Source organism: Lycium ferocissimum, chromosome 9 (genome assembly GCF_029784015.1).
Source record: "Lycium ferocissimum isolate CSIRO_LF1 chromosome 9, AGI_CSIRO_Lferr_CH_V1, whole genome shotgun sequence".
In the NCBI taxonomy this organism is placed as follows: domain Eukaryota; kingdom Viridiplantae; phylum Streptophyta; class Magnoliopsida; order Solanales; family Solanaceae; genus Lycium; species Lycium ferocissimum.
Window position 1 is genome coordinate 41,399,290 of NC_081350.1, and position 72,089 is coordinate 41,471,378.

Genomic DNA, 72,089 nt, shown 5'->3' on the forward strand with positions numbered 1-72,089 from the left:
TATACTTTTTGTCAAATATTTACAAATTATTAATTCAGAACCCAATAACTTTAGATAATTAGAACCCCGAACCCACAGGCTTTAAATCCTGGCTCCGCCTCTGGTTGCGATTATTTCAAAACTATAAGCAACTCCATGCTTTGCATATCGCGACTAAGAGAGATGAATAGGTACATATACAATCACAGTAACATAAGGGAAAGAGTTTTATCGAGAAGTAACTCAAGCAGTTGATATATATATATATATATATATATATATATATATATATATATATATATATAGTGCTTGTTTTTCAGGAAATCATAAGTTTAGCCCCACCGAAGGCTGCGCTGGAGTGATAAGTACTCTTCCATCCTTAATTAGAGGTTTCCGGTTCGAGCTCTGGTTATAGAGTCGCCTTTGGTAGGAAAACTTTTATCCCTTATAAGAAAAACAGTAAGTATGAAGAGTTGGTTCATGATTGATATCACTTGGAAAGAAAAACAATAGTTGTTTTTTATAGGAATATTAATGAAGTAGTACTTCTGCAGTTGTTTTCGCAATAGTTATTGTAACATAATCTTTTTATTAGAATTCTGTAGCTGCAATTATGATCAAAGTATAGCAATAACCAATGTAATCTTTATCATATTGTTCCATTTTTAATAAAGACATCTTCTAGCATTGGCATTTCTGAAATAAAATCCTTTTGAATCGGAAGAAATAAGTTTATCCGCAACACTTAAAGATTGCGTGGATCTTGTATCGAATAATGAGAACGAATAAAGATTCTTTCAGATGAGAAAAATTATGTCAAATTAGATGTTAACATTGTAATTTTCTAAATACAAAAGAAATACATTTTGCCAGCTTAATCTCGTTCGCCAATCGCTGCTATTCAGTTCTATTAAGTCATGTTATTTGTTAAGCCCTCTATAACTCAAGCTATGCTATATCTAGTTTAATCAATGTCATTCTTGTGCTTCATCTTCCAAAATAACTTTTAAGTTTTACAACTTTCTGATGTATCATTGCTTAATATAAAAATCTCAATGATCAAGAAAAATAGATCCTTTTGGAATATTACACTTCAGGTAGAAAGAATACATTGGGCTGCTTTAGATATATAATTTGCACGAGGAAGGGAAAAAAATAAAGGAACACCATAAATTTTCAATCTTATATTTCTTTAATCTGAACTTGAGATCTGAGTTATATTCTGAAATTGGTTTTTATCTGAAATTTTCTATTCAAATAATGGCCTTGCATACGTGAGATCTGGCAACACGCATGGGAGAGTGTCGACCCATCTCACACTGCAAACAATAACACCTGCAAGTGTCAGATGGGTTGATACTCACACTGCAAACAATAACACCTGCAAATGTGGGGCGGTACTCACACTTGGGGAGGTTGGCAACTTCTCCCAAGTTAAATATGATCACATGAAGCTGAGTATGAGCAATACAAGCAATCGCATACAAACAACTAAATAAGCATGTATATCTAGTTTCTTTTTGAAATAGATAGCTAACAGTCTATCGGAAACATCCTCTCTACACCTCAAAAGATAGGGGTAAGGTAAGTGTACATCTTACTCTCCCCAAACCCAACTTGTGGAACTTCATTGGGTATGTCATTGTTGTGTAGCTAACAGAATGAATTCATGGAAATTAGGTGCTTACTTGCACCCATAGTCATATATATAAGTTTAAATTCTATACTTAAGCAATTTATCGAACACATAGTATGCATTTTGTTGTCAACATTCATTTTTTAGGAGAGTATGTGTCAACTTACCTCAAAGTTTTCGCGCTCAACTTAACTTCTCGCTTCCTTCAAAGCAATCCCGACTCACAACTGAAAGTTACAAGCTTCAATTCAAGCTTGTAAATTCATGACTTTCTAAGTGGGCATTTGGACATTAAAAAAAATGTAAAATTCGAAAAACAAAAAGTAGTATTTGGAAAAAAGAAAAAAAAATTGAAAAATAGTATTTGAAACATGGAGTTGTGTTTGGAAGGATGTTTTATAAAAAGTACAATGACGTTTTTACGTATGCCGTCCATGGATATTTAATTTATAATACTTAATAAAATATTATAATTACAATAAATATTTTTAAATAGATAAAATTACATAAAAATAAAAGAAAACTGTGAATAAATTATATATGTGTGTGTGTGGGCGTGCATGCGCGTGATCCTCACAAAAAACTAATCAAAGCAATCCATTATATGCCACTTACAACTTGTAATTATATATAATATAATTTTACAAGTATAAACAATACAATGAAATAAAAGCTATTATGAAATGCAAATCAAGTCTAACTTTCAAACAATGAAATAACCACAATTTCTTAAAATAATATTACTATCATACTATTTATTTTATCTCCCTATAAGCAAATAATCAATAAACTTTATCAGTATTATAATTAAAATGTAACTCCATAAAAATAAAATTACTTTCAAATAACGAAATAATTAAATATGATAATTTTGATACATAGGACAAAAGACCAATGACAAGTGAAAATGTACAATTCGGCTTTGTATTTTTAAAAGAAATATTAAGTGATATTCACTCCATGATGTTCTCATTTGTTAAAGAATTATTAGGGTCAACGATTTTAATTGAGAAATTTAACATATAATTTGTGTAAGAACTATTAGGCGATCCTTGAGCGTTGGGTGATAACGTCAAAATCCACTCCTCAAAGAGAAAGTGTACACAGTCGTATACAATACAATTTACCCAACTATGAGTCGGGGTCAAATCCCACTGGGAACAATATACTAGGTGATCAAAAAAGAAAAGGATTTATCACCAACTAAACTAAGTCAAACACTTTTTCAATATTTAGTTTTTGGTTTTAGAACTAACAAAAATAAAACTAACTAGAAAGGAGGTAAAATAATCAATGGCCAAGCATGAATACAAGGGACTCTCAAGTAACGATTCAATATATTTCACAATTTTGTAAGAGCGAGTCTATGTTAATAGAAAATGATTTTCAAAATCTCATTGAAAGTCTTCCAACCAAATCAATGAATTTCACACTAAACTTTTTCAAGTCTTAGAGTGTGATATTAAGCACAATCAATTGAATCACAAGTTAACTTTCCTATTCCTAGCTCAAGTTATTAGATGAGGTTTAAAGCGTCTTGTTAATTAATCTTTCTCAACCTCAATTTTCCTCTTCCGAGCTCAAATCGAAGTAAATGGGGAGTCATAGGGTTAGCTAATCCTTTAAGAAACATTAAAGAACAAGATTAATTAAAGAAACAAAGACCCACTTCATTAGAAATAAAAATCATTCAATACATAAGCAAAACAAGAGTTTCAATCCAAAACTTTTTGGCTTAAGTAACTAAAACGCACCGGAACTTGGCACGAATTGCAACTTTAGTCCCCAAACTATTGCTGCACTTCAAGACACCCCTAAACTTGGCAAAAAGGGTTTTAATTCATCCCCGAGCTACCACGTGGCAAATATGTAGTTAATGTGCGCGTGATGTGCCACGTCGACTTTTTTTTTTAAAAAAATCAATTTTGGAAAATTCATAAAAAAAGTATAAATTTTTAAAATCAGAAAAAACTAATTTTTTTTTAAAATGTGGAAAAACCATTTTTTAAAAAAATAAATTGGGACTGAATTTTTTATTAAAAAATCTAGAACTTCTTAAATCTTGAAAACTGAGAGACCCGTTATTTAAAAAAAAAAGGGGGAAAATTTATTTTTTTTAATTTAAAAACTTGGACTTTTTAATAATGAAAACTAAATAAACTCATTTTTCTAAAAAAAATAACGAAAAAATTGAATTTTTGGTTAAAAACCCTTTTTTAAAATGCGGGTGATTTTTTTAAGAATAAAGTGAAAAACTGATAATTTTTTTCTAGATTTAAAAACTAATCTAATTTTCAAGGATTATTTGAAAAAAAAAATGGGTTTTCTACATTTTTAAAAAAATCGATTTTTCAGTTCTTTTTTAAAGTCTTAAAGAATCATGAAAATCTGGATTTTCTGACACTTTTAAAAATATCAAGTTTTCATTTTTTATAAAAAAAAAAAAAAAAACCATTTTTTACAAATATTTTAATTAAAATTGTAGTTTTTCAGTTTTTTTTTTTTAAATCAAATATTCCAGATTTAAAATAAGTATTTCATTGTTCTAGATTTTTTATAAAAAAAAAAATCAGTTTTACATTTTTTTTCAAAACAATTTATCTATGTGGAGGACACATTGGATGAAATGTGGCATTAATATTTTACACATGGAGGCCACATAAGCCTTATTTCTGCACTGGAAGTGACTCTCCTCGGGGTGTAATAAAACCCATTTCCGAGTTTAGGGGTGTTTAGCCCATCAATAGTTTGGGACTAAAGTTGCAAACCCCATTTTTTAGTTACCTAAGCCAAACTTTTTCCATAAACAAGATTAAATAAAGGAATGAAATACTACTTAAATACCTGTAAAGCAAGGAATGAAGAAAGGGTTATAAAAAAAAAAAAAAAAAAGAAGAAAGGGTTAGGAATTTTTCATTAAAGTCTTAATCTATTTTCTCTGATGAACGTGGTTGATGATGGCTTGAAAAGCCTTGAAATGTGGCCAAAAATGAGAATAATGTCTCCCTTGTCTTCCTTTTGTAGTTCCCCCATTTTCTCACTAATAAAATGACAAAAACAACCCTCATAATTTCAGATTTTCGAAATTGCAAATCTGGCCATTTTTTGCACTTCTAGCCAGTTTTTCCTTTTCTTCGTTTTAGCTCATTTTCACTTGGTTTCTTCCCGATCACTTCTAAATCACATAGAAGCTGTAAAATGGAAGTAAACGACATCAAATACACTATTTTCTCATACTTAGAAAAAAATCTAAGATTAAAGAAAAGATAAGTTGGTATTTTACCAAATTATCATTGGACATTATGCGCGTTTAGGGCGTACAGTCGGGCGCTTAGGGTGTAAGCATGAACTAAGCCCTGCATGTGAGCCTTGGAGTGTTTTGCCAATGCCCCTCCCCGGGGCCCTGAAACTGCCTTTTAAAACCTTTGGTTTGGACATGATTACAACTTGAAAAAACATTAAATTTTTTTGAGTGAATATTTAGAGTGAAAAATGTGGAAATGGGTATCAGGAGTTTTTTAAATTCCGGAATATTCCAAAAAAAAATTATAACAACTCTATAATCAAACATGATTCTAGAATGAAATTCCAGAAAAAAAGTGAAAATTATTCATGGCCAAACGGGCCCTAAAATTCCCAATCTTGAATAGAACTAGGCCTTGAGCCTTTTATTTCTCAACTCTGTTGTCCAAGTGAAATGGTCATTTGCAGTTTTGTCCTATATTGTGCTTGTTTTTAATTTTTGTCCCTCAATGCAAACAATTTTTTCGCTTCATAATATCGCATAAGTTATGCCCGTGCCCTTAAAGAACTTATGCCCTGCTATGCATAAGTTCGATTTCGAAAGACAAAATTAAAGACAACCCCATTTGAAGGGCAAAGATTTCAAAATCAGCCCATTTGAAGGGAAAACCATGCAATTTCTTCTTAAAGAATGTGGTAATCTAACTCAAAATATTGGGTTAGTTCAATAACAAGCCTCAATTCTATCCATAAATCAATTCAAAATCAGGCCATTTGAAGGCTTTAAAACTTGACCTTTAATGGTTTCTCATGATTTCAGTAATAAATATCGAAACGAGTATCCTAACCTCGTTCACAATGATCTTCTAACATATATAGCTTGTCGTTCGCTATCATTTAAGTATGAACTTTAACTTTTTGCGCTAATTTCTTGCTAAACAAAGCTCTATATGATGTAAAAACACTGTTTAATATATACGTATATAGTATTGGATTACCAGTTGCTCAAAACAAAGTAGGCTTTGTTTTTTGATTGGATATAACATAAAAAAGAATCTTTTTTTTGGTATGCAAAAAGAAAAACTCCTCCTTTTGTTATGTCCAGTCCATTATAAAAACGAAGCCTACTTTGTTTTCAGCGGCTGTTGATCCAATACTAGATACTATTATAAACTAAATTTTATTGGACACAACATAAAAAAGGATTACTATTTCTTTTCTAGATAGTATATAAACTAAATTTTATTGGACATTACACACCTGAACTATCGTTTTTTCGCGAGTTTCACACCCCAACTATCAGTTGTTCCCTTTTTCTACATGAACTATCAATATCTATGTATTAAAACACACCTCAACTATCAGTGTTTCCTTTTCCTACCTGAAAAACCTTAACCCTATCAGGTAGGAAAACAATTGATAGTTTGGGCGTGAAACTCACGAAAAAGTGATAGTTCAAGTGAATTTTTGACCATTAACTCGTGTTTTCAAAGACAACCAAATAGTGTCTAGTGGACGCTATTTTAACAAGAAGTCAATGAAATTCAATATTTACTATAAATAATTTTGACTTTATAATACAATATAATTTTTCTAAAAGGGATCCAGTTGCGCCCTCTAGCTCCGCCCTGATATATCAGGTAAGAGACTATAAGTGTTCTCTCAATAAATCTAGGCATGATACATAAATGCGCCCTCGCCTTGGCCTCACCACAAAGTATGCCCTCCAACTTTGGGTGTGCACAAATAGGCACCTCAACTTGTGTCCACTTTGTCAGTTGAACACTCTAACTTACAAAATGATCATCTACACATCTCAACTTGTATAAAGTACACCTCCAAAAGTTGTGTCGTATGTCAAAAGATTGTTTACGTGTTCAACTTTATACAAGCTGAGGCCACTCACGCACACCCAAAATTGAGGCATACTTAACCGATACCAAGTCAAGGGCCGTTTTTATATATTATGTCATAAATCTAACATTAAAAATTTGAAGAAAGAACAAACTTTTGGTTTTAGAGTGGTCACCAATTCAAGCAATAGAAGAAAATATATGGTTTTCTTTCTTTCTTTCCACAAGGGACCCCTTTTTCAAGGAACTGTTTGGTAGGCGGCTGAAGGGTGTTACATACTCCCTCTGGTTCAATTTGTTTGAATTTATTTTTTTAATCCGTAAAGAAAATGAATGCATTCTTTCCAAGTTGGAAACAAATTTATTTTATGAATAATTTATAATCACACAAATTTTTAAGGCTTATTTTGAATCATAAATTTCAAAATGCCTTCCCTTTTTCTTAAATGTTACGCGCTTAAATGAGCTTCATATAAATTGAAACGGAGGAAGTAGTATGTACTTGAAAGTTGAAAAATTCAAAAAGCAATGCAGCCAGTCATTTTCTCTTTAATTAATTGCATGCATGTAAATGACCTTTGATTCGCCCTTCCCCATCTATCTGCGGTTACAATAAACTTTATTAAATAGTTGCCACAATTAATAATGAATAGTAATCTGACAACTAGGTCCCTCAACTGTCTGGACTTGATATTTACCCATCACTTAATGAATTTATACAGCTATATTTATTTTCTAAGTCTTTGTGGTTGTTGGAATTCTTAGAGTGCCATAGAAAATCTCGGGACTTCGCTAATATTGTTAAAATTAAGATCACACGTACACGGAATTATTGCAGCTTAAAATAAATTAGAAACGCATATTCAATCATTATTACGCAAGTAAGAGTCGAAATTAAATAACATTTGATCTATCATTAGCTCGTAATCTTAAGAAAACTTGACAGAAAATGTTAAGAGCCTTCTGGCGTATATCTGTCAATTAAAATCTTAAACCTGTTGTCCTAGGGACTCAGATAATTGTTTCCTTCCATGAAGGAAACCATCGGATATATATTTTATGCTACCAAATATTATTATTCATGTTAATTGAATTACCTATGTGTAGGCCACATTAAAAGTCTCCTTAGACGTAAAAATATCTAACAAATGTATATGTGCATTTAAATTACTCCCCTTGTTTCATTTTATAGGGCAGCCTTTGACCGGAGTACGCGAAATCTTGAAAAGAAAAAAAAAAGACTTTTAAAGTTTGTCTTTCTTAAACGTTTCATGATATTAGTAGGGCTATAGATACATGGTAATAAGGGTAAAATCTTATGTATAAATTTTTTTTTCAGGTGACATTTAATTTGTTAAATAAGAACTTGGTAGACACATATAGTTATCAAGATAAATGACTATTACCCATTTTTTTTCATTTAGGGCATAGAAATATTCTCTTGATTAACTTTTTATGAGTAAGTGGACAACTTTTTCAGTATTCGAAGATTTGGACTAGATTCCAACTAGTTGCTTAATTAACCTAAGCAGAGTGGCAACTGTAGTAAAAGGTTCATATTTGATTCTGTATTATTTGAAAATGTTTATTTGGATCTCCATCAAATATTTGGTATAATGTTACTCTTACTATTAGGAGAAACTCTTATATTTTTGTAATTGACCCTTAACGGAGCTCCAGAAAATAATTTCAAATTATACTCAGGAGTTTAGGGGGAAATGGAACTTTTTTCTCGAAAATTTTAGGCACATGTAATTCATCCATTTTACGTTGGAGCTCCACTAATAGCAAGGGCAACAATAAGAAGGTTTTACTAATGGCAAGAGTACGCATGGACCAAAATATGAACATTGGGGAAAATTGAACAATTTCAACAAGCACCGGAAAAGATTAGGATATTTTCCCTAAAATAATGTTATCAGCTTTGTGTACTGAAATTATGGTCCTAGAACTAAACCACATCTATGAATACGAAAGCCAGAATAATTTTTCTACTATATTAGGAGAGTGGGTTGGATCGTCGTCCACCCACTCTTCTAGAATAGTAAACTTTTTTTAAAAAATAAGATGGGACCCACTTTTCTATAATAGTAGAAATAAAAAAAATTAAGGTGGAGCCCACTCTTCCATAATAGTAGAAATATAAAAATAAAAAAAATAAAAAATAAAAAAAGGTGGGGCCACGTGAAGAATTATGAGACAATTGCAAAAAAAAAAAAAGATAAGGTGGGGTCTACGTGAATAAGTAAGAGACTATTGCAAAAAAATAATAATAATAGGGTGGGGAAAATTTAAAGAAGAGAAACGTTAAAAAGAGGAGACTATAATAGTAGCAACAAAAAAAAAATAGACATTTAAATAATGATAATAGCTCGTTTAAATGAATAATGGTAAAGGTACACTTAGAGAAAATTTAAAGAAGAGAAATTCGGGAAAAAAAGAAATAACGATTTAAATTGAACACAAAAACCACATGAAAGAAGTCATAAAACCAAAAGATTTAAAACTTATACCTTTGCGTATAAGTTTAGATACATACGTCTCACACAAATAATGAGGAATAACATCAAGAAGACGAAATATAAACGGTCAAGAAACGTATACACATATTTTCTTAAAATGATGAAGTTGGTCTATACTTAAAAATTTAAGACTACAATCTTGCCGACACATGAAAGCGCTTTTCGGTGTTGTTGAGAAGAAAGAGATGATGGCATGAAACTCGGTAAGAGAAGGTGTATTTCAAATCTTTCACTTGGAGAACCAAATCAGGAAAGTCATATATGGGAGAAGCGGACTAAGTAAAATAATTTATTGATATTTTTAATTAATTAAATGATAATACTTTCTATAATAAGAGTTCCATAATTATATTACTAAAAGGTACTCTCTCTGTCCTAATTTATGTGACATAGTTTGAAGCACGAAGTTTAAAAAAGAAAGAAAAGATCTTTGAAACTTGTGGTCTAAAATATGTCATAGATATTTGTGTGGATTAAAATCATTTCATTAAAGGTAAAAGGGGAAGTTTCAAGTTAAATGATTTCTAAACATAAAAATATATCATTCTTTTTTAGACAGACTAAACAAAAAGTGTGGTACTATTTTTGTGCTGGGCCCGTGCTAGCACGGGCTTTCATCATCTAGTAACTTATATAGAAGCATGAGTTTGGAGGTGGTATCGTCGTCCACCTCCTACTCATGTAAAAAAATAAAAATTAAAATAAAAAATTAAAAATTAAAAAGTGGACCCCATATTAAAAAATCAAACAATATCCATGTAATTCCCAAAGTATCCCCATTAAGTCAATAATGGTGGATTCATCACACATGCGTATCAATTCATTAGTGGGAGCAAATGAAATCATTGTACAGTAAGAAACATGAACCCCATATTATTGCTTTTCTTCAAAAGATTAAGTAGTCAAACCATACAATTTCCTTTCTTTTCTTATATTAGCCTGAGATCTAATCTAGATATTTAACTGTTATATTTGATATTTCGCCATGTCATTTATTTGTTATGTTTACTAAAATAAATATAACTTAAAATATTTATATTTTAAAATAAGATAGAATTTAATTACTTTTTCATTTTTATTCTTACTCTAATAAATGTGAAAAGAGATTAATGTCGTAAAAGAAAAAATAATATTAAATGGAGATCAAATAATAAATAAGGTAAATTAATCAAATTATAATTCTAATTGACGTTTCCTTAAAAAAATGTGCAAAAGTATCAACTGATGCTTAAATATTGCTATTGTTTTGTCTCAAAGAGGGGAAAATAGTTTCTTTTTAAACAAGACTTCTCTTTTAAAAAGTATTAATAAATTTTTGCAAACTTTGTATTCGTAGCAAACACTAATATAATAAAGTTTTAGATGCGGAGCACAAACTACAGTGTTATATTAATCGTGTTTTGAACATACAACTTATTAGTAATATAAGTAAAAAGATTCAAGCGAATTTTTATTTAAAAAGCTGACAAAATGATGAATAAAATAATTGCAATTTCATAAATTATATAACCAATTAACATTAATAAGAATAAATTTTGAAATAAAAGAAAAATATATAGGTCAAAAAATTAATTTGATGTGTAACTATATAACATAAACTTTAGTAGAATTTAAATTAAATTTTAAAGAAAATACATCTATGATGTGAGACTACACGATAATATTTTTACTAAATTGATATAAATGATAAAAGCATTTATTGACAATACATCATTGTAATTATGAAAGAAGAACAGAAGCAAATATTGTATCATGTTAACAAGTTTTCTGTTATCTGTCGAGATAAATTACGCATTTGAATTATCTTATTTGAACTTTCTAATTTTTATTTGTGAATGGTAAATAAGAAATGATTGATCTTGAGGAGAATAATGTATAATGACTCACTGTTGTTGTATAAAATACAATTCAATCTAAGAAGCAAATATATATCTTTGCAAACCTAATAAATTTATATAGCGATAGTAAAAGAAGATAGAATGTTAGATTTTTAGTACTTTACAACTTAAGAAATGAATATTCTCATAATTAAAAAATAATAAGTTATGTTACTTTATTAAATTATACTACTAAAGTTTTTGTCAGGACCAATAGAATGTAAAGATTTCGACGCAACAACAACTTTGAGATGAAATAAAACCAAATAATTTTCTGTACATACTTCTTCGAACGAAAATATTGTCATACTAATATTACGTTTGTCGTTAGCTCATATTAGGCCTTCACATGGGCATCACCATCTAGTAAGTAGAAAAAAGTTGGAAAAAATTGTCATCTTAGGCCTACAATTAGAAATGAATTGCAGCCTTATCTTTTTGTATAGTACGTTTAGCAGAGTTAAATTTCTTGTCTGTTGTTTGTGAAGTTGACTGTTCCAAAGAACTTGATATGCTGCTTAACAAACAACGTACGAAGTCTTTCTTCTTAGTTGATATTACTCTATGGTACGTAAATTGTCGGCTTCGACACAATCAGGGGTGACTCGACCATAAGGCCAATAAACCAATCGCTTGGGGCCTTATTTTTTTTTGGAGCCCCATATTTTCCTTAAAGAAGTATTTTTTATATAAATTGTCGCCTCAACTGTAAGATGTTTTTCAGAATTAAAATTGATAAAATCTTATCCAAGTCAACAATGTCTCAAGAAAGGTTGAATGGATTAGCTATATTATTAATTGAAAAGAAATTGTTAGAACAGATCGATTATAAAACAATAATTAATGACTTCGTATATCAAAAAGCTAGAAAAGTAGACTTTAAATAAAATATAGATGACGATCTTTCATTTTAAAAAAGTTAGCTAGGGCCTCTTTTTGAAGTTTGGCTTTAGGCCTCCAATATTGTTGAGACGGCCCTGGACACAATAGACCTCATGAACTTGTCACTTATGTTATGTATATCAAGTTCAAAAAGGCGCGTACCATATATATTCATTTTTATGTTCCTTTCCGATATGAGATCTGCCTGAGGTGTCATATGTACTCCTTCGGAAGTTTTGCCAACGGAGAAGCTTGTCGGTCCTTCTCCTTGACCCGAAATGATTAGCCCCCTTTCTAGCATGGGCATTGCATAGACAGTACTCTCATAGGGACTCAGCGTCCTTACTAAGATTTGCACCCTCATTGTACAGTGGAACTCCGGCTCTAATACCATATTTATCACAATCTAAGCACATGACATGTATCATTTGCTTTGCCCCAACAGACCTCAGTGATCTGTCCCTCAAGCTATATATGTCACGTCGAGCCCAAAAGCAAGAGCTACCATATTAACTGGTGTTTTGTATTAAATATATAGGACTTCACTTTTCTCTCCCTTTCTAATATGGAATTTCCTGAGGTGTCATATGCAGAGCTTTTAGGAATTAAGCTTGTTAGTCCATCGACTCCTACATCTACCCTGACCATTAGTCCGTCCTCCGTCATATGCTTCACAAGGAAGGTCGGTTTGGTTATTCAAAATTACTCCATCTTACCATTCATTATATTTTTAGTCCATTTTTATTCTTGTTATCAGCAAATCATTTCGTAATTGTCTTTCTCGTTAACGAAGCTCTAGCGTGAAAAGAAAAAATTTCACACGTCCAAATTGTATGAGAAAAAGGACCAAATTTAACCCTCAACTTTTGATTATGGTTTAAAATAATCATCCCCCAGTTGGAGTTCCATTAGTTGTCAAGATTAGCAAAAACAAGATTGAGCAGTTTCAAATAATATAAGGGCAAATTTAACCCTTTTTCATTTTTTATTGATAAAAGCATGTATTTTGGAATGTTATAGGGAAAAGAAGCATTTCATTTCCACTCTTAATTTCATAAATGAACCAAATATATAGTAGATATAACAAATTCATTATATCTCTTTCTTATAAACAAGAAAAACAGGATTCATTTATCAATGACAAGGATACATGCAAGGCTAATTAAAGAGTAGGGTCCATAGTTAATTTATGTTTCTGTCTTCTTTATGTAGAAACATTTTTTAGGCCAAATTTTAGCCACGAAACACCAAACTACGATGCCACACTCGTGGTGCAATTAATGAAGAAATTAAATAAAAATTGGACAAAACTAAAAGCATGTTATAACAGAATTTAAATACCACATGGGGTGTAACTAATTACACACATTTAATTGTACAAGAGTACTCAGAAATCAAACCTTTTAAATTAGTTACCTCCCTGTCCTTTGGAGATGATTAATTCCCATTTGTAAATGTAAGTATGTAACCATCTCCAAATCTTTTATATAGTTTTAAGAATAATCTAATAATCTATCACATATTTCCCATATATAAGGACCAAACACACATCTATTAGTTAATTTTGAATGTTAAATGTTCTTCACCAAATATTATGAGGACCAAAATAAAATTTGCTCATAACCGAGGGACAGAAGTGTAATTATCCTCTTCATAAATATATGAAGTACCAAAGGCAATTGAATTTTTCTAGAGATGCACTTTAATTTGATTGAATGTTTCAACTAATCGACTATCTAAAACACAAAATTTCTACTTCTTATAGCTAGTTAGACTTTGAATATCACCAAATTGTATTGCATGGAAGACTCAACGAAATATATATCACAACTTAAAAAAAAAAATCTTTTGGTTTCCACCTGATGTCTGGTATCTATTTTGGGGGCCGATTAATTCGGGATGACATTAAGAAGTTCCATTTTGGGGGTAAAGGGTTCTCTATCACATGCGACTCTATACCAAAGTTTGAATCTGGGACAACTGATTAAGATAGAAGAGTACTTACCCTTTCACCACAACCTCTGATAGTTAGTGAAATGTATATATAGCACATCTTTTTTTTTCTTTTCTTTATCACATCTTCCTTCAACTAAATGTACTCTCTAAAGTAAATTTTTCTAGAGATGCACTTTAATTTGATTGACTGTTTCAACTAATCGACTATCTAAAACACAAAATTTGCTACTTTCTTATAGCTAGTTAGACTTTGAACATCACCAAATTTTATTGCATGGAAGACTCAACGAAATATATATCACATCTTATAATTTGCTTCTTAATTTGTTGGTTTCCATCCGATGTCTGGTACCTATTTTGGGGGCCGATTAATTCGGGATGACATCAAGAAGTTCCATTTTAGAGGTAAAGCGCTCTCTATCAAAGACGACTCTATACCAAATTTTAAATCCGGTACAACTGATTAAGGATAGAAGAGTACATACCCTTTCACCACAGCCTCTGATAGTTAGTGAAATGTATATATATATATATATATATATATATATATATATATATATATATATATATCACTTTTTTTTTTTCTTGTCTTTATCACATCTTCCTTCAACTAAATGTACTCCCTAAACGAACTTAAATACTAGTGTATGCTATGAGTAATAAGTTTTGTAGTCGCTGATAAATTAATGAAGTACCAAAAGTCTTAAATTATTGATTATAAATCAATGTTTATTTCAGGGCTATGATTAGTAACTAAGGTGTTGTACTCCTTTTTACCCTTTTAGCTAGTTCATATTGTATTCATATGTACTTTTCTTGCTGAATCAATCATTTTTTAAATTTTTTCTTTATCATTTACAGACTGAAATTGCACACATATAACAAAATTTTATACTTCATCTTCATTGTATGTGACATGCTTTCCTTTAACTTTAAACTTCTCATTTTAATTTAATGATAAATTTTTATAGCCATAAAAATCTCATGACATTGCATGTGTTCCAAAAAATTGATTTCTTAAATTTGTGATTGTTTACACGGAAAATCAGTACAGTTGAATTTTAGTATGTGGTCAAGGACACGTGGATCAACATAACCAAAATTATAAAATAGTAAGTAATAATTAACATGACAAGTGAAAGTAAAGCATAGCTAGTTATGTAGCCTGGGTCTTGGAGAAGCTTTGAGCTAGAGTCTCCAGGCGGTGAATCACTATAACCTCAACGTATTAAGCAAAAAAGAGCGAGTGCTAAGAATAATATGAATACTTTGTATTGTTGTATAACGTTTCAGACGTCCTTTACAATGAAATGAGAAGCTCTATTTATACTTGAGCTATGGGATACAAGTTCCATGAATCATGAGCTATGGGATACAAGTTTCATGAATCATGCCCCCTTAATAACCAATATTAATGCTGCAATAAAAGGTAATAAAGGCTAATAAAGGCTAGAGGAAACTTGGGGTCTTCTGTAACGGTCACATCTCAAATGAAGTTTGACCATGAATTGGCATGCTTCTCCTGGCCTTTTGTAGTTTCTGCCTCCGGAAATGAGTTACCGAATTACTTATCCGGAGTTTCATATGTGTAACACCTCGTACCTCCTATCTAAGTTACGTTCATGATTCAAGACTTAGAAACCAAGACGGGAAGTGGTTGGATTAAAATTTTCCTTGGAACGGTAAAAGTACGTTTTACGTAAAAATGTACAGGCCGTACTTCTTGGACGTACCTCACGTGGGAGAAAACGGAACCACTGGAATTTGGCATTCTAGGTACGGCACCCATCTAAGGGATTCAAGATTAAGGCTTTTGGATTCTTCTCCAAGTTCATACCATTAGTTACAATTTTTTTTTGGGGCATTAACAGGTATGTAGGATTTCTATCCACATGTGGGAGCATTATTGTTCTTCCCCACGCCACGTTCCTCCATGATTATACGAAGTTTTGTCCAAAACTAGGGTTCTAAACATGTTCATGATAATCCTAAGTATATGTACCAGGATATACCATGCATGTTTGCTTTAGTAGTTTGTTATTGTATTCTTAATATTCCCTTTTGGTATTCAGAATCTGTCTGTAATCCATGAAAACCCATACTTTGCATTCCATGGATTCTTAAATGCAAGATATGAACTTTTATGTTTATTTTCATGAACTTCTACATGCTTCCATGTTTTCATACAAGTTATACTATATATCTATCTTCATGTTACAATACAATCATGAATCATGTTTATATAATTCATGGGCTACTAAGCCAATTATATCCATGTTCATGTTTTGGGAGTTACCTGATTCACAGAAAAAGGTTTAATACGAAACAATGTATGCCGCCGAAGTAGGATAAGGATCTCGCCCGATTAGATGATTCCTTCATGTTTACCCATTGCGGGTTATTGGATCCATTCATGTCATGTTCATATCTTGTACCTGGAAAGGTACATGATGGCTTTTCTAATCGGGAAGAGATCAGACGCCACGTGCTTACGTGGTGGTTACATGTCGGTTATGCTAATGCTCTCCCACAGATATCTTTACAGACTTAAAATAATCTTATTCATGTTATACATATTCATATCGGATGATATTCATGTTAACGTTCAGCTTACAGATACAGTTTCAGTTTCAGTTCTGTTATTCCATGTGTCATGCTTATTTCATTCAGTTGCTTTACATACTAGTACATTTCTGTTACACCTCAAAAAATTCCGCTGCGTTTGCATCGTAAGTAAAGTAATGTGGTTTGAGAGGTCATGGAACTCTTATAAGGTTAAGCAATACCTTTAACAAGTATTAAAAGAGTATTTAAGGGTTCCGGGATCAAGCAAAATGAAGGAATTAAGTTTGTCAAAACTTTGGAAAAAACTTGGCAGAATTTTGGATAGAATTTTTTGTCCAACTTGAGGGAGGTGTATCTCTTAGAATATGAGGAGTTATGGAATGCATAACCTATATAAATTGAAGTTCAGAGAGTCTTTTTTCCAATGAAACTAACAAATCGGAAATCCGAGACTTACAGTGAAAGATACGGCCCGTACAAAATTGTACAATTCCTCTATGCAACTTGACAGTTGCAAGTCGACGGACCGTCGAATAACGATGGTACAATCAAATAACCGTCGAATTGAGGCGGTGGAACCGACCTTGGAGGTTATAAAAACCCCACTCCACCCCTTCTCTACCATTCTACAACCTTCCACCACTCTCGAATACCTCCATATTCTCTCTCCAAGATACTTTACTCACTTAGCTATTAGTACTCCAAATTTATACGTTAACTAGCTCGGGAAGCTCGTGTACACGATATAATCCCTATTTTTCCTTCATGAGTTGAGTTGAGAATTAGGGTAAGTTGAAGCAAGTTGCATTAAGGGCTGATCAAGATCAATTGAGGTAAGACCTTTCTTGTTATGATGTAATTAGGAGCAAATTCATGCAATAGATGGGGAATTAGCTTGTAAAATGAGGAATTGGTATCAAGAAGTTATAAATATAGATTGTGGGTGTTGGGATGATCGGATGAGAATTATTTTTAGGTGGATCATGATGTATCAGAATTAATTCTCGTTATAATTGAACGATTAACTCGTGTTAGGCAGAATTGGGAGCAAGGATCCCATATATACTAGTTTTGATATTGTATTTGAATTGGCTTGAAGTTGCTCTAAGATAATAATGGTAAATTTAGGTTGTGTGCTGTTGGTTGATTGTTGTTGTAACCTTGGGGACGTAATAGAAACAGAGGAAATGCTGCCCAAATTCCCGTAACCCGAATCACCCTTCGATATGTAACTCATAAACGTTGATATACAAACATGACAGGTTATATCTAAGGACATATCTTTCAAGATAGGCTCGGGAAGAAGCGAGCATCGAAATAAGGATTCGTTCAAAGTGACCACTAGACAATTAAGGTATGTAAGGTGTTCGTTTCCTTTCTCCTTTGGCACGAATCCAACTTGAACTTGACCATGAACGTTCCATAACAAATTTACTCTATTCTAATGTTTTGTGCTTCATTTATAACGCCCTAGCTATGTTAGCAGACTCTTGTCTCGATTATTTGTCCTCACTGAAGGATTCTTGATGTTGATTTGATTTTCATAGTGTTATTCGGAGGTTATCGACCTTACGTCACTCCGAAAGGCCAATGTGTTACTTATATGCATTATTTTACTACACCGAGCCACGCTATAGTTGGTCGGGTACGGCATCTATTGTGCAACCACTAATCAGTTGGGTATTCACACCGAGTCCCATTGTGGCCGGGTACGTTTCACACCAAGTCCCATTAGGGTCGGGTAAGTTACACACTGAGTCCTGAAAAGGCCGGGTACGTTATGACGATGATGCTATATATATATGCATGTGATTTTCAAAACTTATGCATGCATGTCACACGTCCTCAGATGGCTGTGTTATTTCTATCCTTCTATATTTATGTCTTAATTACGTTATTGATTCCTGCCTTACATACTCAGTACTTTTATCCGTACTGATATCCCATCCTATGGGACGCTGCATTTCGTGCTATAGGTCCTGACAGACAGAGCAGAGGACCTCTTCAGTAGGACTATCAGTTTCAACGGGTCGTCAACAAGTTCTATTGTACCGAGCTTGCTCTTTTGGTATATGCTATGTTCATATGTTATGTATATGTATCTTATGGGTACGACGGGCTATGTCCCATCCAGTATGTCACGTATATGTACTCTGAGAGGCTCATAGACAGTATGATGTACGTAAATATCACGTGCAGCCTTGTCGGTTAGCGTGTATATATATACATATGTTATCCATTGTATTGGGCCTTTTCTACATGCAGGTATCTCTCTATATTACAGGGAGCTCACATTTCAAGCCAAGATAGTCAGAGGAGATCATGCGCAAGATAATGCTGTAAAAGTGCTTCTGGCCGACAGTAGGCCGGGTGCTTATCATGCCCCTCGGTGGGGTGTGACAAATTCGAATATATTGAGGTCCCTTTTTATTTACCTGGGGGCTTGCATTTCACGATGCATATTTACAGGATGACAGATCAGCTCGTTAAAGACCTTGTATGTATCAACTATGCGAGCCCCATCTCATTAGCTTTATCTTTATTTATTTATTATCAAGATTATGCAAGTATGTATGCCGGGGACTTGTCTCAGTAAAATGTTTACTTGTGATTAGACTGTGTCGCAGGCTTCATAGACTAGACTAGATCAGTTATGTCATATAGCCAGTATTGGCTCAGCATTTATCATTTAATTTCAGACTTATGATTACTTAACCTATGCTTCATTCTCACCATGCATGTTATATTATATTCCGCATCAGTACATGCCCCATGTTGATTCAGCAAGCCATATGGTTCGCTCGGTCACATGCAGCAAGGCACCGAGTGTCGTGTTATGCCTAGGCCATGGTTTGGGGCGTGTGAATATGATTTCCCCAAGCCCCTCGCTTGCTGACTCGAATCTAACTTGTCACCATCACTACGTGTCATCTTTTAATACGTCCACTTGGTGTCTACAAACTTTTCCATATACATATAGTCCCCCCACTTTTCGGTTACTCGTTGAGATGTGACCGGGAAGTGAAAGATTTTCACTTTCTTGCTGGGAAGTCATGTAGTCATCCTCGTCACTGCTTCATTAAAAATCTTGCCAGAAAAACCCAATCAGAACAAAAATCGGGCGAAGGGAAAAAGAGTGCGGACTTAGGAATTCAGATGACAACTCCACCACTGGTTTTTCTTCCGTCAACGGCTGGTTGGTGCTGAAAAAGTACCACTACTATAGAAAGCTTGATCTTGAATTTTTAGTGTTTATCCGAAACTTTTAATCGTTGAGTTTTTAACTCTTGGGTTTTTAGTTGTACCCGAAACTTTTCTTTGAGTCTGATTCTTGGGTTTTTAGTTTTCCCCTAAACTTTTAATTGTAGAGTTCCTGACTCTAGGGTTTTAGTTATACCCGAAACTTTTATCATCTCGCAACCTTATAGACGGAGGATGTTAAATTGTTAATGACCAGAAATTTAAATCTTCTGGTTCTGGTAAAGTCCGGAATAACATGTCCGATTAACTTTACAACCAGGAATCAAAGCATCCAGCTTTAGCCATTTGACTAGATGGCTTTATAATAGAGGGCCCTTTTATTTTGGTGCTTATGAAGAGGATGTCTCCTGTTCATTTGAGCATAATTTTTAGATTTTTAATCCTTATTTGCTTTTAAGTGTGAGAAAATTTAAGAATGATTTCATTCCATTCGGACGTATACGAGAATGTTTAGAAGGTGCAAGTTTTGCTTCATTCTATTTCTTGAACGTACACAAGTGTTTACAACTTTGCGTATACCACAGTTTATAGGAAATGAACAAAAATACATGTAAGAGAATTATGGTCGGGCTGACATCTATTGGGTTTAGCCGGTTCCTGATTCTGATTTCTTTTATTTTTTTTGGGGTTGATCTGGCAGACCCCATTTCTTTTTTTTATTCCGGAGCCAGTTCAGGCTATCTCTGGTATGATTCCATTGGGCACAATATTTTTTTTGTTATTGTTCTAGAGCCATCTTCAGATGCTTCCGGTACTTATTTTTGTGGTTTCCGCTGCTTTGATACAACAGTCCCCAATGTTCATAGACATTATTGTTCTTCATCTAAGATGTTTTCTGGCGACTCGCTCCGAAAACGCTCCTGCCTTCTGTCAGTCCGTGATCCCTACGCGTATGGTTTAAATCGGTGTCTGGAATGCCTCCGATCAAAGTTCAGTTGACCTTGATTTCGGGCTGTAAAAAATGTCGATATATTTATTTGATCATCTTCTATGCGAATCTTCGACGTATACCGATTGTGAACATCTTCCCACGTTGTTGCCTGGAACTCTAGCAAGTTTTCTTTGAGTTTACGTGAAGCATCCGAACTCAGAGGGTTGAGACCCATAGTGAAAGTCTCAGCTGCCCATTCATCCCAAACCACGGGCAGCAACATCCTTTTCTTTTGGAACCGGGTGATAAAGTCACAGAGCAACTCGATCTCCCCTAGAGTTATACGAAATATGTCTGCCTTTCGCGTTTGCACTTTTCTGGCACCAGCATGAGCTTTGATGAATGTATCGGCAAACATGGCAAAAAAGGTAATTGAATGTTTTGGCAGTTGAGAGTAACATGTCATAGCCCCTGGGCGAGGGTCTCGTTGAATTTTTTGATTAGGACTGACTCGATCTCCTTCTCCTTCAAGTCATTGCCTTTCACCACCATTGTGTAAGCCATAATATGCTCATGTGGATCCGTCATTCCGTCATAATTGAGAATGTCGGGCATCTTGAACTTCTTTGGGATCAATTCCGAAGCGGCCTCAGGTTTGTATCCTCGTCGAATATACTTCCTTGCGTCAGGGCCTTCTATGAAAGGGGGAGCCCCGGGAATTTGACTCAAACGCCTTTGGAACTCCTTGGAATTCTTCTCAGCCTCCTTGGAAGTTTGATTTATTTTTCCAGTGATTTCTCTGAAGAACCGCTTGACTTAGGTTTGGAAAGGATCTTCGAGAGCAGACTCGCTTCTGGAAGCATCTCCATTCCTTTCTATGGTTTGCCCACTTCCGATGGCGGTGTTCCCATTGGTAGGAGTCGCAGGCATAGTGCTGGGAGCCACAACCCTGTCCGACGGAATGCCCGTGATGGCCGCAACGATCTGCTTCGCTCCATTTCTGCCATCATTGAGTGATTTTTCTCCCCAGGATCTACACCGACTCCGCAATAGGTTGATCGGTGGGGACACCATCTTCATCGGTGTTGAGATTATGTCCCCCTTCTGTTGTTTCATTTCCCACATTTAGGGATTGCAAACCGGTTATATGTATTTTGAGGGGTTGACCGTCCGGTCCCAGTGGGACATTGCCTGACTGGCTTACAACGTTCGTGTTTTCGTTTGATCCTGTCATACCTGAAATGGATTCTTAGGTAAACACGAAACTTTAAGAAAGATTAGTAAAACAAACCATGGTCACAGTGACAACCACAACTGTCCTGGCCCCACGGTGGGAGCCAAACTATTTACACGAAAAATCGATACAATTAACAAGACAAGTGAAAGTAAAGCATAGCTAGTTATGTAGCCTGGATCTTGGAAAAGCTTTGAGCTAGAGTCTCCGGGCGGTGAATCACTATAACCTCAACGTATTAAGCAAGAAAGAGTGAATGTTGAGAATAATATGAATACTTTGTATTGTTGTATAATGTTTCAGATGTCCTTTACAATGAAATGAGAAGCTCTATTTATACTTGAGCTATGGGTACAAGTTCCATGAATCTTGCCCCCTTAATAACCAATATTAATGCTGCAATAAAAGGTAACAAAGGGTAATAAAGCCTAATAAAGGCTGGGGGAAACTTGGGGTCTCTTCTGTAACGGTCACATCTTAAATGACATTTGACCGGTGAGTTGGCATAGCATGCTTCTCCGAGCCTTTTGTAGTTTCTGCCTCCTAAAGCCAGTCACCAAATTACTTATGCGGAGTTTCGTATGATTTCCCAGAGCACCTCGTTTGCTGACTCGAATATGACTTGTCACCATCGCCACATGTCATCTTTTAATGCGTCCACTTGGTGTCTACGAATTTTGCCCTATGCAGTGATCAGTCAAACAGGTTCACATATATTTTAAAATGAATTGAGTACTCCCTCTGTCTCATGATAAGTGGTGTTTTTCCCTTTGCAAGAGTCAATTTTGGTTAGTCTTTGAAACTTAAATTGGATTAGAAAAATTCGATATTTTAAAATCAACATTTAGATATTCAAAAACTATACAAAAAGTACTAGTATAAGTTGCAATTTTTCTCATATCAATATAAAGGCATACATTTTAAAATATTAGTTAAATTTCACCTAGCTAGTTTGAATTTCGAGAAGCGAAAAAGGACATATAATTGGGACGGAGAGAGTAATTAAAAACATAATCCATTAATAAGCAAACACATAATTGTGATGGGTAGTTGCATTATTTGTTTTCTTCAGCCTCATTTTCTAGTCAAAGAACAAAATGTTGACCTAGAAATATAATTATCTATAGTATGTCAAAGCCTATTACTAGAAGAGAGGTGAAAGATCTAAAGATATTTTTGGTTACTTTTAATTTATAAAACTTTGCTTTAAGTGATGAGCTATCATTATTAGCATTTATCTTCATACTCACCAAATTTTCAAATTTGAACTGCATTATGTACGTGCGTTACTAAAGAAAGAAAAGAGCGATTTACTTTGTTCTTGGCAAAAAGTATGCAACTTCTTACCTGTACTTGGAAGTTGGAAGTCACTTTCTATATAAAATATTGTTACGAAATCGAAGAAACTGGAACGAAAATTGCGTAGTGAATGAATGATAGCTCTTAGTATTGATTCAAAATAGAAAATTACATTATAAGTAACTAAAGAGAATAAAATAAGGAGAATATACTATTTTCCTTGTAGACACTGACTAAAAGAAAACTAAATATTCTGCAATTAATATATAAATTAGATTTGGAAGGAAAGTGCATATTCTAAAATATTATTAGATTAAAAAGAAATTTTAGTAAATATTCTACCATCAATGTAGATTATAAAGTAGAAGGAAAGAAAATTTTAACATTCCCCTCAAACTTAAGTTGGTGTATCCAAATTGAGTTTGAACACTTTTACCCTCTGTTTGGATGGTTGTTTCCCGTGGTTCATTAATGTACAGCATAGTATGGTACTGTATCTTTTGTTGTGGCTAATAACATTTGTATTGTTTGGTTTATTTGTATAGATCGTATAATAACTTGTAAGTTTACTAAAATACCCTTAACTCTTAATTAGAAATTAATTTATATATATTAATAAAACTCGGGTAAAGAATAAAATAGAACTTTAAGAAATAAGTAGGTAGTGGGTGGGGGGTGGGGGGGGGGGGTGGTGGAGGGGTGGGTGGTGTGAGGTGGGTGGGAGTGAGTTGTTGTAGGGTGTATTGGGCGGTGGTGAGGGGTAGTGGGTGGTGGTTGGGGTGGTGGGGTGGTGGGGTGGGGGTTGGGATGGGGGTGGGTGGTGAGTTGGGATGGGGGGGTGGGTGGTGAGGATGGGGTGGGGTGAGTGGTAGGTTGGGGTGGATGGTGGAGGGTGGGATATAATGGAGAAATGAAATACGTAACCACGGAAAAACCACCAAATCCGTGGTTACAAAAATTGGGACTTTTCATGGTTATACAACCATGGAATGAACCACGGGGTTACAACACCATACCACATAATTTTAAGAACAATGGAAACAAACATGATTTCATAGAAAACCATACATTAATGAACCACGGGAAACCACCATCCAAACAGCGGGTTAATTTTTCTAGAATAAGATCTTGTTCTTGCTTCTGTTGTGGCAATCAAAAAATTTGGTCCTCCTCACATTTTGCTTCTACTAATAGTGCTTGTGAAGTGACTTGAGTGTCCTTGAATCTGCACACTTTGGTGACATGACATGTTTGTTTGCAGTTTTCATGCACGTAACTCATCAGATCTCCACCAACAAAAGTTTTCTAAGTGTGTGTGTGTGTGTTTTTTTTTTTTTTTTTGGCAGTATCGGCAAGGAGGATTGCCAACTTTCCTTTTTGGTGTTTGCATAAAAAATATCGTCAATAACTTTATCTTGTCTGAAAACTCTTCATCGCTTTATGCTTGAAGAATACTTATTAATTTCTGCCACCAAATTTTCAAAATTGAATTGTATTTGTGTTCTGGTATGTACATGCATTACTAAAGAAAGAAAAGAGCAACTTACTTGGCCTTGGCTAAAACTATGAAACTTACTTGTCCTTGGAAGTTGGAGGTCATTTTCTATTAAAAGTATTTTGACAAATGTTTTACGATGTTTATTAATTGGTGAATGAGAAATATTTTTGAAAAAAAAAAAAACATACAGTAAAGGTTAATAGTAACATAAAACAGAGAGTTGACGAAACTCTTGAGTACTCAAGATTAATAATAACAGAAAACATTTTCCATGAAAAACATTTCTTTCGTACCAAACACACCCGAAGTGTTAGCTCAAGCAAGCAATGTGAAGTTAAAAATTCAAATAGTTGTAAAAAATGACTTTCGCCGTTAAGAAGTCATTGAAATAGGGTTAATCACACTTCTGATCATGTTATGTTAAATTTGTATTGTTACTTCATGTTTGACGGTAATTTGATTCTAAAAACAGTCCAGATATTACATACTTCCTACCGAACTAAAAACATACATTTGAATTGATTGAAGGTTAAATGTGTTTCGTTGGATATCAGAAGGAGGGACAAAAAATGTTATTTTCCCTAAAAATATTTTTCTCAAAAATGACTTTTGTTACGCCAAACACATTTGAGTAATAGAGTCCACTTGAATGTTCATAAATTGAGAACCCAAGGAAACAGTGCGAAGCTTATGTATTAAGGGGAATGGGCCTATCCTTCGACCCACAATTTACATGGACGACTTGATAGCTTTTCTTTGAAATTCTGTAATTGTATTTAAAAAATTACTAAATATATAGAAAAATTTTATTGTGAACTCAGTTATTATTATAATATTAATTTAAGGTCGTTGTAAGAACTCATAAACTTCAAATTCTGCATGAATCTGTGTCTGATTAATGTATATTACAATAGTTTTTAGGTGATGTTGTTAATTGCTATAGTACAAAATTAGTTCACCGACATTTGCACCTATACGTGTATGGTTTAAATCAATTGGCTATATATCGCAATTGCAGTTTTGCACAAAAGTCCTATCATATTAATTCATTAGTGACTCTTTTGATGTTATTTATATCTTTCTTCTTCTTTACTTCTCTCTGACCATACTTGTTTACTTTCTTGTCAGCAAAATTCTTCAAACAATTTAATAACTCAACTTACAAAAATGGTACATTCAAAGAAGTTCAGAGGTGTCAGGCAACGCCATTGGGGTTCTTGGGTTTCTGAAATTAGACATCCCTTGTTGTAAGTTCTTTCTACTATATACATAGTACTACATATATTCTTCATATATAATATCTCTCTACTAAAATCAGTCAATTTCCGTTGGAAATATTTCTGACGTGCTTTTCCAACGGATTTCTTGATGGAATGTGCGTCGAAAATTGACTGATTTCTAGTAGTGTCATGTGTCAATAAAAGAAAGTTTTACTATCCAAACTAGCAATTCTGACGTGGAATTTACAGGGTGGCGACAAAGCGCTAACATAGCGAGTGACTTGTCATAATTCTATGCTAGAATTTGATCATCCGGTCGTATTTGTATTTTATGAGCAAATATTCACTCACAACAATTATTTTAATGTGACAAAAAGTAGTTTTCTGAAGTGAAATTTGAGAAGTGGCAAACCGCTGATATATAGCGAATGACTTGTCATAGCTTTGTGTCGGGAATTTGTATTCCGGTCATCTGTATCTTCTGAACAAATATTCACTCATAACATACAGTTACTTTAATGTGATAAAAAGTAGGTAGTTTTCTGACATGAAATTTACATAATGTTTAATCATTGATATAGCGAGTGACATATCGTAACTCTATGTTAGAGTTTAATCCTCCGGTCATTTTTATTTTCTGAGCAAATATTATCATAACAGTTAATTAATGTGACAAAAAGTAGTTATATATCTGGCGTGGAATTTGCCGAGTGAGAAATGGTTGATATAGTAAGTGACTTATCATCACTATGCGTTAGTAATTTGACCTTCTGATCATTTGTATTCTCTAAGCAAATATTCACACATAATCCAGCTTACTTTAATAAGATAAAAAATAGTTTTCTGACTTTACTATTATAATGGATAAACTTCAATACTGATCAAACTTGAACTTAAACCAAAGTATGTTTTTTTTTCTATTATGATGCATGTGTGTTACAGGAAAAGAAGGGTATGGCTAGGCACATTTGATACAGCAGAAGAAGCAGCAAGAGCATATGATCAAGCAGCAATATTAATGAGTGGCCGCAATGCTAAAACCAATTTTCCAATCACCCAAGATTCAGATAAAGAGTTGAAGGCTAAAGATCAAGAAGCATCATCATCATCATCAATTCCATCACCAAAAGCTTTATCTGAAATACTCCATGCCAAGCTTCGAAAATGTAGCAAGGTGCCAATAATCCTCCTCCCCCACCCCTACTCCGTTCACTACTAGAAACAGTGTTTTTGCGATAGATTTAGTTGGAAATGTGCTTGTCGGGAACTTTTTCTGATCGCTTTTGGTTGGTAATCCGCTAGGAATGCGTTGCTGATATCTAAATGTGCTTGTCCAAAACTATTTTCAATCAATGGCTCTTTGTCGGAAATCCTAGATTTACAAATTTTTTCGAAAAAGTAATTTGTTTTATCTGATAATATGATCATATTTCAGACTTTTGGTAATCCGTTGGGAAGTTAGATTAGACGCCATTTTTTTCGCAATTACCAACTAAATTTTGAGTTAGTAGTGTTTCAAAAGTCTAAATTCGATTACGAATATTGTATATACCGTATGTTTAAAATTATTCAGGGTTTTTCTTGTAGTGTTTCCTTTTAGAATATTGTTGCATGTTTAAAAATCACTACTTTCCTTTAGTTTTGTTATTTTCTATATTTATTAACTCTTTAATGCTTATATCCCGCATGGCATCACTACTAGAAAATCGCTAGTGGAATTTAGCTCGTGCGCCGGTAACATTTTCGAGGAATTTTAGATCGAAAATCCCTTACTGATGCGCCAATTCCGCTGGGACATCCAGATATTTTCATACATATATTACTGCATCATAATTCATATAAAGATATTTCTAGTGAAATTAATGCCTTTCAATTCTTGTTTTTATCATATAGGTGCCATCACCATCTCTCACTTGTTTGAGGTTGGACATTGAAAGTTCCCACATAGGAGTGTGGCAAAAACGTGCTGGCCCTTCTTCTGATTCAAAATGGGTGATGACAGTGGAACTTCAGAAAGATAATAATGCCAAAAATGCTGTTGAAGGAGAACTAAACAATAATTCTTCTACTTCTACTTCCAAGAATTGTGGAGAAATTGTGGAAGGTATAAGTATTAGAAGTGAAATGGATGAAGAAGAAAGAGTTGCATTGCAAATGATAGAAGAATTGCTTCAAATAAATAGTCCTTAATTATATTGCCCTACATTGATGTTCAAGAAGATGAGGAGATTTACCAAAAACAAAACAAGAATTAGCGACGGACAATTTATGTTATTAAAGTACAACAAAAATCCGTTGTTGATCCTATTTAATGAAAAATTATGTTAGCTATAGACTATTTAACGAAGAATTTCGCTGCTAATTCCTGTTTTTTTATAGTAGGTCAACTTGATCAACTTACTAATCTAATGTTCGCTTATCATGCAATATGTGATGTTATACTATTAGTTTCTAAGAATTTGGGCTAGAAGTGCCTATTATGTAAGTATAGTAACAATCAATAAAGTTTGTTAGAGGTTCGATTCAAACACGATTAATTTTCCACATATATACGTCAGTATACTTACATCATTTATCTCGTGAATGATACTTAGCAAGAAAGCTCCAATACTGGCAATACAAATTGTGTAATTGCACATGATATTCCAACTTCATTTGATAACATTACACCCCACAATCATCAAGGTTTCCAAAAACTTTCAATATGTAATAGATGATCAATGGAAAAGGATGGCCAATTCAAGCAGTGATTAGTACTTTGGTAGGCAATGGTCCTGCAAAATATATATATATATATATATATATATATATATATATATATATATATATAAAAATAAGGGTTTTCGATAAAACTATTAGGTCTGTTTAACCCGTAGCCAGAACTTCAGTTCTGCCCCTATGCAATGACACATTATTTATAAGATTTAATTTGAAGGAAAATATTTTATTGATAAATTTTATGAATCTCTAAACGCTCTCTACAATCTCCACAATCTCTCTTGTTTTCTCTTGTTATGAAAATAGCTAGCAACACCCTATTTAGAATAGTATAAAACCTACTTTAACTCAAAACAGGAAAATCTATTCCTATATTAATTTGACTATAAATCCTAACTAGACATGAATTAAAATATCAAATCCTAACCAATTTTGATTTCCTATAATTTTGAATTATTATTTCCAACAACATGTATATAATGATAGTGTCAATTTTTATATAATGGTTGTGAGATCTCTGTTTATAATTAATGAAGTTACCTGTCTTATTTTTTAGGCAATGGCTAACCTCGTTATGGGTTATGGGTGCTCAAGAGCTCAAGCACCCGTTACTTTTGAAGCCAAACACTATTATTTATAATAGCAAGACTAGTTCAGTCAACTCTCTCTATAACAGCGTCCTTGATTTCGAAATTTTTTGGCTGCTATAACGAATGACTGTTATATACCTATAATAGTATTTGACATTTAAATAGTATAATTGACTGTTATAAGCAAAAAAGATGTCAAATCCTAAGCTTAATCACACTTTGTATAATGAAGGAAAATCTTTATGATTAATACAGTGTATTAAACTATCAAAATATTGGATCAAAATATATAGACCTAGTTATTGTTGGTAATCTTAGAGATTCTATTTCTATAAGATGGTTAATTATTATATTACCAAAGATAGATGTTATAGAAGGGTAATTTTACAAAAAGCGTACTGTTATAAAGATGGTTGTTACGTCCTTGTTATCGAGAGGTCAAATATATATAACATAAAAAATCGATTCTGAAAAAAACTTGACTGTTATAGCAAGGTACTATAAATAAGGATGTTGTCATAGAAAAGTATGATTGTAATTCATACAAATATATTAACTCGGCATCCAAGCAATATTTCTATTAAAAATGATTGAGCATCCATAATTTAAAAATTTTGAGTCCCTCGGTGCGTTATTATTCTCACATGTTATGAACGGTTGTCTTTATGTCGTTATCTAGCTCGTCGGTGACTCAAATGTGTAAGAAAATTTACTTTATGTAGTTAAATTAGTATCCTAAGATCTGTTACTTAAGTTACCTTTTTACTTTTCTTCTAAAAATGGTCTTTTGATAAATGATGGGTTTTGGCTTTGTTACATGTAGTGATTAGACCACACTAAGCTGAAAAGATGGTTTGGTTAGGCTTTGTTATGTCTAGTGATTAGACCACGCTAGGCTGAAAAGATGGTTTGGTTAGGCTTTGTTATGTCTAGTGATTAGACCACACTAGGCTGAAAAGATGGTTTGGTTAATCTCATTAATATAGGAGTATTTAATATGTTTGCGACATTGTTATAAATTATGATTTAATCATTACATATTGATTAATTGTACCTTTCTTGAGTCGTCAAAATCTGTCAAAAACAATTTCTGTATGGATTAATGGTCATTTAGGGGCATTATCTTATCGTGTCCCACAAATTTTGAGTTAGAAATTAGTATAATTAATGTTCGTTAAACGTTGAGTTGGATTTTTAACATGTCATGGATAATTATGCAGAAATTGTAATGTTGAAAAGGATTATTTAATACTGATGCTTTATTTGATTCATTAAATTAATATTGTGTATAGTCCAAACCATATGTTTGATTTGAAGTTGGATAAGGTTTAATAAGTTTGTTTCTAATTTTAATTTTGGATATTTCACTGATGACAATAAAAAGAGTTCTTGAGAGGGTACTATTGCAAAGTTGATAAGTAATCCAGTTATATAGCTGATCCTAATATTATTATATTTTAAATAAAATTTATATCGATTAACTGATATTGTTAACCAAATAATAGATAAACAAAATCCTAAATTTTATATCAGTATTAAAATCCTAATCCTCGTAACCAAACCACTGAAAGATTTTTTTATTTTTAAAAAGAAAGAAATTGTTAGAGATATCAAACAACTGGAAAATTAGTTCATCGGACAGAGAAAGCAAAATTAGAGGAATAAATAATTGTTCTCTTAAAAGTTGGAGTTAAAAAGAATATATAACTCACAGAGTGATAATATGTACTTTGATATAATAGTTGGCAATGAAAAGGAAGTTTGAACTAAAAGATCTAGCCAAAATTAATTATAGTCTATGATGTTTTATTTTCTAAATCAATTTCATGAACATAATAATTGCCTATGTTTATGTGCAATATAATTTCGAGCTACTATAGTTGAAAGTGAACTAGGTAGGTTTAATATTTTATTTTTATGTCCTACATTTCCTCTTCAATTATCAAAGCCTAAGTGAAGCATTTAATTTATTTGAAAAAGACCCTGGGCTATATCACCATCATTAATTCATTGTTGAGCCTTTATGTGATACATTCTAGGAATTGAGAATAATTAGTCTCAATCTTATTGAAAAGTCATCACAAAGTACTATTTTATGAAAAGTCATCAATCATAAAGTTTCTTCTAATGTGAACGTGAAAAAATATTACTTTAAAAAATACTGTGCATATATACAATAGGTAGATATTGCTTGAAAATAAATAAGTATAGATTAGTTTGGACCACAAAATAAAGCTTTAACAAAACCACCAGAATTTTAGAGCTAAATTCACTTACAAAATGAATTGTGAAATAATGTGCATATATGCAATAGGTAGATATTGCTTGAAAATAATTAGAAGTATATATAATTTGGACCACAAAATAAAGCTTTAATAAAACCACCACAATTTTAGAGCCAACTCCACTCACAAAATGAATTTTGCCTATAGACCAATACCATTTACACATGTAATGCTGTATATATAGTACCAAAGGTTTTTGGTTTTGATATGATGGATATAATTTTCTATTCTTAATTAGAGTTTTAAGTTCGAGCTTTGGATAAAGAAAGAATCCACATAAAAGGCATGAGAAGCAATACTTTTTTCTCTTTTAATGGATTTTACCAAAAATCAATAATTCGAATTAATTGGCAAAAAACCTTCATGCAAGGTGTAAGTATTGGACACCAGGTAAAAAAATGGGAAAAATTACGCAATGTGGTAAACATTTAGACTGAATTTACGATATATAGTTATAGTTTAAAAAATACGAAATGTAGCTATATTTTGAGTTTTTTTAGCAAATACACACTCCACACACGTAATTGTACTTGCGTGTTGTTGCATATTTATTTTGTGATAAAATGTCTTCTTTCGCGCGCGATTTCGCGATACAATATGCACCGATATAATATCTTAATAGGTTTTAAGCTTCGAGCTTTGGATAAAGAAACCTCACAATTAAGTAAAAAATGGGAAAAATTCAATGTGGTAAACATATCGCTTTTATATATAGTTATAGTTTAAAAAGTCGTTATAAGTTTTTTTTTCGCTTGCGTGAATATATTGTATACAGTATGCACCGATATAAAATTGCTACATTTTGTAAATATGCAAATTAAGCTACGTTTTGTAATTACGCTCTAAACTGTAGTTACTTATAAAATTTTCTCAAAAAGAAATCCTCCACGCAACAATGATAGTACATGCATATCGCCTTGTGTTTTGGCCTAAAACTTCAGGACCAATTACAGTGGACAATAGGACCAGTGTTGTGTTTTTTTTTTTTTTTTTGATAACTACATTAATTAAGATACAAAGAATTAATTTTTGGGACACCAATTTGAGTTTCCAGTTACATCGTAATTTTTATGGCCCCTCTTTTTATTTCTGCACTAGGGAAACCTCGTAGGCTACTAGTACAGGCATTTCAATTTTTTATTTTTTTTAATCTTCCTCAACTATTAGATGCTCCATTATTTTTAGGGGCGGAGAATTCATTGAAGTCCCTCAACTCTTTTGGTAAAAAAAAAAAAAAAAGGAGCTCCATCGACCTATTGAATGGTTCGAATTATAATCTTTGTATAACTAGTCCATGAACTAAAAGACCTATTAATTCATACTTTCTTTTAGGTGAGAAAATAGGTTCATAGTACCACGAAACACTAGGATGATCCAATAGTTGTGAAGTGACGTAGAAGTTCCTAGAGATAGATCAAAAATTTTAAACGTGATGAGTTTCGATAGCTTGAAAGTTTTTAGCAGTGAACTTAATATACCTTTGAAACTCTGTATTTGGATCTAATTATTTGTGTCAATTTTAGTAAATTTCACATATGAATATTTATACTCGCATAAAAAAGATACTAGATTTGATTGAACATGCTACGAAGAGCTGCATCCGCCATACTAGATTTGATTGAACATGCTACGAAGAGCTGCATCCGCCATTTGAGTTCCTATACTCCATTCTACGCTTGACTCATACATATCTACAGAGCTAACTCCTGTAAGTTTCCCGAACATTACTTAATCGGGTGTCACAATAGCAGGCCTGATCATGAGCGAAATGGGCCTAATCTAGCCCAAAAATCTGAGTAATTTTGAGTATAATAAGAGTATTTCACTTGTCCAACTTGTGTGCAGTTTGTGCAAAGACATACATAAAATTGGATTACAACAAGAGGAGAAGATTTGATCCAACTTTCTTTAGATGCAGGAAAGACCTAAATTACAAAAAATCCACATCTATACATGTAGAAACTGGGCCTGAGTTTCACTCTTCTGGGGCCCAACTTCTTTTTGGAGGCCCAATTGTAATTCAGAGTTCATCTTTTCATGTTTCTTGATATTTGAAAGGAAAAATGACATAACAATACTAGTTAAAATCCTATATTACAAAATATAGGGATATTTTTCCTTATTTATAAAACATAACAAGTTAATTACAAAACATATCAGATTATAGTTATGCAAAGACCCACGATTTGAAAAGCAAATTTGGGCCTGCTATTTACCCATTTAATTCCATCTCTTTTCAAAATATTTCCATCTCTACATAAATATTCTTAAGGTGATATTCTCTCAATTTTTTTAAACCACAATTTCATCAACAAAATATAAGTTTCGTCTTCTTCAAACCACTTCTTCAAGATTCTTACTATTCATCGTCTTTTGGAGTGCCCAATTATAATTCAGAGTTCACCATTTTTCTACCTTTCTAGATAAGATCTATTGCTTTTGATGATTGAAAAAGTAGCATTATTCTCTATCTTTAAAATTAGCTTTTTAAGTTATTCTTTTTTTGTAATATTATATAAAGATACAAAGAATGTTGTAGTTTTAATATCATTGTACAACTAGTAAATTTTCAAAAAACCTAACATAAAAAGTTATATAATATTTCTATCATTTTTATACAATTTTCAAGCATAAAAAAAAATCATTTTGATATAAAAACTGAGCAATTGATATAAAAAATCATTTTATTTTTGTTTTCCGCACAAGATACAAAGACATGGTAAGTTTAATATCATGTACAACTAGTTAAAGTTATATAAGTTGATACAAAAAATCATTTTATACTGAGCAATTGATATAAAAAATCATTTTATACTGAGCAATTTAACTGATTATAGCAAGTTGTCAGCCTATTTCTCAAGTTACTAAATCAAATTCGATACATAAACTAGATGTTATGTAGGTTAACCTCTGATAGTTTGCAAGTTCTTCACACTATCAGTATACAGAACTTAAACTCACTTAATTAATAGCCGGGGTACCTTCTTCGCTCCGCAAATTAACATCAAATGCTTCTCTATAAACAAAAATAATTCAGCAAGTTGTAGGACAATGCTTATCCATCTTATCAACATTCTTGTTAACTTAATGACTACTGTTCACTCAAATCTCAATAATATAATTGCTAACCACTTTAGTCTGTCTGATCAATTATATATACAATAGGGTTTTGTGATTTTAAATATCAAAGTCCAAAAAAAAAAAAAAAAAATCAATTACATATTACAGACTCTAGCTAGCTTCTTTTGAAAGAGAAAGGGCGTAATAAACTGTTGGAAAATCATCACTTGGTAGTTGAAAAGTCGTTATTGAAGATTGTGACCAAAAGAGAAGTGAAGAAACTCATACATGTTAGCTACTTTAGATGGAATCAAAGATATGTTCAATAATAACTTGGAATAATAATAAAACAATATGGTCCAACTCTTAGTTTTCTCTTTGGTCTAATATCCAATAGAGAATTATACAATTTTGATCCCTAAATTAGTTGTAAATTCTAATTTCAATCTTATGATGAAATATGTAGTTGATCATATTTAATATTAAATTAATCAAAATGCACATATTAAGCCCCTTTATGTATTAAACATCTTTAGATTATTTTTAGAAATATATTGTACTCAAATATCGGATAGTGACAAAGTTAATATAAAACATGAACCAGTTAATCATTACAAGAAATCGGACTTACCGACGAAGATTTTTATAGCTAAACAATAAAAATCCATCACTAATTTTATTTAACGACATATTAACAACGGCTTCAAAAAATCATGTTGCATGTTTATTTAGTGACATGACAGTGACGATTTTGTAGATAATTTTTGTCTCTTTTGTATGAATAAATCATTAAATTTGTAAGGATTCACCAGTAAAAGAACTAAAAGTGCACACACAGTTCAATTAACTAAAAGTTATATATATATATATATATATATATATATATATATATATATATATATATAATTAAAATTATAATTTGTCACAGGGACTAAAAGCGCAACTTTTCCCTCCAAATAATAAATAAAACAAAGGACACTATCTAAAAGAATATGCTTTACATGCTACTGTCTTGCTTTCTCTAGTGGGATAAGCTCACAATAAAAGAAAAAGCAAAACCATAGGGAATTAAACTATCTCAAAGAATATGCTTTGTTGGCTCTTTTCTTTTCAATCACTATTTAAATCTCATCCTATAAGTTTGTGCACGTTTTATTTTAAAGAAAGTTCTGGAGGATCTTTAGAGAACATGCCATATGGATAAAGCATAAGATGTCATTAATCTAATCCAAGTTGTGCTTTCATACATATGGTGTTTGAAGCTAATAACAGAGTTAAAAATTCTAACATAAATTTGAAAAACATAAGAATACCGCAATTTCTAATTAAAAATAGATTTAGAATTTGACGTTTATGAATTCGGAATTCTAACTCTTTTGAGTTATTAGATTTTGAATTAAATAATTTTATTAAGACAAATATAAGATTTGGAATGAGTTTGATCAAACTCGTACTCTTAACTATACATTCACCTCGGATTTTAATAAGGGGATTTCAAATAATACTAGAAGGCTTTATCTTGAATTTGGACTTAGCTACAATCTAACTTTCCAACCATAATTGCCACAATGGTAAGCTGTTTTTTCTGGTTAGTCATAGTCAAAGTGCAATTAGATACTTTTTTCATTTTAGTTTATGTGAGTTCTAAAACCACACAAATGTTATGGCATGATTTAGACCATAAACGTTATAAGTTCATTTATTTCTTAATCCGTGTCGATTCAAACTATGTCACATATGTATTGAAACAAAGGGAGTACTGAAAAAGCTTTTGGAAATCATATATGAGTTATTATTTGAAAATATTTTAAGCTATTAATTATCCTTCCAGTGGAGTGAATCCTCACTTGACTAGTTAAATATTACCACAACAATTTACAAAAGCATGCCTATTTAACATCAATAATGGTTATACTGGTTCCAAAAGAAATAAACATCAACAATAAAGCCAAATCCATACTTGACTAATATTTTCGTCATTTCCCCCCGTTTTTTGTTTTGTTTTTTGTTGTCTTAACAATCCAAGATTTGTATATCTAATTCTATGATTTCGCATCTGTCTACAACTTATAAAGCAACCCTCTTTTGTCGAGAGAGAGCTCAAAAAAATGTGTTTTCTGACCTAGTGATATTTAAAAATGTGTTTTCTGATCCAGTGATATTTTTTGAGTCACATTCATTCATACAAGCCAAATAAAGCATCTTTTTTGAAGTATATGGTGTTTTAAACATGAGTCAACATTTACAAAACACTGCATGATTTGATAGAAGAAAAACAAAGGATTAATGAAAAGAAAAGTAACTTTGAAAACGAATGATGAGTGTCGAACAGAATTGATTAAACATCTTGCGACTTATGGATACGACGTTATATAAGAGTACGAGGTTTAAAATATGTGATAGAATAAAATAAAGGAAAAATTACGCGACGTGGCAAATATTTAGACCACATTTACGAACATACTTATGGTTTCAAAAAATAACAAAGCTGCATTTTGGGTTTTATAATAAATAAATGTGTTAATACAATTCTTTCGTGCGATTTCAATTGATATTGTTGATATTTGCCTGATCGATACAACTTTTTCGCTTATACAATTAATACCCATCTGATATAGCTCTTCCCGCTGATACAACAACTGTAGCTATGTTTCGTAAATACACAAATTATAGCTACGTTTCATTATGTCTTGATGATTAACTATTTACATGTGTGGCGCGCGCACACACACATACAAGTGACCCCATTACGCTCTCAACTATTGTTATTTATGAAATTTTCTCATTGTTCGGTTGTGATATTGGAGCAATTTATCTTAGCATAAAATTTAATATAAGATATTGCAATGTTTGGTTGACAGAATTAAATGATACTCATATTAAATTATACATGAATCTATATTTTAGCAATGTTAACATTTAATTTATTTAAAGTATAAAAACATATTTAAAATAAATAATTTAGATATAACAATCAACCATTTTTCAAAAGAATAAGCTTTGTAAAAGGCAAAATTTGAGAATAGTACCAAAACTATGGATTATGCTATTTTTAGCATATACCCTAATAGATCCGTATCTATCATTTCTTGGGAAATGCCAAAATGTCAAACGGAATAGGCCAAACATGAATTAATAATATAACAACTAATGAAAAAATAAAAGAAAGATAAGGCAAGATCATTAATGTTTCTGTTACATATATTATAGTACGGGTTATTATTTTAACCTTTAAAATAAAAAAGCTGGCCCATTTGTTGAATTTTTTATTTGTCCTTTTGTGGAATTTTATTTTTTTAACAAAAGTTGCGCGTATATTCCACAAGCCTTGGAATTATACCAATCTTTCTAACACAAACCTACCGAGAACAGTTAATAATACTCCTTCCGTCTTAAAATATGTATCGCATTTTTCATTTACACATTCTTTAAAAAAGTATTTATAAGGATAGCATTTCGACTATTTTACCATCTTAAAGTATTTCATCATATTCTCTCTCCTTAATAAATATTTACTCAATTAATGATAAAACCTCTTAAATGTTAGTATACAGTAACAAAACCATCTCATTGATGTAATTAATACAAGGGTCAAATGAGAAAAAACTACTTAATTTTATCTTGATAAATAAAACGATAAATTTTTTGATATAAATTTTTTTAATAAGGACGATAAATATTTTGATACGGAGTAGCTTTAGCGGTGGTGGGTTTCCATAAAATAATATAGAGTAGAACGTTTTTTATTTTAATTAATATGGGTGCTTTTGCTTTCTTGAAAATGATGGCGTAATTAAAAACTAAAGCCGGAATACATTGATAGCCCTCTAAACTTGCTAATATATTTTATTTAGACACTCGAATTATGTCGTTTTTTAATGACTTAATACATTGACAGCTAGAGGCGGAGCCAAAATTTGACGTTTATGGGTTCGGAATTTTAATTTTTTAATATTACTAGGTTCTAAATTAATAATTGATATATGTTCAACGAATTCTTAATACAAATATAAGTTTGGATAAAAGCTATTGGTTTCGGCTGAACTTACACCTGATGAGCTAGCTCCACTCCTGTCAACAACCCTCAAACTTGCCAGCAAATTTCATTTAAATATTCAAACTACGTCTTGTTTCAATTAAGCATCCGAACACATGATAAAGTGTTCCTACATTTGGCTCAAATTTTGAAAACTTTTTTGCACGTGTCTCGAATATCCATTGTGTAGATAAATTAACCACTTAAAATATGACACCTCATATAATTATACCAATTAGCCTTAATAAGCCGTAAAACTTCATGCATTTTCAATTGAGGATGATGAGTATAATTAAAGAAGATGACATATTTTAAGTAGTTAACTTATTTACGTAATAAAAATTTGAGAAAGAGATTGCGGGTAACCTTTTCTAAAATTTGAACCGAAAGTGTCTAATATAAACACTTTATTATGTGTTCAGATGCTCAAAATAAAACAAGCCGAAATTTGAGTGTCTAAATGAAATTTGCTAGCAAGTTCGAGGGGTTGTCAATATATTAAGCCTTTTTGACTTAAACAACTGAACATATGATAATGCGTGTTTATTAGATACTCCCTCCATTCAATTTAAGTGTCTTAATTTAACTAGGCATGAAATTTAAGAAATAAAAAGAGATTTTTGAATCTTGTGATCCTATATAAAAAGATGTGTATAATGTACTAAAATGTCATTTGAATCTTGTGATTATAAATTTATCATGTAGGATGTTTGAATTGTCAACTTACTAATAGCTTGTTATTGGTCAAGCTTTTTTTTTTTTTTCCCAATAAGTGCTTATTTTTAAAAAGTGTGGTGTTTAGTTAAGCTTTTAGGAAAAAATAAGTGATTCTAGGGAGCAGCAAAAGTTATTTTTAAGAAGCTAAAAGAAATAACTTTTGCCCCAGAAACACTTTTTTAAAAAATACTTTAGAGATAAATACGCTTAGAAGCACTTTATAAAAGTTTGGCCAAATACTAATTGTTAATTGCTGCTCAAAAGTGCTTTTAAAATTAATTAACCAAACACAAACTACTTTTCGTAAAAGTACTTTTTAGAACTGATAAAAAAATAAGATACTTAAAACTTTTCTTTTTTGTGCGGATTGTCCTTCAAAGGCACTTGTCTTTAATTTTTGCCCTCAAACAGTTAGTCTTTAATTTTTGCCCTTCATCTAAAAATTTATCGGTGTTGAGCTCGAACCACCACTCAATCAAAAATTAAAAAAAAAAAAAAATTCACAAAACAAAGTTAGCTTAAAATAGAACTTGTATGAAACTATATTTTATAACGGATAAACTCTGTCTTGCGAATTCAAATTTTACCTCTTCTTAATTATTTTTAAACTACTCCATAGTAGCTCACCAGCTACGACTATTCTCTTACGGCCACGTCACGGTGGCAATAAATCCTGTGGGCCCCACTAACAAGCCTACTTGTTGAAACGAAAAGGAATAAAGCATAAACCCAAAGATATCCTCTTATAGATTAGGGGTAAAAAAGCACCATAAAAAGAATATTCCCAACTCATAATATTCTCTTTCCTTTTTTCTCAATCCACACACTTCATCTTTATATTAAAAGGCCAAAAATGTCCTTAGGAGTCGTTTGGTTTGGGTATAAGCCAAGTAAATTTTGATAGTTTATAAATAAATAATTACATTAAATTCGTATAAGTCATGTAGGTATTAGTATAGAAAATTCAATGCTATATAATTAATATGAGTATATACATATAGCGCGTATTAATAATAAATGAATAAAATTATCTTAAGACAGAAATTCTCTCATAATAGATAATCTCTAGAAAGTAATTTTCATTTTTTTATTCACCATATAATAATCTTCGTAATATTAATTATTCTTCGCATAATAACTCTTGTATTATTAATTCCCCTACAAGCATTTTATATTTTAATTTTTGTATAACTAAGACATCAAACTAAACAATCCCTTCATATTCGTGAAAAGGTTCAAATATACTTTTAACACAACTCAACAACTATTACTTCCTCCGAACAAAAAAAAAATAAAACTTATTAAATAAAAAAAAATAATTAAACTTTAACTTTTTTATTTGCTTTTCCTATTTAGTGTTATGTAATTAAATGTTCAATCCTTTATTTAATTATGACTAGTTTAGTCAATTTACATATTTTTTCTTAGCGTGAGTAATTTCATGAAAAGGTAAACGAAATAATTCTTTTTTTTTTTTTTATCCGAAGGGATAGTTACCATAGAAATTCAAATCCAATATTTTTTATCCTTTTTCAATTAAAAAAAAAAAAAAGCATAAGAAGAGAATATTCCCAACTATACCCCCACATCACTCATATTCTCTCTCATATATTTTTCTTCACTCCACACTTTTCATTACCATTATAACAAACTCTCAATACCTCCTTCCACTTTCCCCTCATTTCCTCTCAAATTCCCACACTAACATTTTATCGTACCACACTTTATGTGTGTATTTGATATTTGTCGATTGAGAACTCTCATTTCTTTCTCAAATTCCTACATCAATATTTTTCTCGTGTCACACTTTTTTGTGTGTACTCGTTTAAAGCACCATCATTACTATATATATAAACCTCTCAAATTTCCACACTAACATTTTTTTTTTAATTCGAAAGCTAAGGTATATTATGAAGTTTGGGAAGAGTTTAAGCAATCAAATAGAAGAAACATTACCTGAATGGAGGGACAAGTTTTTATCATATAAGGAGTTGAAGAAAAAACTCAAACTTATTGAACCAAAGAGATCAGTGGGGTCCACTAATGCTAGTAATAATAATAATAATGATAATGATGATGATGTTAGGGCATGTAAGAGGATTAAATTGGACCCTATGATGACTGAAGCTGAAGTTGAGTTTGTTAATTTATTGGAAGATGAACTTGAGAAATTTAATTCTTTCTTTGTTGAGAAAGAAGAAGAATATATCATTACATTAAAGGTAACATTCCTTTTTTTCCCTTTTTTTTTTTAAAGTTTTTCTGTCTCAATTTATGTGATATAGTTCAGTATTTTTACTGTAAATTCGGACATATAAACTTTAAGTTAAATGAAAAATAATTTACCTATTTAGAAACTATGTAAAACTACAATAAGTCACAATAAATTGTTTTTTTTTAATTCTTATTACTCCTGATTTTTTTATTTTTTTTTATTCTAGTTATCCTAACTTATGTGATCTTTGTTTGACTTGTTACGAAGTTTAGAAAGAAAGAATTTTTTAGTATATGGTGTAAAATAAAGCTTAGACATTTGTGTGCTTATAAATCATTTTATTAAGGGTAAAAGTGAAATTTTAAAATTGAATTTGTTAATTTATTGGAAGATGAATTTGAGAAATTTAAATTCTTTCTTTGTTGCGAAAGAAGAAGAATATATCATTGCATTAAAGGTAACATTCCCTTTTTTTATTTTTTTTATGCCTCTGTGATTTATTTATTTAGGATTTATGGAACTGAAACCTGTTCAATTGCAAAATAAAAACAATTTTTTTTCTTTTCCTTCCCCGAATTCTCGTGGTAACCTTTGTTAAAAAAATCATTTTTTTTAATAAAACAATTAATTGCTGCAACTTTAACTTTTTGTCTAATTACATGGAAACAGATATATACTTCCTTCGCTCAGTTTTACTTGTCCAGTTTAGAAAAAACAAGATATAATTTATCATTTCATATTTATTTTACCTTTATTATTAATTGCATAATTTTTAAAGTATTTTGATTGATTTGTTACTTGACAATAATGAGGGGTGATATAGTAAAATTGTCATTTTATTTTTGGCTCCTTAGTAAGCGTGTCAAGTCAATACACGACGAGTAAAATTGGGCGAAGGGAGTATATATTAAGTGATGCATTTGACTTTAAATTCTGGATCCGTCTCTATTTGGAAACTAATTTTGCTTTGAGTAAAGCATATAAAGCATATCTGTTTCAATTTTGGTTTATGCTTTGTTGTTTAAGTGACTTTAATAGATTATTAAAGTATTGATTTCTAGTATAATACTCCAGCTGTATGTTTGTAAGAAGAAAATAAAGTACTGGAATAATTTGCTTTTAACTGTACTAATTAGAATTTAAAATTAAACATAATGATGTAGGAAAGGATATAATACTAGCAGTATAATTAAAGAAGAAGCATAAAGGGAAAAAGATTATTAAATAAATGAAATGAGGTAATTCAACTTTTGAATAGAGACAGAGTAGTAGAAAGTGTGCTGGCCCGTCGGATTGATTTTACAGAAGCGAATCTAGAATTTGAAGTTTACGAGTTCCTATAACGACATCAAGTTAATATAATAATAGTCGAGTTAATAGTCAAATACTATTTAAGTAGATATTTAGTGTATTTTTTAATTTATATACCTGTTTTGTGCAAAAGCTACCAGGTTTCCGTGAACCCAGAGATTATGATTTAGATTGGCCAGTGGTTGCTTATCTACTTGTATCAATGAGCTTTAAGATTTTCTTACTCTCACATAATTGAAGTAAGATTCCATGAAGTTCAATTGTGTGTGTATGATTAATTCAAGCTTCAATTGTTCTGTTGTCATTTGCTAGTTGTTTTTCAGGTTTGTGCTATCATGTATGAATTTTGTAAAGATCAGAGTGATACAAAAGTTTTTATTTGCATCCATGATTTGATGGTAGAGATGCCATAGGGCATAATAAGTACAATATCATGTTAACTTGCCATTTCTTTTATGACCCAAAGATCCTATATTTTGAATAGAAGCAAAAATCTTGAGGCCAAATTCCTCGTTTTTTCTATTTGTTATGCTGAGATATAAAGAAGTCATTGACACAGATGTAGCTCGTGCTAATATTGATCATGCATCTATTATGATTATGCGAGGTCTTGTTAAGCTTTTGATCTTGTATTTGACGTGTCTTGTGAATTGGTAACAGGAGTTGCAAGATAGAGTGGCGAAGGCCAAGGATCGTAACGATGAGATCATAAAGATTCGCAGGGAGATAGTAGACTTCCACGGCGAGATGGTTTTGCTGGAAAATTACAGTGCCCTCAACTATACTGGTAAATCCCATCTCTTTCTTTTCATCTATCTGAAACTTAATTATTCCTCGGAACTTTGAAGGCGCCTCTGAGAAGTCTTCGTAAATGCACAAGAGTTAATTCTCGGGATTTTTCTGTATGTTTGTATCTATACTCATTATTTGATTGTTGTGCACCGGGATTGTGGCGTCTGCAAACCACTTGTATTATCTCATTGGTAGTGATGAGCAGTGGCAGATGTAGCTCTTAGGTGACGGGTTCAACCGAATTATCTTGGTCGCGGAGTATATGTATAAGCGAAAATCCACAAAAAATTCAATGAATATTATATCCGCACCCATAGTTTTAGGAAAGTTCAGTGCTTACGAAACTTAAAAGGTCGAATCAGTCAATTTTAAATGTTGGATCTTCTGGTGATGAACCTTTCTGATCAATTTCTATTTTTGCTTATAGGGCTTGTGAAGATACTTAAGAAGTATGACAAAAGGACTGGTGCTCTTCTCCGCTTGCCCTTCATTCAGAAGGTCTTGCAACAGCCTTTCTTCACCACTGACTTGCTTTACAAGCTCGTGAAGGAGTGTGAGAATTTGATCGATCGTCTATTCCCTGTCATTGACGCCTCGTGTATTACTGAGGAAGCTGATGGAAATGAAACTTCGACTAGCGGCAATGAGGGTCTACTTAGAGCCCCGAAGGAGCTGACAGAGATAGAGTATATCGAAAGCTTATACATGAAGAGCACCATATCTGCTTTACGAGCTTTAAAAGAGATTCGGAGCAAGAGCTCAACGGTTAGTGCTTTCTCGTTGCCCCCATTGCAAATTAGTGGACCTGAAGATACTTGGAATAAAATTCCAATCTTAGAACAAGTAGCCAAGTAGTTTAACTATACAAGGACAGTTGTTTGGTGGCCCCTTGAATGTATTCTCTTGTTACACTAAGTAGTATTTTCTTTTCCTTTTTTGGGTCTGATAATTCACATGTTATGCATGTATTAGATACTAATATGCATGTATTAGATACTAACACAAATGTAAAATGCACAAATTTTAATCTCAAAGAGTGTGTGATGAGGTCTTCTGGTTCATCTCTTAAACTGGTTATTCTACTTGTGTGTATCTTCTTATTGTCTATAATTACCTTTAATCTTTGCTATGCACACTCTTGAATACCATCTGCTTCGCCGATAAAGCAATGTGCCATATTGATTTAGATTTACTTATGTAAGACTGATGGCAAGTTGTTTTTTCCAGGTAACTAGTTTCACTTATTATTATGTGCATTTGCTTGTAGTTAGGATTATCGTTTTTGGTGTCAAAAGGATTTGATAGTGTACAACTTTTTTTTACACTGTCATGGGATAGAGGTTAAATCTTCATTTTGACTTAATTTTATAGACACTGACGGTAAAAAAATTCCTCCCTTCCTTTGGTATGTGATCTTTCAGCATCCTTGAAGTAGGAGATTTTAAGCACTCAATCCTATTAGCTACTTGATAATAGTTTCAATTTGATTATTTTGTTTCTTCTCCATGCTGTGACCAAAACCATACCATGAACACATACCCAAGCAGAAGCCAACTGGAATTTTTGCTTGTTTGTACAATTTCTTTTACTGGTATATCCTTGGTGTTAGCAAACCCATATGGTTTTTTTAATAAGCAACAACCCTTCCACTTGGCACCCTTAGGTCAGTAAGGCCGGTTTTCGCCTATGTTCGATGGGTGGATCTTGTAGTCGAGCTCATTTCTGTCTTTGTACTTGAGGGTCAATCTCCGTCTTGCCCAAGGGAACTTTTGCAGGCCTCTGTTACCTTTTAGGACTCAAATTAGCCATATAAATTTGCCTAAGGCTGGTTTTAGTCCTTACTCGACAGGTGGGTCTCATAGTCAAGCTCATTTATGTCTTTGTATTCGAGGGTCAATCTTCGCCTGGCCCGAGGAATAATTTGCACGCCTCTGTTACCTCTTGGGACTTCTATGCCTCATAGAAACCGGCTACCTTAAACTGTCCCTTGGCCCGTAAGCTTTGGTACTGAGAAATGGTCAGAATTTTTGCACGTACTTAAAACTCCTACATTAATATCCCAACCTTCTTCCCAAGATTCAATGATCATAAAACTATTACTCTCACGAGTTTAACTTCTATGAACCGATAGTTTTGAGCGGCTACAACCTATATAGGTACTCCATAAAATGGATTCGTAACCTGAAAAATATGGAAACTTAGCTACAAGCAAATGTCCGCAAGATGAATATTACGAAGGCTAAAGTTAAAATGCAGAATAAAACTGCTATAGAGGGACCAAATCAGATCAGAGACTGGAACTCTATTAATCACATTTGAAGATTAACACTTGTTTCCACTGAAGGAAGGAAGCATGGAAATCAAGTAATCTACTTGCTAGTTGTGCATAGTTAATGCCATCTCTGGTCCATATTATCTGTCGTTTAAGGTTTTTCATACTTCAATCATAAGAGTATTTGTCTAAACTAGCATACATCGCCTCAACTAGGAAAAGATCGAGAAGGACCTAAAAGCCTCAAAGAATCGAAACCGAAGCCTTTTTGATTCATTTTCCAATTTCACTTAAATAAATAACTTAGTTAACACTCCATTTATGGGAACAATGGTAAATTAGGAAAGAGAAGTACCAAAACTACTCCACTTATCATCAACATAGTGATGCATTCAGCTCAACTTTCTGAATCAGCTGAGTGAAACGGGGATGTTTGTTTGGCTTTTTCTACTAAGGTGGTGGTGGTTTTATTCTTCTTCCTTTCCAAGGACGGAGTCAATATATAGTAAGATCTACAGTCGAAGAATTTAAAAGTAATTCACCATCAAAGTTTGTGGTGGAGTCGAGTCCTGGGAATAAATCATGTTTGCTAGCAAGCGATTTACCCCCAAAGACTTCCCCATGCGAATCCTGATTAGTCGGGTCTCAAAAGAGGTATCGAACACCAAGCAAAAAAACAAAAATTTAAGAATTTAAAAGCAATCTTACAATTGCTGTTGCATTACGTTTCAATTCCATGATCCCTTTGTTCAAGTGAATCTGGCATTACTTTCAGATTTATTCTTTCAATTCAGAAGACAACTTCTGAATCCATGAATGCTTGTGATGTTGTTGACTTGGTACCAAACTAGAAGTTATAAGTAATAGAAGAGAAATGATAAAGCGAGAGCAATAATTTCACTGTTGTTTAGAGCAAATACATCCAAAATTATTGTAGATGTTTCTGAACGTAATCTTAAGAAAGATAAAAAAACAGATCCAGAATTTGAAGTTTATAGATTTCTACAATAGCGTCAAGTTAACATAGAATGATAATTAGTTTCATAGTCAAATATTTAATTAATCTCGTGATCCATATATGGGTTTGAGCAAAAGCTATTAGATTCCCGTAAATCTGCAGACAATTCTCTGGATCTGTCACTAAAATGTAGTAATTTTAGGGTGTCTCTTAACATAAGTTTTTGCCATTAGACAAAATAAGGGGGACGAGTTCTATCCATGTTGCACTAAAACACCATCAAAGAATGTTGTGGATGGTTGAAATCCATCCACTTTTAATGGGGGGGCTCGAATTAAAGAAAATAAAATAAGGAGCATTTTACCATCTTACGCCCTCCAATTTACGTGACACAATTCGAATTTCGAGAGTCAAATATGTTTACCTTAACCGTAAAAGATAATATTATAAATTTAAGTAATTGACGATTCAAAATATTTTAGAAAAACATATGAAAAACTATGGTCAAAGAAAGATTCATCTGAATCTCGAAATCCGAAAAGAGACAGATAAATTGAAACCGAGAGAGTAATAGATTTGCTCGATGCAAATAGTATAAATTACGTAGTTAATGCAACGCTTCGAAAACCGAACAGTTAAATCGGGAAAAGGAAATGTCACAATAAAATAATTGGTTTTAATTCTGCCCATACTACCCTGTTCTTATCCTCATCATATTGTTACTATATAGTATATTATTGTTCTTCTTTATCAAAAAAGAAATCGATCATAAATTCTAGGGTCCCTAAATTCTACTATAATAATATTCATCGACTAATTGGAGATTTTGTACATAGCAATTCTCACATGCACTAATTTATGAACGTTTATGATTCACAACCAAACCCTTTAAATAGTTACATGGGCATCTATCGCCACAAGGAAAATATTAAAATACTTTTTTCTAATGAAATATGAAACTTGAAGAAGATATATCGTACAAAAAAAACCCCCCAAAAAGATTCTAGTATTTCTGTTTCCGAGTCATGCTGGAGGGGAATGATAGAAACACTATAGATCCTACAAAATGGAGTGTAAAAAAAGAAGAGAAAAAAAGTATTTATGTTTCACTATATTTTTCAGATGTATAACCTTTTTTTTTTTTCACAACTTAGAAACTTTACTTTGATGAAGTTTAAGCTATATACATTATCTATGTAAGCATATTTATATCGTCAAGCTATAACATGTAAATTATCTTACATTTAAGATTATAAATTTTATCTTTTAAGGAGACTTTCTTGTACATCCTAATTTAAATGAATTGATAGCAGAGTCAGAGTTAGAATTTTTAGTTTATTTGTTCTGGACCACAATTCTTTTTGTTTAGGTTTGGATAGATTATTTACACAGATTAATGAGAATTTTAACACAAATACAGAGTTTAAGTCAAAATTATTGAATTCTACTGAACCCATAATAATAATAATAATGATTTGATCACTCTTATTTAGTAATGTAAAACTTTTACTGATGATATACATAAAATCAAAATAGTGACAAATTTCCATTTCTTTAAACTACGAAATAGGATATTGCCCAAGGACAAATTAGTAGCTAATCGTCAACCAAAACTAAACTAAAAAAACGAAGTCTTATTAAAAGTAATGTCACCTTGGAGTATTAAAAGGTGGAGTTACTTTGACGTTAAGTAGATTACTTTAGCCAGAAAAAACAAAAGATTACAAGTTAACTATTGGGTAGAAAATGCACATTTTTATATTCCTATTTTTAATATTATAAAAATAAAAATGTAATAGAAAAAGAAAAAATATATTTGTGAGACCAACTAACGATCTATTTAATTAATTCTGCACATACAATTCTTTTCATATTCATAACTTCTTTGGCCAAGCTTTAAATCCATATATTTAGAGAAACATTTCAGAAGTGTTTTTCGGAAAATTATTTTGGAGATTATCGATTTGTGTTTGACTAATCAATTTGAAAATTACTTTTGCTAATATTATAGCAGTTTGTGATTGGTTAAGATTCCGAAATTACTTTTTGCTAATATTATAGCAATTTGAAAATTAGTTTTCCGAAAAACACTTCTCAAACACAAATTGATAACCTAATAGTTATGACTTCCCAAACGCTTGAAAACAGGCTATTAATTATTTTCCTTTAACAAATGACAAAAGAAAATCTTTATCTTTGTCACAGAAATTATTAATGGCACTAGGAATTCCACCTCACTATTTGGATATCACTAATTTTTACCCAAGAAACTTATTAACAACACCACACAACTAAAAAAACAAAAACCCACAAAAAGACAAATAAAGAAGGAACAAAACGTAAAGGAATCAAACGACGTCGTATTCATCCAATTCTCTAACACGAAATCATTCCCAATTAAAAAACAAACAAGGGATAATAACATTTTTGGTACCTAAATTATAGGTATATTTTGATTTTATCCTTGTAATATCTGACGAAACACATTTAACCTTCAACTAACAAAAATGTGAGTTTTTAGTCCCCTCAGGTGAAAAGTACTCCCTCCGTCCTAATTTATGTGAAAGCATTTGACTAGACACGAAGTTTAAAAAATAAAAGAATTTTTTTAAAATTTGTGATATAAAATAAGTCTTAGATATTTGTTTAGCTGTAAATCATCTCATAAAGTTAAGTTATTTCAAATATAGAAATGTGATATTCTTTTGGGACAGACAAAAAAAAAAGTGTGTCACATAAATTGAGACAAAGGGAGTATGTTGTATTGAACTACTTTTAGAACTATATTGTAAATATGGAGTATCAATCCAATCTTAACATAACATATGAGTAGCTAAGTGGTGGAACGACTAATCACTTTCGTAAGTTTGTGAAAATCATAAGCAAAGAAAGAGATCAAAAGTGCATATTTCAATTAATTGAAGGTTAAATGCACTTTGTCACAGATATTACAAAGATCAAAATTACTCCCTCGGTCCCAATTTATTTGACATTTTTTTGCTTCCCGAGATTCAAACTGAAACTTTGACCGACATTTTAAGATGTATTTTTTCACCAAATTGATATGAAAAAAGTCACAAGTTATAATATTTTTCATGTAGTTTTCAAATATATAACTATTAATCTTAATATATTGAGTTACTCCAATCCAATTTAGCTTCAAAGTTTAGTCAAATTGACTCTCGAAAAGCAAAAAATAGACGGAGAGAGTAGAATTTAGTAATAATTGAGGGACCAAAAATGCAACTTATCAAAAGACCTATCCATGGAGGAAAAAACTTAGCAATGGCACCTGTACACACTAACACAACACAGAAAAATGAAAACTTCCCATAGATAAATCCCGTTAAAAAATAAAAAAAAATTATATATATTTTTTTCTAGATAGAGCATACAGATACAACTTGTGTTCTGGTATCTATTATTCTCGCTTCTAAGAAACTCAACAGCCATTATTAAAGAATACTAATAAAGATTCAATTTTTTTTTTTTTTTGGCTATCATCACTTCTTTCTTGTTCCAATCCATTCAAGAAGAAGGTTAAGCCATCCTTTTCACTTATTTTTTTCAAAATTAAAAAATACCCTTATGGCTTCTATAACACCCTTATCTCAATCTCAATTTACTGAAAATCAGTTTTTTTCAGTACCCTTTTCAAGATTCACTCAAAGTTCAAGTCTTTCACTGAAAAAATCAACTAAAAATCAGTTTTTGGCAATACCATTTTCTCAAAGTTCAAATTTTTTATTGAAAAAATCATCAAGAATGGTGTTGGTGTCAGCAACAACAGCTGCACATGAGAAATCAAAGAAAAGGTATCCAGGTGAAGCTAAAGGATTTGTTGAGGAAATGAGATTTGTAGCTATGAAATTGCATACTAAAGATCAATCTAAGGAAGGGGAAAAAGAACCTGAAGGTCAACCTATGGCTAAATGGGAACCTAGTGTTGAAGGGTATTTGAAGTTCTTGGTTGATAGTAAATTGGTTTATGATACTTTGGAAATGATTATGGAAAAGGCTCCTTTTCCTGAGTGTGAGTTTTCTTGACTTGTGTGCTTGTTTGGATGGTTGTTAGTTACCTATTGTATTGTATTGTATTGTGTTGTGTTGTTAGTTTAAATACAATGTTTGTTTGTTACCTATTGTATTGTATTGTATTGTTATTTTAAATACAATGTTTGTTTGGATGGTTGTTAGTCACCTATTGTCTTGTATTGTGTTACAATGTTTGTTTAGTTTAGTTACTATGTATTGTATTGTGTTGTGATTGTTGTTAGTTTAAATACAATGTTTGTTTTGCCCTTCAAATGCACTGGTCTTTAACTGGTCTTTTTTTCCCTTCAAATGGGCTTGCCCTTCAAAATAGAACTTATGCCTATAAAGGCATAAGTTGCGTAAATCTTGTTGCGCGGCATAACTTGTTGATATTATGATGCGTAACTTATGCCCCTATAGGCATAAGTTCGATTAAGAAGGGCAAAAATTAACGACCAGCCCATTTGAAAGGCAAAAGTTAAAGACCAGCTCAAAATAGGGGCAAAAGTGCAAATCCTATCGTTACATAACGACAAAAAGTCTCGTTTTAAGTAACAACCGATTTGGTGTTATTGCGTCATACCCTACCTTTCTTGTAGGTTTATCCTTCAAATTGTTGATGTCTAACATTATATAACGACGGGAAATGATACGATCTATCCAAACATTGTACTCATCAAAATAATACAGTACAATACAAGACAACACAATACGATACATTATGAAACAATATGTATCAGTACTGTTTTGTTTGGTTCATGGTATTGACAATTGAAAAAAAGTTGATTAATTGTTCCTGCTATAGGGTAGTGTGTTATACTTTTTGAACTTTGAAAACTATGGAATTTATGAGTTTTTCAATTCTTGTTCGTACCTATGGTGCTTTCTGGTAATTGATTCATACTTAACTAGAGGTCTCGGGTTCAAGAGTAGCCTTTGTTAGGGAGCGCTTTACCCCCGGCACTAATCCGTATCTAGTTGAGCCCTAATGCAGGTACCGGACTTCCCAAGGAAAACCAAAGAAAAAAAGAAAGCGATAAAACTAAAAAAGTTAGTTTTGATTGTTCATGGTATTGACAATTGGAAAAAATTGATTAATTGTTCCTGCTATTGGGTGGTGTGTTATACTCTCTAAACTTTGAAAACTATGGAATTTCCAGTTGAGTGTTTCAATTTCAATTGGTATCTATGCTGCTTTCTGGTAATTGATTCTTTGGCATTTATTAGGTGAATAGGTTAAACCCCACTTAAACTATCATCATTTTGCGAGTGCTATTGGGTGGTGTGTTATACTCTCTAAACTTTGAAAACTATGGAATTTCCAGATGAGTGTTTCAATTTCAATTGGTATCTATGCTGCTTTCTGGTAATTGATTCTTTGGTATTTATTAGGTGAATAGGTTAAACCCCACTTAAAGTATCATCATTTTGCGAGTGTCGTACCGAAATTATTAAGTTTTCAAGAACCCCTTAAACTACCATGAACTCATATTAAAATACCCCTGAGAGGAATATGAATGCTACGTGAACATCACGCTCCAAAAACACCTTCAAAGAGTTCCGGGTGGCCGTACACGTGGCAAAAAATTTGAGTGAATATAGGTTAAAACTCCCCTAAACCATCACTGTTTTGCCAGTTTCATACTTAAACTATTGGGTATTCACAGAACCTCCCTCCCCCAAACTATCATGAACTCATTGTGCCAGGTGGTATCATTTTTAAGACTTTTTTCATCTCCCACGCGCCTTTCAACAAGTTATCACAAACATTTTGCCTCATATTCAACCCGGGGTCTTTATGATCTAAGGGAGTTATAGTCCGGGGGGTACCAGGAACCCCCAATAGTTTATGTATGGAACTCGCAGAATGGTGATAGTTTATCGGGGTTTTAACGTATTCACCTGTCTTGTTTGCTTCATGGTATTGCCAAATGACAAACTCGATGGATTGCTCTTGTTGTGGTGCAGTGTGATATGCTCTTTGAACTACTAATATGCAGTTTGATTGAGTGACTCTTACTAAGATTGTGATTTAGGTGTCACTTGTGAAATCAATATGTTTCTGTCAAGTTAACAAGTTCATTATACCAGCCTAATCTGACTGTTTATTTTCCTCTGTTGCTGTTATTCTAGGTGGCAATAGAACAATAATTGTGATTTTGGAGTTCTCCAATGTTTAGGAGACTGTTTATTTGTCCTTCTTATTTATAGGGGAAAAAGGTCACACTTTACCATACTTTTATGTTCAGAGTTGAAGCATGGTAGATTGACTGACTCTTTACCTTATTAATCAAGCATCATTGTAGTTTTTCTGAATTGTTTTTGCTAATAGTTTTGGTTTTTTTAAATCAATATATCGAATACAAAAAGCTCAACCAACAACTGTTTTTCCCTACACTTAACGATATCAAACCTTTGTTATATATATGTTGATTGTGCAGTGCAAGAGTTGTAGCGTACAAGAAAGTCTCTGAATTATTGTTCTAAGAGCTTTTGAAGATATATCATATTTGTGTATTTGATATAAACAAATAAATCATGAAGAGGTACTCGCTCTGGCTAAGTTATTAGTAAATGAAAATAGTTGGAACTTGCCCGTAGGCTTTGTCTAGTGGTAAGAGCGATCACATGATGTATGAGATAGACGTACGTCACGGGTTCTAACCCTTGCTGCAGACGAAGGGTGTGCTTGATATGGACCAAAAAATGTTTTTCAATTTTCCCTTGTTCGGTTGGTCAAAATTTTTGGAGAACACTTTTTCTAGGAAAACTAGTTCCTTAAAAATGAGGAAAATGACTTTCCTAATGGAAATAGGGAAAACAAGTTCCACAAGTGGTATTCCACATTCAGTATGTCCTCCCCACCCTCCAACACACCTCATTTTCACCTCACCCCCGTATCCCTCCCCGCCCCGACCTCGCAAATTATTGTCTAGATTATATACAAATGCTTTTAGGATAATATTTTTTGCCCACGTACCGAACACAATAAATAATTTAAAAATCTACTTATTTTCCTAGAAAACATTTTTAGTCTAAAACATTTTCCTTCATACTGAACATTCCCAAAAACTGGTATTTAAGTGGAGAATAGTAGAGGGATGAACCCATTATCTGTCAAGTTTAAACCGTGTGCAACTGGCCTGGGATTTCACGGTTATCAATGAAATAGTTGGGACTTTTTTCCCACTTCTGAGAGCACTTGGATGTCTTTGAAGACATCCATACTTGGCCTATGAACTTAGGAAGTGAAAATGGGCAATATTGACAATTTATGTCCTGTGTGCTCCATATAAGCAGATTTTTTTCGCACCCAAGGGTCTGGCCTAGTGGTCAATGAAGTTGGTTGAGAACCATGAGGTCTCAGGTTCAAATCCCAACAGAGACAAAAACATTAGGTATTTCTTCCTAGCTGTCCTAGTCTTAGTGGACAGAGTTAACTGGTACTTGTTGATGATGGGAGGTGGCAGGTATCCCGTGGAATTAGTTGAGGTGCGCGCAAGCTTGTCCGGACACCACGGTTGTCAAAAAAAAAAAAAAAAAAAAAAAAGAAAGAGAGACAGTATCCTACCGTCTTGGATCGACTCTCTTGTAGATTTTAGACAATTGTTGATATAAGAGAGCATTTTAATTGAGATTTTTCTATAAAGTTAATATATAAAGAAAACATTGCATTTAAGAGGGCCTTCTAATTATATGGAAGACCTTTCATTTGGGAAATTGGGTATTATGTTGAAATGGCTCGCAAAGGATATCCAGGTATCTGATTTCGGATATCAACAATGAATTAACATTGAGCAATTGTCGTTCATTATTTGTGGTTTTTTTTGTTTTTTTTGGGGGGGGGGGGGGGGGGGGGTTGGGGTGGTGGGGGCTGGTTAATCATTGTGTCCGGGTTAGTTTGCGTTCACCTCAACTGTCCCACTGAGTATACCTGCTACCTCCCGGAAATAAATGTACCGTGTAGCTTTGTCCACAAAGACTTGGAAACATGGGAAGAAATCTTGAACCTGGTATTTCATGGTTTTCCTTCCACTTTATTGACCACTAAGCTACATCCTTGGTGCTTATTTGTGGTATATTCTAAAAAAATGATTTTTTGTTCCCAAGCACTTTAATGCTGTCCCAAGCACTTTAATGCTGTCAAAGCTATTTCCTTAAGTTTTCCATTCTTATTCTTATTATTAGAGAAATGCTAAAGAAGACAAGTAAAATGATAAGATAGAATTGATCTTCTGGATAAATAATAGTGAAGTGTTGAATATGTTGATGTTTTTGTACCCAATCGGTCGCATTGCAGCTTTGATTAATGACGCCATGATTTGGTCTTCCACCCCTCCTTTTTCTTTTGTTTTACTTGTATCAGTCTTTAGGGTTATAAAATATGTTTCTTATATTAAGTAATGCCTAAACTAGTGCCTAGAGTTTACGAAACAAACTTGTATTAAGTAGGGAGATTTACTCCAAAAAATAAAAAAGAACTCGGTTTTCGCATACGGCAAAGAAAAGTGATAGTGTGTGTTTCAATTTCCAAGCACTCCCTCTCCATCGAGATGCATAAAGAAGAGACTTGGTAGAAAAATAGTCTTAGTTATCTTTCATTTTTCTGCAGATGCTGAGTTCAGGAACACAGGATTAGAAAGGTCCGAGGGCTTAGCAAAGGATTTGGAGTGGTTTAGGGAGCAAGGTTATGCCATCCCGGAGCCATCAACTCCTGGTCTTAGCTATGCTCGTTACTTAGAGGAGCTATCAGAAAAGGATCCTCAAGCATTCATTTGCCATTTTTACAACACGTACTTTGCACACTCAGCTGGAGGTCGCATGATAGGGAGAAAGGTCAGTAATGTCTTCTTTTAAGTTTTTAGTATTATTCCACATTGTCCTTCTGATACTGTGGCATATAAAGCTAGAATTTTATCATAGAAATATGGAATGAGCAAAATTCTAGATGATTTTAAGTCATAACTTGAGGTATTAGAGGATACCCAAAAGTGTGGACTCCGGATTATAGCCTGTTTGGCCAAAGCCTATCCAAGGCCAAAAGTGCTTCGTATTCATTTTTTTTAAAAGTTTATTTAAGTTGAGTTGTTCGGTCAAGCTTTTAGGAGAAGTGAAAGTGTTTTTGAGTAGAAACAAAAGCTGTTTTGGAGAAGTTGAAAAGAGTAGCTTCTCCCAAACTATTTTTTTGAAAAGCACTTTTGAGAAAATACATTTAGAGACAATTTTTTAAAAGCTTGGCCAAACACTAGTTGCTGCTCAAAAGTGTTTTTCCAATTGATTATACAAACACAAAATGGTTCTCACTACAAGTACTTTTAAGACAAACACTTTCAAGATAAGCTTATTTTAGAAGTTTAGCCAAACAGGCTATTAGTGGTCAATGAAGTGGGAGGAGAACCATGAGATATCAGGTTCAAACCTCAGTCCCAACTCCCAACAGAGACAAATAACACTAAATGATTTCTTTTCATTTGCCGAAGCCTTGGTAGATAAAATTACCTGGTACCTGTCTTTGGTGGGAATAGCCGAGGTGCGTGCAAGCTGGCCTTGGACACCACCATCATAAAAAAAAATTATTTTTTGAAGTGTATCCGAGGCAACTATCACGTGGAGAACACATTATTTATTGGTTCTCATCTGTTTTCTGTTCTTTACTAGAGTTGCCTTTCAACATGGATGTGAGGGGGAGTGGACAATTTAGTTCATACAACAACTGCTACGCCTCTGTCCCAAACAATTTAGTTCACAGGCCTTAAAGATTTCTGTATTACATTTTTTTCTATTTACCTTACTTTCGTTCATTTCCATTTACCCGTCAGTACTTCAACTTTGATGGATAATTTACCATCTTTATCTTCACTTGGTCCAAAATCAACTTAGTCGGTTGAAATTATGATGTTAAGACTTGTAATTATTGAGCAATGTGTGAGTTGAAGTTGTACACTAACAAATAAACTAAATAACATTGTAAAAATGACAATTTGAATATTCATCAGTGTTAAAACTGCTCGGCAGTTGATAAATTGACATTAATGGAGGCAACCTTCGTTACACTAGTACTTTGGCAGAAAGTTGTTTTTGCCCTATTGCATATTTCTTCCCCTTCCCCTTTTTCCTTCTTAGATCTACTAATGTTAAACCAAAAAAGGTGGTTACTTGTCCACAATCATGCTTTTTCTTGCTTTATAGGCAGAGGCAAATTCAGGATTTCAAGAGGATGGGTTCACCATTAGCTATGGGGTTTTTTGATTTCTTTTGCCTTTGGTTCGTTGCAGCTTAGCGCTTATGGGGTTTTTTGATTTTTTTTTTTTTTTTTTGCCTTTTAGGACTTGGGTAATTAGAAATAAAGGGGAAAAAAAATTCATTAGATGTAATATAAAAAAGAAACACGTTTTTTACTTTTCGGTAATTAGAATTATAGGAAATAAGAGGATTTAGAATAATATAGAAAGGAAAGTTAAAAGGCTGCTTTAGAAAATAAAAGCATAAAACATGCGGGGAGCTTGGGTTCGATCATGAGACCTTGAGGAGATAAATACAACCCCTAACCACTGCTCCACTTGGCCTAGTTTGATCACGTGTTCCTTCAGTTAATATTAGATATGTTTTCAGAATTATATACATTATATATCGAGTTTAGTCGAGTGATCATGTGTTCACGTGATCCAAATTTTATACATAAATTCGCCTCTGTTTATAGGTAGCTGAAAAGATACTCGACAAGAAAGAGCTGGAATTCTACAAATGGGACGGCGACCTTTCTCAGCTGCTGCAGAATGTTAGGGAGAAGCTGAATAAAGTTGCAGAAGTAAAATCCTTAGTACATCCTCCTCTCTTTACAAGTTTTCAATTTCTTTTTTTTTTTCAAACTATAATTGTTCTTTTACCAAACTTGTTTTATTGATGGTTAACATGATTCATTTTCATCGATTCTTTGTTCAGAATTGGACTAGAGAGGAGAAGAATCATTGTTTGGAAGAGACCGAGAAGTCATTCAAGTTCTCTGGGGAAATCCTCCGATTGATATTATCTTGATGCACGACTTTGCGCTTTGTTTCCTTGTTAAACTTGTACATTGGATGGTCAAAAAGCTCAAAATGCTGTGAATAGTCGTGTTCGTTTTCGCTTTGGAATTTTAAATTCTGTCTATTGTGTATAATAACTTGATTCTAATTCAAGTATTATATGTCTTTCAACTCTCAAAGTTGCAGTGGTTTAACTTAACCAATTTCAGTATTGATTTTGTTGTTGTATTTAAGGACATATGCACCAGATTGTGCTGCTGTCTGATGTATTCTACTGCTTCTATATGGCAACGAATGCACATTCTTAAAAGATCACACGCATATTAGCGCTCGTACACACACAACAAACAACATATCTAATGTAATCTCACAAGTGGAGTTTGGGAGGATAGAATGTATGCAGATCTTACCGCTACCTTTGTGGGGTAGAGAGGTTATTTCGATAGACTCTTGGCTCAAAAAGACACGTAACGGATGCTAGATTGCAGGAAAATAAGACAACAAATATCAAGATACAAAACAGATGAAGCAACAGATAGTAGTAGTATACACTGAAGAGTAAGGAACTACGCAATACCTAAATAATACTACACACAGACACACATGTATAAAACGAAAGAAATTATGTCCCACAGGAGTCATCAAATGCCTTATTATAATTTCCAGCTTTGGCTTGAACATCTTATTGTAATTTGACTTTGCCTCCGATTACCAAAGTTATTTGTCTGTCTTCTTATTTTTTCTGGGATTAAGGGTGTGTTTGGTATGGAGGAAAATATTTTTCAGAAAATGTTTTTCAATTTTTCTATGTTTGGTTGACTAAAATGTATTGGAAAATATTTTTCTCTAGGAAAATAACGTCTTTAAAAATGAGGATTCTAAGTTTATTGTCTGCGGCGCACCCACCCAACGCCCCCAAATACCACCCCCTGCCAACCCAACACTCCCACTCCCCACCCTATCCTCCATAGTATTTTGCTAGATTACATATAAATGCTCTGGGGATAATACTTTTTTTTTTTTGCTTACTTACCAAACAATAGAAAATAAGTAAAAAGTTACTTGTTTTCCAACATTTTCTATGAAAACATTTTTCATGAATAACATTTTCCTTCGTACCAAACACACCCTAATTAACAAAATATACTTTATATAAATAAATTAAATGATAAGGTTGTAATACTAGTGCTTCTTTAGAACATCTTAGCTGCGTAGTTTACTGTAATATCATAATAATTAGTATCTTACCTTTAGGGTGTGTTTGGTATGGAGGAAAATATTTTTCAAAATATGCTTTTCAATTTTTTCATATTTGGTTGACTCAAATGTTTTGAATTTCTCTAGGAAAACAAGTTCATTAATAATTAGGAAAATGACTTCCCTAATAGAAATAGGGAAAAACAAGTTCCATAAGTAACGTTTTCAAGTTAGGTGTCTCTTCCCACCTATCCAACCCCCCCCCAACCCCCCCCCCGAACCATCCACTCCCCCCCGCCACCCCCAATCCGCTAAACTCCCAACCACATCCTATTTATTTTGAAAAATATATAACATGCTTCTTGCAAAGATAAAGGATTGTGTTCAACAAAAAAAAAATGAACCTTACTTAATTATTAACCACTAGAACACAAGTAAGAAGCCCCACATTTTTTGCAAATTTGTGTATTTATCCTTCATAGCCCCCAAACACAGCCTCAAGGGACCAAAAGTGCTTTTGCCCTTCTTGCAGAGATAAAGGTCCATTTGTGTTCACTGAATCATTTCGTTTTTTATATAATAGGGACCTAAATGGACCTACTATTCAAAGTTAGGGGACTATTTAGGCTGTTATCTAAAGATAAATTCTGCAGATATCATTTGAGCCACTCAAATTTTATCTTGGTTACATACTGTATCTTATATGCTTTACCCACTCATATTTGTGTTTTCTCATTAGTATTTTTTTTGCAGTGCTTTTGCAGCTTGTTGCCTATCTGCTATTGAAAGGTTAGTTTTCCTTAATTAATTATTCTGTCATTTGATTAAACTTACTGGAGCAAATCAACATTCGTGCACAGATATATGGCCCTGAATGATTTTAAGAGGGAAATTAGATCTATAACTGTGCTAGTTGAACTTATGATTCCATCATACTTAAAAGCACATCTAGGGGGACTTTACGTTGTTTATCTGTAGGCAATTTCCAAATAATAGTCTTGAACATGAAAAAAAGAGACTTTAATATACTCCCTCCGGATCAAAAAGGGTGTCCACTTAGCTATATAAATAGGGACCTAAATGAACTTACCATTAGAGTTAAACTATTATACTTAATACTCTTAATTTTTCTTGGTTAGGTACTCTTATGATTTGATAAGTGGACATCCTTTTTGACCCATCTGATAAAAAGGTTAGTTGTGGACATTTTAAACTTTTTGATCAATACTTGTGCATACACATATGACCATGAACTAGAAAGATTTTAAGGGTATTAGTTAACTGCAGTGGTAGAAACTTGGAAGGATAGTTGATGATAAGGATTGTTCAAATATGAAAAAGTAAACACACAGTGAAAAGTCAAAGGGGTTCAACGTCTACTATATATAGATAAAAAATAATTTCAACCATGTATAAATAATGTAATTTTAGCATCAAAGGACTAAGAAGTTGGTAAATCATGTGTAAGATTAAACCCCCTTGGCCCTTCCTCCCTCCGTCCCTGGTTAACGGTGCCATACTTTACGTTGTTTATCTTAGCTGATTGATTGAATTTGTCGAACAAAGAGAACTTCATATCCAAAGTATTGAGGGTGAATAAAGTGGCATAGGATAAATAGTTAAAAAGAGACTTTCACATTTTTTTTTTTTATACATGTCTATTAGTAACCGGTAGGTATAAGTCCTAGGCGCTGTTAAATATTATTATTCCTTAAATCTTTAACTAAATTCAAAGAGTTAGAGATTAAAAGATTCTACCGCCTAAGTGTAAAATCATGTGTAGTAACATGAAACAGAGTCAATGCCTGTACAAGCGAAGTAATAAAATTCAAGTTTCAAAGCGAAGACTAATAAATTACCTGATCTTATTTAGTTTATGCCTGCCTTTTTTTTTTTTGGCAAATCATATTATCTGTAATACCATTGACCCCTTGCAACTTGCAGCTTTCAGATCATATTTGCAAAGTACAAACGAGAATACAGTAGACATGGCTTATGCAAGTGTGGCTTCTCTCATGAGAACAATTGAACTTCTCTTGACATCCTATTGGTCATCGCAATCTCTAATCTGTGATCACAGAGAAGAATTTCTGCGTCTTCATGAAAAACTGGAAGTATTTCTCAAGAACTTTGAGAAAAGCAATGTTTCTGGGGAAATGACAGATTTGGAAGTAAAGGTAAAAGAAGTTGCAAATGATGTTGAATACACAATTCAACTGAGACTAACAGAAACTGTAAAGGGACAAAATAAAAGCCAGAAAAGAAAGGCACGTCGAAGGTTTCGTCAAAGCCTGCAACGGATAGCAGGGGACATTGACCGTGTCTTGAAAGAGTCAACAAAGATTCAAGATAAAGGCAAACACGCATCAAAGAAATCATTGGTTCAAGATTTTTCAAGTTCAGCAAAAGATATTCTTAATGTTAAGAACAATATGGTTGGACGTGATGATCAAAGGAAAAGGTTGTTAGAAGATCTGACCAGAGGCTACTCTGGTGAAACCAAAGTCATTCCAATCATCGGGATGGGAGGCATTGGAAAAACAACTTTAGCAAAAGAAGTTTACAATGCTGAGTACATTCGTTCTCATTTTGATGTCTGTGCCTGGGCTACTATATCTCAACAGCACAATGTAAAGGAAATCTTGTTGAGCCTTCTGCGTTCTACAAAGGGTGACTCATTTAACATGGACGATGAGCAAGAGCTAGCAGACATGCTACAAAAAAGTTTAAAGAGGAGGAGATATTTAATTGTGTTGGATGACATGTGGAGCGATAAAGCATGGGATGACGTGAGGCAATGCTTTCCGATTGAAAACAATGAGAGTCGAATACTGTTGACTACCCGTAACACTAAAGTAGCTAATTCTGCTGGTATGCAGAATCTTTCTTTGGAGATGGGTTTCATGGATCCGGATGAGAGTTGGAACCTTTTTGGAAGTATTGCATTTGCAAATGAAGCATTACCATCTGAGTTTGAGTCTATTGGGAAGCAAATTGTTTACAAATGTCACGGGTTACCACTAGCTATTACCGTGGTTGCTGGGCTTCTCAAATCAAAAAGGACAATAAGAGATTGGGGAAATGTTGCAAAAGATGTCAAGTCATTTGTCACGAATGATCCAGATGAACAATGTTTACATGTGCTCGCATTGAGTTACAATCACTTGCCCAATAACCTAAAAGCATGTCTTTTGTATTTTGGTACTTTTCCAGAAGACAGTGAGATTCCAGTGAAGAAATTGGTGAGATTATGGATAGCGGAGGGTTTTCTGAAGCTGGAAAAAGACTTGGAAGGGGAGGCTGAGAAGTGTGTACAAGATCTTGTTGACAGATGTCTTGTTCTCGTCAGCAAGAAAAGTAGGGATGAATCAAAAATTAAATCATGTAAGGTTCATGATCTAATACATGAGTTGTGCTTGAGAGAAGCTAAAAGCCAAAATATTTTTGTCATGAAAGACATTGCAAATGATGACAGTCGATTTTATAGGACCCTTCTTACCCCTGGACATCATCATTGGATGAGGAGGCAGACAGACGATGAAGGCAACAATCTCTCGAATCGAACCCGTTCATTTTTCGTTCTTTTTAAAGGATTTACAAGTTCTACTCTCGAACCAACGCTTAATCATTTCAATTTACTCAGAATCTTGGACTTGAGCCACACATGGATCGAAAACTTCCCTCCTGAGATACTGTGCCTCATTTGGTTGAGGTACCTTGCAATGTGCGGGCATATTCACATACCTTCAGAATTTTGCAGGTTATGGAGTCTGCAAACATTCGTTGTTAAAACTAATGATTGGGCATCTAGAAATGTTTCAGAGACAATTTGGGAACTGAAGCAATTAAGGCATCTGGAACTCAGAATATTATATTTGCCAAATCCCCCAAGTGTATCTGTTGGTGAAGAGAGACACTTATCTTTTCCAAACATACAAACTATTTCTGGTTTGTCTCTTAGTAGTTGCACAAAGGAGGTTATTTCAGGGATTCGGAATGCTAAAAAGTTAGAAATCTATGGAGATTCATATAACTATGAAAGTTGTAAAGAATCTAGACTTCTCAAAAATCTTGTCCATCTACATCAACTTGAAACATTGGGTTTTTCTGGACCATTCCAGACCATTCTAAGTGCAAAATATTTTCCAGCAACGCTCAAGAAGTTAAAGTTGTGTGGAACTAAACTAAGGTGGGAGGAGTTGAACATCATAGGTGAGATACCTAACCTTGAGGTGCTGAAGCTCTTCAGTGCTTGTGAGGACAGAGAATGGCATCCAATTGCAGGTGGATTTACTCGATTGAAGCTTTTGAAGATTGACAGTTGTGATCTCAAGAACTGGAAAGCCACGAATGACAATTTTCCTGTCCTTGAGCGCCTTGTGATTGCAGGTTGCCTATCTTTGAAAGAGATACCCATTGAGTTTGCAGAAATTAACTCACTGCAACTAATTGAGTTAATTCGTTGTACACCCAAATTCAAGGCTTCTGCTGAACGAATTCAACAAGAACAAAAAGAACTCGGAAACAAAGCTGTGGATGTTCGCATCTCCGGTCCATGTAAGTATATAAATACTCGTCGTTAGAAAATATTAATTTTTGTGAATTAACAAAGAAGACAGAAATTCATAATTTCGTGAATATAAATTGTGATGAATAGTTAATTAAAACAATGGGAAAGAGTAAAAAAAATGCCCTTAAACTATGCCAAATTGAACAAAAATGCCCTTCATTAATAGTTTGGTCCACAAATGCCCCTATTGTTACTTCATTGGATCAAAAATACCCTTTTCCTAATAAACATAGTGTTCTTTTCTTTTTAAACACATTCTTTTCCCTTATCTTGTATCTTTTCTTTTAAAATCCCTTTACGTAATTTTAAAAAAAAAATGGGAAGTAATCTTTTTTTCTTCTTAATTTAGTTTTATCAATTAAAATGGAGTAACCCGTGTATATTTTTAACTGATAATATAACTCATATATATAATATCATAATAATCTCATCATTAATTTTCATTTAAATAACGATAAAATTCTTTTTTTCTAATAAAATAAGAAATATTTTTATTTCTTATTCTTTTCCAAATAGAAGTAGGATAAACATTTGCTAATATAATCCTTGGGTTTAAAGTTCATTCTCATTATTTTATTAGTTAAAGGGATTTTAAAAGAAAAGAAACAAGAAAAGGGGTTTTTGAAAATAATAATTTTATTAGCAAAAGAATGTGTTTAAAAAAGAAAAAGAACAATATGTTTATTAGAAAAGGGGCATTTTTGACCCAATAAAATAACAATTGGGGCATTTTTGGACCAAACTATTAACGGAGGAAATTTTTGTTCAATTTCACATAGTTTAAGGGAATTTTTTACCCTTTTCCGTTAAAACAATTATCAAATTTTAGTTGTATAAATAGGTATTTTCTTCTAGACTGACCACATGATTATTTCGATAAGCAAAACTAATTTAATAAATATGGCAATTAAATTAGTCAACTGATAAAAATAAAATGATCTTAAATGCCCTCATCATGTGGCCTTCCGTGCATAAGGATTTATAATGTGTGACTTCATTCAGGGGGGTATTCTTATTCTTCTTCTGATGATGATGATGATATTGAAGATGATGATGATGATGATGATGGTGATGATGATACGACTTATTTTGCTCCTATTGATGATTATGATGATGAAGAAGATGGTGATGATGATAGCGGTGATGTACTAAGAAAAGGGAAACTCTAGATTAATAATTTGAGACTGCTGATGCTAGTTCATCGATATTGTTCTTTATATGTAAGTGTATTTCGTTTTTCCTTTTTAAAAGAGTACTGTGAAATCATATATCCGCATTTGCAACTCATTTCTCTGAAATAAATCCGAGTTGAGATGTAAAATATAAGCATTTTACCTCGCTAGGCATGAATTACTAGTAAATATAGTTTTGACAATTCATACCAAGTATAAATAGTTCATCATGCCTCGAAATTTTCAAGTGTAGTTCTCTTTCCAAATATATTGATTGAAAGACCACTAAGCATGTGGAATCTACAAATTTGGGAAATGATGCAACTAAGGCATCTCGAATTTGGAAAATTAAATTTACCAGATTCTCAGTACTGGCTTTTTCAAACATACAAACTATTTCTAGCTGGTTTGCAGAGTGTTGAAGAAAGGAGGTGTAGTTTTCAAGGAGTTGGAACATTAGAATTATGATTTTTTTTTGCTATAAAGATGACTATGAAAGTTGTAGGCAATCCAAATACTTCGATAATCTTGTCCATATTTGTCAACTTGAATCATTGAGTTTTCAACTTAATATTTTGCGGACATGTAACTAGATATCACTAGTGCACATTCAGGAAAGTTTTTCCGGAAACACTCAAGAAGTTATCGATCGTTTACTCGTAGCAAGAGCGCGAAAAATTGAGCGTTTCTTATCACAACCCTTTTTCGTAGCAGAAGATTCGAACCCGGAACTAGTCGGATGGAGTAGATAAGTTCCTTGTTAAATAAAATAAATGTTAATCTTAAATTAAATAAACAAGTAAAGATTTTTTGTCATAGGATAGTCCAAAGTCTCGATAGTTAGCTCTCGGCCTTCCGGTCAAAAAACAACGTAAGAATCCTCGGATCATCACTTATTCCCTGAATAAATAGAATGACTAAAAATTCAAAGAAAGGTTTTGCTTTTGGTCAAAATATAAATAGGGGTTTCGGCGGGAAGAGGAGTGTACCATGAGAGAAGCAAGGAGGTCAACCAGAAAAAGAAGGATTTTTTGTTTACCTTACTTACTTTCCTTTTCCTTATATCGATAAAAAAAAAAAATTATCTTTTTTCGGGGCTACAAAGATAGTTATTAAATCGTTAGCACCGCATAAAAACATTCCCCTAGAGTAGGCATTTTAATAAGAGAAACTGTTATAGCCATCAGACATTCTTTTTACGGATAGAGGAATACATAGAGTTGGCTTCAGTAATAGCTCTTTAAACTTAGTTATAAGCAATAAATAATAATAATGAAGAAATGAAAATTATACAATTTCTTTGCTTCATTTTTACATTTTTATAGGGCTAAACGGACTAATCCGTAGACTCTTCTCGGTAAAAGGATCAAACTTATTATATAAAATGATACGTTTAACATCATTTTTTTTTGCATTGCTCTTTCATTAACCGACATAAATATTTAGTCGCCATTTTTTTCTTGACGAGAAAAAAAGATAAGGAAATTTTCTCTGTTATATACATTCTCATTATGAGAAGGGGTCATTCGGGCGCGTTAGCTACAGCTTTGGCACGGGTCGATACGCACAGCGCCTAGTATTGGGTTTATCGGCTATATAATGGGGTATCTAATCCCATTCGCTCCCCTAGCTTTCGTCGGATCCTTTCATACATTATGTTAGGTATCAAGGAAAATCAATTCTGGCTGGTAATCAAAGCCCAAAGATCTATGAATTAGCCCATGCTTGACTAGCCAAGCAGACAAACGACCCGGAAATAATCGAGTTAGTATCGTGGTTATGAGTGCTGTATCGGTCTAACGAGAGGAATGGGAATGATTGACAGGAGCTTATTATTTTAATGGGGGAGCGACTCTGGGACGAATTTTAACTGTTTCTGGATATGTTGTGTTTCCTCTTTGGATAATATTTCTGGTATTCTTGTAATCGGTTTAATAGGTATTTTCTTTTATGGTTCATATTCCGGATTGGGTTCATCCCTGTAGTAATAAAGACTCCTTATTCTTATTTCTTATTTAGTATTTCGAATTAATTCTTATTTCTATTTATTTTCTTTTTTATTGAATTTTTTTTTGTGAATAAACCTAAACTAAATAATGAACTAAATGAAGCGAAGTTTTGAAATAGTGTACTTGTACTATTACTATATATAAAGAAAAGAAGAATGGGATGAATTGGATAAATATACAGAACCCCTTCTATTATATATATAATCCTTTCCTGACATAATTGGAATATAATAAATTGATAGCTTTTGGAAAGGGAGGAAGGCGCTATTTTAATATTCTTTGATTCCTGTAGATAAACAGGAATTAATTCTAACTCCCACATGATGAAAAAAAGTAAAAGGTCCCGAGATGAAAATGATCCAATTTGACCACTGTACATTGCTAACATGAGAAAATGGAATAATCGAGAATCTCGAGTAACTGGCCCAAGTGCTATTTTTACCCAAGGCTTTGCTACTTCAGGTATTTTAACGAAATACACTTGGAATACTTGTAATCTTCAGATCCGAGTGGTTAATAATGCACGTAAGTATGATGATATTGGTGGAGCAAAATTTTGAGAATAATAGCCTGTTTGGCCAAGCTTTCAAATTTTGCTTATTTATAAAAGTGTTTTTTTTTTTTTTTGGTCATAAGAGTTTTTCGTAAAAGTACTTTTGGAGACCAAAAATTTGTGTTTGGCTAAAAAAGTTGAAAAATTACTTTTTCCAATATTAGAACCAGCAATTTATGCTTGGCCAAAGTTTCAAAAGTGCTCTCAGGGGAAACCCATTTTTTTAGCTTGTACTACAATTGAAAAAAAAAAAATATTTTTTCCTCAAAGTTTGGCCAAGCATAAATTGCTGATGCCAGCCGATCGGCTTCAAACAATGTCATCTCTTTTCCAAATAATTTTCACCTTCAACTAAGGAGTCTCTTACAGAGTGCAGGATAATGGAATATAGATGCATAGGATAACATCTTTGTTGTTTATTTGCTGTAAGATCATTATATTTAGTATCTTTCCTTTAGTTAAAAGTGTTTTCTCTGTGATTAGGACCAAAAGTGAGCCCTTTTGGCAAAGATAAAGGACCATTTGAGTTTATCATTATATAATAGGGACCTCCATAAACCTACCATTGAAGTTAAGGAACTATTTAGGCTGTTTTCTCAAGATAAATTTTGCTGATATCATTTCAGCTATCAAATATTATCATGGTTACATACTGTATCTTATATGCTTTACCTAATTTATTTTTGCTAATACTCATATTTGTGTTTTTCTTATAGTATTTCTTTTGCAGTGCTTTTGCAGCGCTTTTGCAGCTTGTTGCCTATCTGTTATTCTTGTGGCTCGGAAATAAACAATGCTCTTTCCTACAATGATGCAGGTGACTACAATATTATATTCCAGAATGAACTCCAACTATTACTTTTGAAACTTATAGTGTGTTTATCTTTTATAATCATGACCAAAAAATTATTTTGATTCAATATAGTAATTTAATTAAAAAATGGTAACTAAATTAGAAAAATAAATACAAAATGAGATGATGCTAGATGTGGTTATTTTGTGTAGCTGTAGATTGTCAAGAACGTAGAAAAAACACGAGAGAAACTGAAGAATGACCGTCTCAATTACTTTAGACATAAGAGATGAAAGGAAGTAAAATTTCCTACACTAAATGTAAATCCTACAAAATATTCTTGATAATATTCTACAACTAATGCTACACCCTTGGGTGCGCAGTGTGTTATTACTCATTAAACTTGGAAACTGTGGAATTTCTAGATGAGCTTATCAATTTCTGTTGGTACCTATGCTGCTTTCTGGTAATTGATTGTTTGGCAACCATTAGAGTTCTAATATATTGTTTTGTTTGGTTCATCTTCGTGGTATTGACAGTTGAAAAAGCTTGATATATTGCTCCTTTTGTGAGAATGTATTATACTCTTTAAACTTTCGAAAACAATGTAGAAAAGGCTCCTTTTCCAGACTGAGTTTTCTAATTCCTATTGGTATCTGTGCTGCTTTTGGGAAATTGATTCTTTCGTATCTATTTGAATTTCAACTATGTTTCTGTCAAGTTAACCAGTTCATTACATCAGACTAATCTGACTATTTATTTTCTTCTGTTGCTGTGTTCTAGGTGGAAATAGAGCAACAATTGTGACTTTGGAGATATCCAACTTTTAGGAAACTTTGTTTTTTTTCATCCCTCTTACTATAGGAAACAGAAAAGGTAAAGACACACTACCATAATTTTTTTTTTTGGGAATTGAAGCATGGGTGGTTGATTCCTTAATATATTAACCAGCATCATTGTATTTTTTTCTGAAATATGGTAGCTGATCAATGTATAGATGGTTTGGGTATCCGGTGCAAAATTCAAAGAGTAAAAAAGAGAAGTGGAAAAACCCCAAAAAAAAAAAAAAAAATCTTCCCAGTGCAAGACTTGAAGCATACAAGCAAGTTCCTGAAGGGTCTTTGTAAGAACTTTTGGAAATAATCATATTTGCATGTTTGATCTATAAATAAAAAATAAAGGGAAAAAGACACAAATGGCCATCCGGGTGAAGTTATTGACACCATGTAGCCCAAGAATCTTAAAAGTCATTTTTAGGCTTTTTTTTTCAACTAATTCTAGCATATGTATATAAATTGTATCATTGTTGTTTATGTATCACTACTGAATATGTATAGAAAATATATCATTATTGTATAGAACATGTATCACTACTGTATATGTATAGAAAAAATGTATCATATGTATTGAACCTGTATCATTATCGTATAGAATATGTATCCCTATATTTATAGAAAATATATGATTATTGTATAATTTGTGTATAATAACTGTATAATCAACGTATAATAATATATACACACTAATGATACACATATTATACACTATTTACACAACTTTACAACGGCAATGATTATCGAAGAAAAAATGGAGACGGCCGGAAAAAATGCAGGAGTACAGTTGCATAATTAGTATGTGAATCGAAAGACCCTAGAGTAGAAAATATGGTGGCTCACTTATTCCGACTGCACATCCATGGCGCCATAGGGCAACTTCTCTTCAGTTTATCTATCCTTCTAATTTTCGAGTTACCCAAATTTAGATTAACATAAAAGCTAAATTTTACAGATAATTGAACAGGCAAAATGCCTTATTGGAAAAATCAAAGGAAAGAAGGAGAGAATTTTTAGGTGTATATATTGTAAAGAGATATGGAGAGAGATCTGGAGAATATTAGCGGATTCGTGGTTTTTGTTGTTAACTTTTTTATGTACCACCATATCGACCATTGATGCTTGGGTTCCTTCAAATGTCCGTCCCTTCGTTTCACGTTTTGGCTATCGTCGGCGGCGGCTAGGGAAAATTGGGAGAAAGATCATAAAGTGATATTTTGGTTTTTCGCTAGAGTTTGTCTTTATTTTGGCCTAAGGACCATTTCGGGTCATTTGCTTAAAATGGGGCCTTTTCTTTTTTGCTGGTGGCCACATCATGTATTTTCATTTTTTTTTGCATGGATTTCCCTTCAAAGGCACTAGTCTTTAATTTTTGCCCCTCAAATCGGTGGTATTTAATTTTGCCCTTTCTTAATATTCCGGGTTAGGGTGCTCGAATCCAACTCAAGAAAAAGAAAAAAAAAGGTAAGGGGGAGGTTTGTAGCAAAATTAGGCCTATTCGGGAAAAAAAGTTAGGCCTTAAGGCGGAGAGGTTTGAAAAAAATTTCAACTAAGTAAAAAAAAAAAAAAAATTGTTTTGCCTTTAAGACAAACCTCTACCTAAGGTACAGTTTGAAATTCTGCCTGAATCAGGCAAGCAAAACTCTGCCTTGCGATTTTTTTTTTAATTTTTGATTGAGCGGGAGTTCGAACTCGGAGCCAAGAAGTTTTTAGTGAAGGCTAAAAATTAAAGACCACCAATTTGGGGGCCAAAAATTAAAGACCAAGGTCTTTGGAGGACAATCGTGCAAATGACCCGTGTACTTTTCCCTAAAATAAAATCATCAATCATGAACCTTTTTTATTTCTTTTAGGGAAAATGGGCAAATATACCACTCAATTATGCGATATATAGCAAATATACCCCCTTTAAAAAAGTAGAGGTTGTGTACCCTCGCTGTTATAGAAAAAGTGCATATATACCCTTTTGTTAACAGCTATATGTTTATTGAATTAAAAAAATAATATTCTAACAGTGATATTTTAATTCCAAAAATGCTAGGTGGCATTAAAATATTACGTCACCCGTTTTTTACCTCTCCAAACCCGACCCGGACCCGACCCAACTAAAATAAAACCTAATCCCTTTTTTTATTCAGTGTTAAAGACTGCTGAAAAGTGTTAAACTCTTCATCGGCTTCACTGAAATATTAGATATTATGAGCCTGTTTGGATGGGTTTCTGCCTATAAGCTGAAAACAACTTATAAGCCAAAAAAATAAGTTGGGGTAGTCTAACTTTTTTTTTTTTTTTGACTTATAGTTATTTTCACAATTCGCTTCAAATAAAGCAAGTCAAATGAGTCCAATTATTTTTGAAACTTATTTTAAGCAAAAAATTTTTGTTTTCGGCCTACCCAAACACTCAAAAAAAATTAAAACAAATTTTTTATAAGAATTTATAAGCCAATCCAAACGGGCTCTATATATAGAGACAGGCATTTAGCATGAGATTTTTGAAGTTGATTTTGTAAGCCAAAACAACGTCGCATGATGCTACAGTTCAAGGAAAAAGAAACAGCTTATATGATTATGTAATTAGTGAATTTGCGCGGTCGAGTGAAAATTGAAATAGCTTTATTAGTTTTTAATAAAGAAAATCAGTATTCATTGATCAAATATTTTCTACCATAAACTATTACGATAGATAAATAACACATTTAGGATATTACAATTGGTAAAATATTAATGGTAGAGTATATAAATTAAAGGGAAAAGGGTTAAATATACCCCCATCTACTTTAATTTATTGGCTAATTTTGTCCTCCGTTAGCCAAAGTAGTCAAATATACTCCTCCCATTACAAGTTGGGGCCCAATATACCCCCACGGTTAGCAAAGTTTCAAAATACCTCTTATTTCTAACATTTTCCACATAAACAAGTCTAGTAATTGGAATTGGACGACATGGACGTCACATGACATTTAACTTATTCTATTGGTGTCTACGTGGCAATTTTTTTTAAAAAAAACAATCTGGAAAATTGTTTTTTTTTTAAAAAAAAAAATCTGAAA

At 32.7% G+C, this 72,089-nt stretch overlaps 4 protein-coding genes across 6 annotated transcripts in view; all 4 read left to right on the top strand.

The window, feature by feature from the left end:
• Positions 1-25,706: 25,706 nt before the first annotated feature.
• On the top strand, positions 25,707-28,426 carry LOC132030842 (ethylene-responsive transcription factor WIN1-like). Its single transcript, XM_059420600.1, has 3 exons — positions 25,707-25,923; positions 26,839-27,070; positions 27,790-28,426. The coding sequence occupies exons 1-3, from the start codon at positions 25,844-25,846 to the stop codon at positions 28,084-28,086; spliced, it is 609 nt and encodes a 202-aa protein (XP_059276583.1). The 5' UTR covers positions 25,707-25,843; the 3' UTR covers positions 28,087-28,426.
• A 12,506-nt stretch (positions 28,427-40,932) lies between these two features.
• On the top strand, positions 40,933-44,755 carry LOC132030843 (SPX domain-containing protein 1-like). The gene is made up of 3 exons (XM_059420601.1): positions 40,933-41,524; positions 43,489-43,615; positions 44,048-44,755. Exons 1-3 carry the CDS (start codon positions 41,213-41,215, stop codon positions 44,473-44,475), a joined length of 867 nt encoding a protein of 288 aa, XP_059276584.1. The 5' UTR covers positions 40,933-41,212; the 3' UTR covers positions 44,476-44,755.
• A 5,436-nt stretch (positions 44,756-50,191) lies between these two features.
• Positions 50,192-58,089, top strand: LOC132030847 (heme oxygenase 1, chloroplastic). 2 transcript variants are annotated; one of them, XM_059420604.1, is made up of 4 exons: positions 50,192-50,883; positions 55,498-55,721; positions 57,586-57,705; positions 57,828-58,089. In XM_059420604.1, exons 1-4 carry the CDS (start codon positions 50,439-50,441, stop codon positions 57,918-57,920), a joined length of 882 nt encoding a protein of 293 aa, XP_059276587.1. In that variant the 5' UTR covers positions 50,192-50,438; the 3' UTR covers positions 57,921-58,089. The 2 variants fall into 2 exon arrangements, with proteins under 2 accessions (XP_059276587.1, XP_059276588.1); XM_059420605.1 differs by having other exon boundaries at positions 50,194-50,883; positions 57,586-57,693.
• Positions 58,090-59,750: 1,661 nt separating this feature from the next.
• Positions 59,751-72,089, top strand: part of LOC132030844 (putative late blight resistance protein homolog R1A-10) — a 72,633-nt gene continuing 60,294 nt past the window's right edge. The window contains exons 1-2 of one of the 2 annotated variants that reach the window (XM_059420603.1): positions 59,751-59,896; positions 61,052-63,658. In XM_059420603.1, the coding sequence (XP_059276586.1) occupies positions 61,096-63,658 (2,563 nt within the window). In that variant the 5' untranslated portion in view covers positions 59,751-59,896; positions 61,052-61,095. Of the gene's footprint in view, positions 59,897-60,593; positions 63,659-72,089 lie in introns of those variants that run through there. The other variant, XM_059420602.1, reaches the window with a different exon arrangement.

Coding starts and splice junctions, on each gene's coding strand:
- LOC132030842 (XM_059420600.1), top strand. CDS start 25,844: ATGGTACATTCAAAGAAGTTCAGAGGTGTCAGGCAACGCCATTGGGGT. Junction 25,924..26,838: donor GAAATTAGACATCCCTTGTT/GTAAGTTCTTTC, acceptor TGTGTGTTACAG/GAAAAGAAGGGTATGGCTAG. Junction 27,071..27,789: donor AGCTTCGAAAATGTAGCAAG/GTGCCAATAATC, acceptor TTTATCATATAG/GTGCCATCACCATCTCTCAC.
- LOC132030843 (XM_059420601.1), top strand. CDS start 41,213: ATGAAGTTTGGGAAGAGTTTAAGCAATCAAATAGAAGAAACATTACCT. Junction 41,525..43,488: donor AATATATCATTACATTAAAG/GTAACATTCCTT, acceptor AATTGGTAACAG/GAGTTGCAAGATAGAGTGGC. Junction 43,616..44,047: donor CAGTGCCCTCAACTATACTG/GTAAATCCCATC, acceptor TTTTGCTTATAG/GGCTTGTGAAGATACTTAAG.
- LOC132030847 (XM_059420604.1), top strand. CDS start 50,439: ATGGCTTCTATAACACCCTTATCTCAATCTCAATTTACTGAAAATCAG. Junction 50,884..55,497: donor AAAGGCTCCTTTTCCTGAGT/GTGAGTTTTCTT, acceptor ATTTTTCTGCAG/ATGCTGAGTTCAGGAACACA. Junction 57,706..57,827: donor TTGCAGAAGTAAAATCCTTA/GTACATCCTCCT, acceptor TTCTTTGTTCAG/AATTGGACTAGAGAGGAGAA.